At 40.3% G+C, this 72,089-nt stretch overlaps 2 protein-coding genes, 1 long non-coding RNA gene and 1 pseudogene across 3 annotated transcripts; 1 reads left to right on the top strand and 3 right to left on the bottom strand.

Moving 5' to 3' along the window:
* Positions 1-14,879: 14,879 nt before the first annotated feature.
* LOC149024090 (uncharacterized) lies at positions 14,880-17,834 on the top strand. The gene is made up of 2 exons (XR_016171601.1): positions 14,880-15,432; positions 15,553-17,834. It is a non-coding gene; the product is annotated as an uncharacterized LOC149024090 (long non-coding RNA).
* A 13,757-nt stretch (positions 17,835-31,591) lies between these two features.
* On the bottom strand, positions 31,592-35,499 carry LOC149024089 (wall-associated receptor kinase-like 20 pseudogene; annotated as a pseudogene).
* A 126-nt stretch (positions 35,500-35,625) lies between these two features.
* LOC149024088 (FKBP-like peptidyl-prolyl cis-trans isomerase family protein) lies at positions 35,626-49,498 on the bottom strand. The gene is made up of 10 exons (XM_089144445.1): positions 49,285-49,498; positions 49,051-49,185; positions 47,839-47,894; positions 47,629-47,684; positions 47,169-47,226; positions 44,297-44,371; positions 43,745-43,834; positions 39,640-39,717; positions 35,995-36,035; positions 35,626-35,887 (listed from the first exon to the last, which is right to left on the bottom strand). Exons 1-10 carry the CDS (start codon positions 49,349-49,351, stop codon positions 35,860-35,862), a joined length of 684 nt encoding a protein of 227 aa, XP_089000571.1. The 5' UTR covers positions 49,352-49,498; the 3' UTR covers positions 35,626-35,859.
* Positions 49,499-55,789: 6,291 nt separating this feature from the next.
* LOC149024087 (uncharacterized) lies at positions 55,790-58,381 on the bottom strand. Its single transcript, XM_089143408.1, has 5 exons — positions 57,554-58,381; positions 56,908-57,040; positions 56,619-56,737; positions 56,177-56,566; positions 55,790-56,128 (listed from the first exon to the last, which is right to left on the bottom strand). The coding sequence occupies exons 1-5, from the start codon at positions 58,379-58,381 to the stop codon at positions 55,790-55,792; spliced, it is 1,809 nt and encodes a 602-aa protein (XP_088999534.1).
* Positions 58,382-72,089: the final 13,708 nt, after the last annotated feature.

The raw sequence follows: 72,089 nt of genomic DNA, 5'->3' as shown, positions 1-72,089 counted from the left end.
CAATAATGGTTCTTGAGAGAGTTCTCAAGAACGTAATGAGTAAGTACTCAGATGAAAGTTCTCGTACCTTTCTCCATGTAGGAGGTGGGTTTATATAGAGGTTACCTGGAGGCGGCGATTCCTTAAGTTCCGGATCAATAGTTGAGGAGTGAGTGGAGTAGTGGAATAACGGCTCCTTCTTTGTCGCACCTGATAGTGCCGTTATGCTAACTCACCTCCCCAATTCCCGGAATAGATATGCTGAGTGTTTATGCGTAACTAACTCTTCTTGACTTGGTCAAGAGAGTCTTCTGAGAAATGCTAGAGTTGGATATAGATATATATTTTTCCCAAGAGTGGCACTCGGGACCCTTCTCCAACGAAGAAATGAGCCTGCCCAAGAGGGAGGTATCTCTCCCGAATGAGGCCCTCGGGACCTTCTTCAAGGATGAGGTGAGCCATCCCAAGAGGGAGGTTTCTCTCCCGAATGAGGCCCTCGGGACCTTCTTCAAGGATGAGGTGAGCCATCCCAAGAGGGAGATATCTCTCCCTAATGAGGCCCTCGGGACCTTCTAAGTGGGAAAAGATGCACCCGCCCACGGGGGTGCCTCTCTCTCCTGAGATGGGGACTCGGGACTTTAGCTCCCACAACAGAGCCCCCCATTCCATGCGATTGACTTCTCGAACGTATGGAATGTTACTCCCAGACTTCTTAAAAAATTTCCTTTTTTCTTGGAGAAATTTTAAGACGTCGTCTTGAATAATAGCCATTATTCGAGGCCTTTGTAACTCCCAACCATTGTGATAATTAACATTTATTGCAGCTCCTGATATGCCAACGGTCACGTTATCTCAGCCGTTGAGATAATCGATCAAGGGCCGTTTGATTGAGATCTTGAGTCCCTCAATCTCAACCATTGTGTCTGTTCATTGTTGGTCGTTGGATCGCGACCTTTCATGTGCCAGATCTCAACCTTCACCTTGCTTGATTTACAGCCGTTGGATGTGTCTCTTCATCTTCCTCCTCCTCACTATAAATAGAGGTTCAATCCTCATTTTCAATTTTTTGCTTGCAAACTCCCTCTGAAGTCCCCTGACTGCGTTGCTTGCTTTCTCCAACTCGCTATTCCAATCTTCAAACCAGTAAGTTTTCTCTAACTTTTCTTCATTTCTTTCCTTTGTCATTTCTGCATTATGGATAATTTAAGAAGAGGCAAGGAAATAGCCCGAGCCCCCTCCCGACTGGAGGTCTCAACTGCTGAGATCTCCAGTCCCGAGTCGTCTTCCCGAACCCAATCCATGCATTATTCCAGTGAAGATGCTTTCTCAAGTTCTTCTGACTCTCGTATTGTGAGAGCAACTGCTGACTTAGCCAGGGACGACCCTCTTGACCAAGAACCTCTATGCTCCGATTTAGGAACGGACTTAGTCAACCTTGGTCCTTCTGTGGATTCTTCGGATGAGCAGGAGGTTGATAGTATTAATCAATCTCCTGGTAAATTCCAAGTGAGTCAGAGACATTATTCGCCTCGCCCACCCCTTTCTCGTCCTCAGGATTGCCGCAATCGCTGGCCACCTTTTATTTTTTCTGAGTTGCTTTCCGAAGAGGCAGCTCTCGAAGAAAGGAACAAACCCAAGACGCCTTCTCACGTTGACTATGATCTCAAGTCTTCGGGTCCCGAATTCTATCCCGGAGATCTCAACCCAAATCATCTCCAGTGTCTAAGGGATTTCTGTGAAATTCCAAAGAATTATCTCTTCCATCTCCCGTCTTCCTTTAGTCGAGTTGGAGAGCCCCCGAATGGGGCCCTCTCCCTTTATTATGATGCTTTCTTAGGAGGTCTTCGCCTTCCAGTTCAGAAAATTATTGAAGACCTTCTAGTTCATTACAGAATTTCTCTGTCCAACCTTATTCCAAATAGTTGGAGAAATGTTTCCTGCTTTGTTGGTTTCTGTCATAATGTTGGAGTCAAACCAACATTCCCCCTTCTTCAACGTTTCTTGGAAGTTAAGAGTTAATCAAAAGGGGGTTGGTTCTCTCTTCTTCGTCGAGCAACCGACGCTGTGGATTGGTCGGGCAACATTATTTTGCCGGGGTCTATGCCTACCTCCACCAAGGGGTGGAGACATCACTTTTTCTTCTGCTAGCCCCCAGTTCCGCCGCCATTCCCAACTACTTTTATGAAGAAATCTAAGTCTGATCTTAAAGAACTCAATAATCTCATTGAGTTATCCGCCGCCGAAGAAGTGGCTTTAGAAAAGATCATCCAAGTTGGCGGAGATTCAGCCGCAGTTCACGGATATTTATCTGAGTATCCGTCTGCTCTTCAGTTGTGGGGCTTTTCTTCGGGTGAGCCCCTTCTTCATTGATATTCTTCAATTTTGTATATTTTTCTTATCTTCGCACTTTTTGACTTTCTTCGTTTGTTGTCGCAGTGTCTAGCAAATTGGACATCGACGCTCTTCGGGCACTTACCACTGGGAATATCAAAGAGGCTTTCACCCGAAAGCCAGTGAAGAAAGGTAGTGCCACAGAAACTGGTCCAGGCTCTCGGCGCTCCTGGCTCGTCCAAGCCTTCGGGCAAGAAGACTGCTAGGAAGAGTTCCTCTCTGGGAGGAGGGCCTCCCGAGATAAGTGTTCCCCAAGCGTCTCCATCCAGCCGCTCGGGCAGGCCTTTGAAGAGGCCTCGGGACAGTGAGAAGGCTGTAGAGGAGGACTCCCGAAAGTCCCCTGTTTTCGTTCCCGGATGGGATCTGACCTCATCCGACACAGTGCTGGGGGACTCTAATGCTGCCAGGTCTTGGCTTCTTGAGGGGATGATCCCTTCGGACCGCAAGCATATGAAGGATCTTCCAGATGACAAATTCTATGCCAACGCCTACAGGTAATTCTCCGTCCTTAGTCCTTTATAGTTCTCCAAGTGATTTCTGTAACATGGTATTCTGTATTTTCTTTAGGTTCTTCTCTGGAGGGGCGCATTACATGGGCAAGTGCATGATTCGTTCCGAGCATTTGAAGGATCAGCTTCGAGAGCTGAAGGTAGATCAGGAGCGAAGCATCGCCGACCTCTCTGAGTCTATCAAGACTATTGGGTCTCTGAAGAAACGGGACGAAGAAAGGAGCTTGAAACTGAAGGAGATGTCCAGAAGCAAGGCAGCTCTTAAGGAGGAACTTTCTGAGGCCAAGGAAAATTTGGAAGAGGCTCTTCAAGAAAAGGAGAAGTTGAAGCGCGAGAAAGCTGAGATGGAGACTATTGCCATGCAGCTTCGCGAAGAAGTCCGAGCTGGTAAACTTCCCGTCAGTGCCGATGAGGTGCCCGAGGTTGTCCAGAAAGAGATCATCACTTCTTACCTCAGCACTTCTCAGTTCAAGAAACTTCAGGTGGCTCTCTCTGCTTCTACCTACCGCCTCGGGCTTAATGATGCTTTTACTGCTGTTCTCCAACGGGTAGATATTCCTAACCCGAAGGAATTAGCCGGAATGCTAGACGGTAGAGTTTATGAGACTCTTGAAAGAGCCGTACCTGAAGGGATTGAATGCCAAGAACCTTTCAGCCCTCTTGATCCTTTTCTCTATGTTGATGACGATCAAGAGGTGGGCTCTGGAGGGAGTCTTGAGAAAGAAACTCCTGGTGGTGACGGGCTTGGTGAAGACAATCTTCCCGAATTTGGGAATTCTCCTGAGAATTGAAAGACTTCGACCTTTTCTTGCTTCCGTTTCTGAGAAACTTTGAAGACTTTGAATATTTGAACTTTTGCTCTTGCTTTTTGGAATTTTTTATAAACAGTGTTGAATTTTGCGCAACTTTGTGCTTTCTGTAATATTGGTCCTTGTGGCCAAATGTTTTGAATAGTAACTTGTTATTGTTTTCTTCAAACTGAGGCATTAAGCTTCTTTGTTGACTGGTCCCGAGTGTCTTCTCGAGTCACCCTGATCGTGTTGCTAACCAATCAAAAATAAAATCCTATACTAATCTAGCAAGCAGAAACTATGGGGAACTAAAAGGCTAAGTTACTGAGATTGAATTTAACAAAACTAAATTTAAACTAAATCTATTAACTAATGTAAAACGTTAACTGTGAATATGTGAAGATCTTTGGGATTTCGAATCCCCAATGCTTTTCCCTAATCGATATAACTCTACACTTCAAAGTAAATTAGGGATGGTCTTCCTAGATATGCCCTATCTTCGCAAGACTATTGTCCTTCGCGGAAGCTTGGCACGCTTAGTTCGCTGAGTTATAGAACATCTTTGGCCAAACTCAAACACAATCAACTAGAAGATATAGAACAATCAACTTAATGAAATAAGCATGGTTCATCTACATCCCAAAGCAAAGGAACTAGCTACTCATTATTACAAAGTTCATAAGAAAAATAAAGATGAAACATAGGGAGAGAGAGAGAGATGTGGTCTTCTTCTTCAGCAATGAGAGAGATGAGAGCCGCATTCGCCGTCCTCTTTTCTGTGGTTGGCTTCTCTTTTATGTCTCCCGCACACAATGAATCCCCTCTCTTTACCCGTCAATTTGACCTTTATTCTTTCGTAATTTGGAAAAACTCAAAACTGGAAATTTGTAGACCATAGCATCTTGAATCATTGAAATCCAAGCTCATACGAGAGAGATATGCCCAAAATACTGAAGGTAGGTCTGTTTACCCGATTTTCAGATTTATTACCAATTTTGTTCCTTAGACCTCCACCTATTTCCAATTTGGCTAAGATCTCACTTTTCATGATTTCTTGAGCAGCAAGATTGAATGCCATGATTTAAAATCCACCAATATCTAATATATTTGCCAACTTTACTCCATATTATCTCTAATATCCAAAATCTCCTTATTCCTGAAAAATACACAAAAATACTCAATTAGATCTCTTTAATTAAATAAGTATGGGGAATTAAATCAAATAAATAATGGTAAATGCATGATTATCACACTCCCCTAGCGTAATGCCTTAGGGTTGATGATGTTTTGATTTCTCTCGAGCCTTTATTCCAGATGGTCCCGAATATGGTCCCGAATGAAGGTCTTGGAGAGAAATGTATCTCATGTGTCGGAGAAATTCATAAGTGATGGAAAAATTCTCCCGAGTGGCTACCCGAGTGAGGTCCCGAGTGTAACGCCTTTGAATAATTCCATCTTATGAGAGTCTGCATTGGACTTTCATAAGAGGTGGGGAAATACTCCCGAATGGCTACCCGAGTGAGGTCCCGAGTGTAACGCCTTTGAATAATTCCATCTTATGAAAGCCTTTCTTGGTTTTCATAAGAGGTGAGGGATTTCTTCCGAGTGGCTACCCGAGTGAGGTCCCGAGTATAACGCGTTTGAATAATTCCATCTTATGAGAGTCTGCATTGGACTTTCATAAGAGGTGGAGAAATACTCCCGAATGGCTACACGAGTGAGGTCCCGAATATAACGCCTTAGAAAAAATTCCATCTCATGAGAGTCTGCATTGGACTTTCACAAGAGGTGGGGAAATTCTCCCGAATGGCTACCCGAGTGAGGTCCCGAGTGTAATGCCTTTGAATAATTCCATCTTATGAGAGTCTGCATTGGACTTTCATAAGAGGTGGGGGATTTCTCCCGAGTGGCTACCCGAGTGTAACGCCTTTGAATAATTCCATCTTATGAGAGTCTGCATTGGACTTTCATAAGAGGTGGGGAAATACTCTCGAATGGCTACCCGAGTGAGGTCCCGAGTGTAACGCCTTTGAATAATTCCATCTTATGAGAGTCTGTATTGGACTTTCATAAGAGGTGGGGGATTTCTCCCGAGTGGCTACCCGAGTGAGGTCCCGAGTGTAACGCCTTTGAATAATTCCATCTTATGAGAGTCTGCATTAGACTTTCACAAGAGGTGGGGAAATTCTCCCGAATGGCTACCCGCGTGAGGTCCCAAGTGTAACGCCTTTGAATAATTCCATCTTATGAGAGTCTACATTGGACTTTCATAAGAGGTGGGAGATTTCTCCCGAGTGGCTACCCGAGTGAGATCCCGAGTGTAACGCCTTTGAATAATTCCATCTTATGAGAGTCTACATTGGACTTTCATAAGAGGTGGGGAAATACTCCCGAATGGCTACCCGAGTGAGGTCCCGAGTGTAACGCCTTTGAATAATTCCATCTTATGAGAGTCTGTATTGGACTTTCATAAGAGGTGGGGGATTTCTCCCGAGTGGCTACCCGAGTGAGGTCCCGAGTGTAACGCCTTTGAATAATTCCATCTTATGAGAGTCTGCATTGGACTTTCATAAGAGGTGGGGAAATACTCCCAAATGGCTACCCGAGTGAGGTCCCGAGTGTAACGCCTTTGAATAATTCCATCTTATGAGAGTCTGTATTGGACTTTCATAAGAGGTGGGGGATTTCTCCCGAGTGGCTACCCGAGTGAGGTCCCAAGTGTAACGCCTTTGAATAATTCCATCTTATGAGAGTCTGCATTGGACTTTCATAAGAGGTGGGGGATTTCTCCCGAGTGGATACCCGAGTGAGGTCCTGAGTGTAACGTCTTTGAATAATTCCATCTTATGAGAGTCTGCATTGGACTTTCATAAGAGGTGGGGAAATACTCCCAAATGGCTACCCGAGTGAGGTCCCGAGTGTAACGCTTCAGAAAAATTCCATCTTATGAGAGTCTACATTGGACTTTCATAAGAGGTGGGGGATTTCTCCCGAGTGGCTACCCGAGTGTAACGCCTTTGAACTATCTTGGGTTCTTCGTTGACTTGAAGAGCGCTCCTGGGTTCTTAAGCTTATCAAGAATTCTCCTGGGCTCTTCGTAAGAACGCTTTTGGGTTCTCGTGAAGAAATGCTCGCGTCTTCTTCTCTATAACTTTCTTTTCAAGAAAAAGGATGTCAAAAATGGAGACATAGACTTTATTGAGAATCAAATGGTCTTTCGACTTGGTTGCAAATGCTACATATCTGGACTAACTCTACTGATAGAATTTTCGAAGATTTATGGAATTCCAAGTTCGATCAATTGTCTCGCCCGTGGCTAAGCTTTTTAGCTTGTATGTCCCTGGTTTCATCTCTTGTTCGACAAGATATGGCCCTTCCCATGTGGGTGAGAGCTTGCCTTGGTTTCTTGGGTTTGATGCCGCAACTTTGCGGAGCACTAAGTCACCCACACGATGTCTTCTATTTTTTACAAGAGCATTGAAGTATCCAGCTACTCGGTTCTGATATCTTTGATTCCGGTATTTTGACATGCTCCGTACTTCGTCTATTAGATTAAGATTTCTCTTCAAGCCTTCTTCGTTTGCTTCTTCATTGAAGTCTGTATATCTCTTTGATTCTGCCAATACCTCTACCTGGACAAGTGCTTCTATACCGTAGGCTAGCCGAAAAGGTGTTTCTCCCGTAGGAGTTCTGGCCGTGGTGCGATATGACCAAAGGACGCTTGGTAGTTCTTCAACCCATTTGGTCCGACTTGTCTCTAGACGCTTTTTTATTCCATCCAAAAGCGTTCGATTAGTTATCTCAACTTGCCCATTGCTCTGTGGATACGCCACGGATGAAGTCCTATGTTCGATGTGATATCTTTCACAAAAATTCTTGAAGCCAGCTCCGACAAATTGCTTTCCATTGTCGGTCACAAGGATCTTTGGGATTCCAAATCTGTAGATGATCCTTTCTTGAAAGAACTTCTCCATTTGTTTCTCAGTAATGGATGAGAGAGGTTCAGCTTCCACCCACTTAGTGAAATAGTCGATTGCCACGACCAAATATTCTCTATTGTTGGCGGCCTTAGGGAGCTTTCCCACCAGATCCATTCCCCACATGGCAAAGGGAATCGGACTGGAGATAGATGTAAGAGGGACAGCCGGAGTCTTCGGAACAAATGCATGAAGTTGACATTGCTTGCATTTTTTGACATATTCCACGGCATCTTTCTGAATAGTCGGCCAATAAAGGCCTTGGCGTATTATTTTATGGGCCAAAGCCCGACCTCCCATATGTGCTCCACATATTCCTTCGTGTACCTCAGCTAAGGCATATTGGGCTTGAGAAGGGCCAACACACTTTAGAAGAGGCTGTGTGACTGATCTTTTATAAAGTTGTTCTTCAAGAATAGTGAACTTCGCTGCTTGATTTTTAACTGCCTTAGCCTCCTTGACGTCTTCTGGGAGGATATCATTCTTCAAATATGATATAATCGGGCTCATCCAACTAGGCTCTTCTCCAACATCCATCGCCTCGGCCTCCCGAATGCTAGGAATTTCTAACTGTTCAATATAAACGGCTCAGCCTAAGGTCGAATATTTGGATAAAGCCAACTTGGATAACTCATCTGCTACTTCATTTTCCTTTCTCGGAATTTGCCTTATCTCAAGATGATCAAAATAATGGCGACAATCATCAATTTTGGCTAAGTAATTTGCCATTCTTGTTTCCTTCGCCTCGTACACGCCACGAACTTGATTCACGATCAACTGAGAGTCACTTCGGACTTCCAATTCTCGGACTCTTAGGGCTCGGGCAAGTCTTAGTTCTGCTAGTAGGGCTTCATACTCGGCCTCATTACTAGAGGCTTTGAAGTTGAATCTTAAAGCATAATGAATAGTGAATCCATCTGGGCTGATAAGCATTAGCCCTGCTCCACTCCCCGAAGAGTTGCTCGAGCCGTCAACATGCAAAGTCCATAACTCTGGACCGGGTGAATTTTCTACTCCCGAACTAGGCATGCTATTCTCAAGAATAAAGTCGGCCAGAACTTGTCCCTTTATGGCTGGACGAGTTCTGTACTCAATTTGATATTCGCTTCACTCAATAGCCCATGTGACCATTCTTCCGGCTAAGTCTGGTTTCTGTAGTATCTTCTTCAACGGGAAGTTGGTCAAGACTACAATTGGATGAGCTTGGAAGTATGGTTTGAGTTTCCAAGATGCGAATACAAGTGCTAAGGCTTGTTTATCCACATCCGGATATCGTGTCTCGGCATCTAATAAAACATGACTTATGAAATAGATAGGGTTTTGTGAAGTACCTTCTTCTTTTACTAAGACCGCGCTTACTGCTGCTGGAGAAATGGCTAAGTATGTGAATAATTGTTTTCCCGTTGAAGGTCGGGCTAAGAGAGGTGGAGTCCCGAGCTTCTCCTTCAACTTCTCGAACGCTTTCTGACATTCATCGGTCCATAAGGTATCCTTTGCCTTCCCGAGCTCTTTAAGAGCTTTGAAGAAAGGCAAACATTTCTCACCCGATCGTGAGATAAATCTGTTTAAGGCTGCTACTCTTCCAGTTAGGCATTGGATGTCTCTAACCGTCCTTGGTGACTCCATCTCGAGCAAGGCTTTGATTTTCTCCGGGTTTGCCTCAATTCCTCATTGGGATACCATAAACCCAGGGAATTTTCCTGAAGAAACTCCAAAAGCACATTTCTCCGGATTTAGCCTCATCTGGTATGTTCTCAAAGTATCAAAGACTTCTTCAAGATCTTCCAGATGACTTCTTCGGACAATACTCTATATAAGCATATCATCCACATAAACTTCCATATTTCTTCCTATTTGGTCTTTGAAGACTTTGTTTACCATTCTCTGATAAGTGGCCCCAACGTTCTTCAATTCGAAGGGCATTACTTTATAAAAGTAACTTTCTCAATTTGTCATGAAGGCCGTATCCCTCTCGTCCTTGGGATTCATCATAATCTGATTGTATCCCGAGTAAGCGTCCATGAAGCTCGATACTTCATGTCCTGCTGTGGCGTCGATCAAAAGATCGATTCGGGGATGTGGATAGCAATCCTTTGGGCATGCTTTATTCAAGTCTGTGTAATCTGTACACATTCTCCATTTTCCGTTGGCTTTCTTCACCATGACTACATTCACCAACCAAGTTGGGCATTCTATGGGTTTTATAAAACCCGATTGCTCTAGCTTCTCCCACTTCGGTTCTAATGGCAGCATGTTTCTCGAGCGAAAAATTCCTTCTTTTTTGGATCATTGGAATTGCATCGTCCCTGATCCATAAGCTGTGTTCTGCAACTCTTCGATCTATTCCGGGCATATCTTCGGCCGACCACCCGAATACATCTAGGTTGTTCTGGAGAAACTCGGTTAGTTCTTCCTTGAATTCTGTAGGTTGTTCTGAACCGATCATTGTCCCTCTCTCGGGAAGATCCGGATGAAGTTGAATTCGCTCAAGCTTTTCAACAGGTTCGGCTCTTTGCATAGCTTCTTCATCCCGGTCATCTCGAATTTCAATACTCATTGTATTGCCCGATCTTTCGGCTTTTTTGACTTTCTTAAGATAATTCACATAACATTGTCTGGAGAGTCGCTGATTTGAAGAGCACTCCCCGACTCCTGCTGTGGTTGGAAACTTCAGCTTCATATGTGTTGGAGAAACCACCGCCCCTAAGGCGTTAAGAGTTGGCCTCCCGAGTAAGACGTTGTAAGCTGAAAGGTCCCGAACCACCATGAATGTTGCTTGGACGACTGCATCCCGAGGGGAGGTCCCGATCCTTAGATCCAATTGGATGGTCCCTTCGGATATGGCGGACGACCCGGCGAACCCATATAAGTGAGTCCCGCATGGAGTCATCATCTCGTCCTCAAACTTCAATTTCTTAAATGCTTCATAAGATAGTAAGTCGGCGGAAGATCCCGTGTCCACAAGAACTCGGTGAACTTCTCGATTTGCCAATTTTACTTTGATAACTATAGCATCGTCGTGAGGAGAAGTGACGCCCTTGAGATCTTCGTCGGTGAAGGTTATTGGATCTGGGCATAAGTCATTTCTTTGTTTTCTTGGCAACTGCATCGATCCAACGAACCGTGCCTTTTGCTTCGCCTTCTTAATGGATTCTTCCATCGGATTTCCCAAAACAATGTAAATGGGGGAAAATTCCCGAGTGTCAGGTTTCGTCTCGGGATTCTTATCTTCCCTCTCAGGAATTTTGGATCTGAGTCTTTTTGTTGATCTAGGTGGGGACTTCTCTCGGTCTTGTCGGCTCTTCTGAAGATATTTTTCAAGATGCCCTGCTTGGATGAGCTTCTCGATCTCGACCTTGAGATTTCTGCACTCATCCGTATGGTGGCCATAGTCTTTGTGAAAGCGGCAATATTTCGTCATATTCTTATCTTCGGGTCGGGCTTTTATCTTACCAGGCCACTTCAAGTTTTCTTTATCTCTGATCTGTAACTGAATTTTTGACCTCTTAGTATTAAGAGGTGTAAAGTCCCCATTGGCGAGTCTTTCTTTCCAACCTCCCTTTTTATCATCTTTCGCCCGAGCATTTGAATTCTGACCTCTTTCTCCATAATTCTTCTTTTCCTTCATCCCTCTTGTGGACTCTTCTCGGGCTTCAATAACTTCTGCAACCGTTGCTTGCTTTTGGCATTTCTTAAGAAGTGCTCCATAAGTCCTCGGCTTATCTTGGAGCAATACCTCGAGCAAACGTCTTTGGGTTATTCCACTCCATAGCGCATTGTACGCTACTGTATCATCCAATTCTTCAACTTCAATAGCCACTTTATCGAATTTGAGAAGATAGTCCCGAACGGACTCATTCGGTTTCTGCCTTATGGCAAAAAGGCTATTTGCTGTCTTCTTACTCCCGATGCAACTTCGGAACCGGGCAATAAAATTTCTCCCGAGTTCTCGAAAGTTTTGGATGGATCTTGGCGGTAGGCTAGAAAACCATTTTATCGCCGGGCCTTTGAGAGATGCCGGGAAGGTTCGGCACAATAGCTCATCTTCTCGGCCAATAACAACCATGACAGATTTAAAATAACTAATATGTTCTCGAGGATTGGACTTACCTTCATAGGGAATAAATGTCGGCATGATAAAGTTCGGTGGAAGAGGTGCTCTCATAACTTCTTCTGAGAAGGGTTCTCTGTCAACCACGTCATAGTCGTCATCCAGGTCCCGATCATCAAGCCGTCTCTCCATGGCATTTAATCTTCGCCCGAGACCATGCGCCTCTTGACGCTCTTTCGGAGACCGAACACTTCCGAGATCAGAATATTAGGAAGTTGGTCCATGAGAAGATCCATAATGACTAACCGATCCTCTCGGGTCATTAGATCTGGAATGGCTTCTTCCGGTGCTTTCTCCTTCTTGTTCCCGAACTCCTTCATTTCTGCGCCCTTTTCTGGGTAAATCTTGAGTTTGCCTAAGCCCAGCCAAACGGTGGAACACACTTCCCCTCGACCGATCCTCTCGGGGACGTGGCTCTTCAATATGCACTCCTTGAGATCTTTCTCCAACTCGTTCGGCTGGTCGCCTTGGTATTCTGGGATTTCTCCTTTCTTCGTTCACCGTGCGTTGCTTATCCCGAGTATGTCGGATAGCTTCACGCCTTCGTCCTTCTTGGGAATTTCTAGGGGGTCCAGGTGGTACCCCGATTTGATGGACTAAGCCTCGAACAACTCCTTGGAGTTCCAACATTTGTTGTTGGACTTCTCTTTGCATATTCTGCAAATCGGCCATTGTCGCTGGAATTGGAGGTTGATTCGAACCGCCTTCTCCAAATGGAGTTGGAATAGTTAACGGGGGACTATTTGGAACCCCTTCTTGAACTTCCTCTGTAATAGAAATTTGTTGATCTAGAGAAGGGAGAGTTTGTTCTTCAACACGTCCGTTTTCTATGTCCCTTTCTCTCGCTCGAGTGAAAATTTGAGAACTTGTCACCTGAGGTGTGGTACGTCTTGTCATGACTTTCTGTGACGATTCCCATAGACGGCGCCAAATTGTTGCGTCTAGAACTTCTTCGAGAGCCGGATATTGAGATGACCACCTTAAGAGCTCTCCAACCAAGTTGGAATAACTGGGATGCCTGCACACACAAAGAAAGCAAGAACGGTCCTGCCTAGTTTTGGCCGGGGAACCGCCTCCGACGCTCAAGTCAGCCTAGGCAACAATAATGGTTCTTGAGAGAGTTCTCAAGAACTTAATGAGTAAGTACTCAGATGAAAGTTCTCGTACATTTCTCCATGTAGGAGGTGGGTTTATATAGAGGTTACCTGGAGGCGGCGATTCCTTAAGTTCCGGATCAATAGTTGAGGAGTGAGTGGAGTAGTGGAATAACGGCTCCTTCTTTGTCGCACCTGATAGTGCCGTTATGCTAACTCACCTCCCCAATTCCCGGAATAGATATGCTGAGTGTTTATGCGTAACTAACTCTTCTTGACTTGGTCAAAAGAGTCTTCTGAGAAATGCTAGAGTTGGATATAGATATATATTTTTCCCAAGTGTGGCACTCGGGACCCTTCTCCAACGAAGAAATGAGCCTGCCCAAGAGGGAGGTATCTCTCCCGAATGAGGCCCTCGAGACCTTCTTCAAGGATGAGGTGAGCCATCCCAAGAGGGAGGTTTCTCTCCCGAATGAGGCCCTCGGGACCTTCTTCAAGGATGAGGTGAGCCATCCCAAGAGGGAGGTTTCTCTCCCGAATGAGGCCCTTGGGACCTTCTTCAAGGATGAGGTGAGGCATCCCAAGAGGGAGGTTTCTCTCCCGAATGAGGCCCTTGGGACCCTCTTCAAGGATGAGGTGAGCCATCCCAAGAGGGAGGTTTCTCTCCCGAATGAGGCCCTCGGAACCTTCTTCAAGGATGAGGTGAGCCATCCCAAGAGGGAGATATCTCTCCCGAATGAGGCCCTCGGGACCTTCTAAGAGGGAAAAGATGCACCCGCCCACGGGGGTGCCTTTCTCTCCCGAGATGGGGACTCGGGACTTTAGCTCCCCACAACACCAACGGTAGAAAAATCCTAATTTCTAAAAAATCATGGATATGTGGAGATCTAGAAGATGGAATGCCTTCAAAGACCGCCCCGGTTGTGGTGGTGAATCAATGTTGTCGGAGGCAAGGAGGGAGAAGGCGGAGGAGTGGAGGGAGAGGATACACAAAATATTTTAGCGGGATGGGGGTTTAGAGTTGAAAAAACTTTGACAGTACGATTAGAATATAATACGTGTTCACCATCTGATGGCCAACTGGATGAAACTGGAGGATTGTGAACAGGAGCGGATAAAAGACCACACCACATGGATACTATAAGATTCACTATACAGTGTTCCTTCCTCCTATCTTTAATCGTCATCCATTTTCTCTTTTACCCATTAAAAAAAGAATTTTCTCTTTCCACGTCAACGTCTGCTCTTCCTAGCTCGGGTTTTTTTTTTTTTTTTGCTTAAACAAAGGTTCTATTAATTATGATAGAAAATATATAGTTTGTTAATATCTACTCTACTGCAAACGTCTATGGAGACTCTGTTGAGAATGTAAATGCAAAGTGATTAAACCATTGCTGGAGTGTTGGATGTCCTGGTGCCTTGGGGTTAATTTGTTTAATATTACATATAATATCTACCAAAATCAGAACGTATGTTATTGGCCATTTGTTGTGACTCCGTGATGAAAATAAATCTAGCACTTCCTGTTCATTGCATCATATTTCTTTTAATTATACCTTCCTTTTGTTTGCTCAATTTATTTCATGTTTCATCCCAACAAGCGTGGCATCAACGTGCTTCCATTCCCTAAGCTGCCAGTACTAACGTACAAGAGCTCTTCCCAGCTCGTTAACCATAGATTAAAGAGAAGCATCCGGATGTTGATGATGGATGAGCCCATCCCGTTTGTTAAAATTTTATTATTATTTTTTTTTTGGTGAAGGTAAGGCGTAGGCCTCCATAATAAAGAAAGGCGTGGAAAACTCTGTATGTCGCTGGGTTTCTTTCTGCCGATGTGAAGTGTCAAGTGTGAACGAACCGTCACGTTCACACTTCCTCCCGTACCGTACCCCTTTGATAACGAACCTTCCACTGCTGTTTGTCCATCAAGTCTCGACAGTGGAGCCCACCCCATCGTTTCCACGAAGTATCCATGAAAGTGTGTGAAAAAACAGTAATTTGAACGTTGGAAAGAACTGCAAATCACGCGTTCCCCTTTAATTTAAAACCACCACGGAAGCCCTATCGTTCTTTCTCATCTCAATTCCTTCGGCGGTTTGTTAGTTAATTTCTCTCTCTTCTGCTCCAATATTTGCTTCTGAACCTTAGGAACAATTAATTGGGTCTCAGTCGAATTGGAAAGTGGAAATCAAATCCTCTCCAGATAACTCTCTCGACACTCTCTCTGCTCTCTTTCGTCTCTCTGCCCATCTCTCGACTCTGTCGTTGTCGTCTCTCTCGGTCGTCTCTCTAGATCTGATCTCTTTCGTCTCTCTGCCCATCTCTCGACTCTGTCGTTGTCGTCTCTCTCTGCTCTCTCTCGGTCGTCTCTCTAGATCTGCTCTCTCTCGTCTCGCTCAAGGATCTGGGTTGCTGGATTCTCTCGTTCGAGTTTGTCTGCGTGCTTTAATTGTATTGGAGGTTGAACAAGTGCATCAACTCTCTCGACACCGATTTCGCGAGAAGAGGGAGGAGCCCTAATTGCATCCGTGACTGCCCTCCTCCTCCTTTGTCTCTCAGCAAAAGCAAAATCGCCCCCTGGTATGTTTTAATTTGTCTACTTCTTTTTTCCCCCAATAATTTATAATTTATGTTCGGATATATTGGAGTGAAATTAGGGCTTACCCTGACCTCTGGTTGTGGATTCTGCTCTGTACGTAGTTCGAGCAAGGTTACCGAAGAAGAGCTTTTGGTTGTGGATTCTGCTCTCAAGGTCTCTCACCGCGTCTCTCTCTCTGATCTCATCTCGCTCAAAGGTGTGTATGACTCTGCTGTGCCAGCCCAACTATTGTTCTAGCTAGTGTAACCTCCAATTTTGCTTACTTCTGTGCTTAGACTACGATCGATCGAGAGGTTAAAAACTTAAAATGCAATTTCCTTTCTATAACCGGCCTGTTTCTGAATTTGCTTTTCAACAAGGTAGTAGTAGTATATCCTGTGAGAAATGGAATTTGCTTTCTATCATATGCAGTTGAAGTGTAGTTAGTTCAGTCTCATTCAGTGAAGAGCATCATCAGTGGTTGTGCTTAGGTGCATTTGGTTCTCTGTTCATTCTTAGAAATTATGAAATCCGAGGTTTTCATGAATCATTTGACTATAAACTAACTCATTTTATTATTTCATATTGATTGATATTTTCTTAATCTCAGTTTCTTTCTTTTTACCATTGATTATATGTATTTGTACAAACACTTTCACAATTTCTGATCATTAATTAATACATTGTCCCATGAACCTATTTTAAGTAGGTATACCAGTGGAAGAGGTAGGAAACAGCCACCACTATTACCTTACCTGTTTGTGTTATTTTCACCTCAATTTGGGAAAGGGTTCTCCATAATGCTTTTATCTGTTTTAGGATCAATAGAAATGTGTGGCAACATCTGATGAGGGTTTCATGTGATTCAAGGCCCTTTTGACTGGTTATTTTTGGCACCCCACATTAGAAAGAAACCAAAATCAGGCAGACGCTAAAGTCACAGAATAAACTATAGTCTTGCAGGGTTTGAAGTATTTGTTTGATGGGCAACTCCAGTAAGATTCTTCTGACCTTCTTAGAATACCCATTTTTATGCTCTTCTTTTACATTGATTCTGGGCTTTTGGTTAGGCATTCAAGTATTGCAAAGGTCCTTTGCAAGCCTGTTTTAGCATATTTGTTTTAACATTTAGGACTCGCAATGCAACAATGGTCCACTCAGCAGGAAACCTAAGAGGCTGAGACCTAGACCCTCTTTTCAACAGGTTCAAACAAAGGCCATCATGGCAACAGCGGGACTCCCACCAATCCCTTGAAACATCATATAATACCACATGAATTTTTTTTATGTGACCAATTGTGTATCAATTGCGTGTATTGTATTTTTTTAATTATTTTATTAAAAAAAACGTGCCCATTTTATGTGCCAAATTGTACATACCATACAAGATTTTGTGCCAAGATGGGCTAGAGAAACATGCCTATCTGTGTCCAACCATGCAAATTTTCAGTACAGATTGGTGTGCTTGTATCCCTAAAATTGCATAATATACATCAATTCAAATAATTCACCTATGTGTCTTTTTATATTCAATATTTCTTTTTGATTCGTTTGTACATCATTATGATTTTCTTTTTTTGATTTAAATAAACAGGTGCGAGGTGAAGTATTTAAGAGAAGTTGTTCAAGAAGTTTTGAGTACATTGAACAAGGGACTCAAACTTGTTTCTGATAAAGTAGTTGGAATTGAAAGCCAAAAAAAAAATGTTGAAGCTAATAGATATTGAACATAAAGTCACAAAAATTGTAGGGATCTATGGCTTTGGTGGCATTGGAAAGACAACCATTCATAGGACTGTTTGCGAAGAAATTCTTAGTAAATTTGAATTTCATTGGGAATGGTGAATGGTTTGGCATTGGAAGTAAGATTATTATCATGAGTATAAATGATAATGTTTTAATTGCTAGAAAAACAAATGAGATTTATAAGCCCAACTTAATGGGTTTAGATGAGTCTCTTGAGCTATTATGCATTTAAAAGGAATGAACCTCGAGAAGATTATTTGGAAATTTCTATAGAAATAGTACAAACTGCCAGTGGACTTCCCTTGGCTCTTAAAGTTATAGGTTTATCTTTATTTGAGTAGAAGAAACCATTTTGGGAAAGCATGTTGAAGAAGTTACAAAAAGTTCCCAACAACGATGTTATGAAAAGCTTGAAAATAAGTTACAATGGCTTAGACGATAAGGAACAACAAGTGTTTCTGGATATTGCTTGTTTTTTCATTGGGATGAAGAAAGATCTTGTGTGTCATACATGGGAAGGGTGTGATCTTTATCCTCAAGTGAGTCATAAAGGTCTCCGTGCGAAGTCGTTGATAACGATTAATGAAGACGGTGAGCTAAGGATGCATGATGTGCTTCGTGATCTTGGAAGGGATATTGTTCGTGAAGAGAATACAAACAGAGAAACGTAGTCAAATTTGGTCTGAAGAGGAAGTTTTGGGTGTACTTTTCAAATAGAAGGTAAGTATTGGATGTGCATATTATTACTTTGTATCAACTTTATGAATTTCATATTTGGACTTATTTTTTGTGATAGAAAAACTTTATCTAGAAAGTGATCGAGAGTTTGTATACTATTAAAATTCATTTGAGTCAAACCCCAGGGATTGAAATGAAAATTACCCCAATCAAAATTGAGTGATTAATTAACTCAATTAACCAGATTATAAGTTATGCAGGTCGAAAAGAATCCAGTTCTTATCTAAGTGGGTGGTAAAAGAATCCATGTTTTTTGGTAAAGTGGTAAAAAAATTCAAATCCCAAAATATTGATAGAATCCAACCTTTTTTTTCCTTCTTTCTTTTATTACAGACGAGTTGGGTGTTCTCATCATATTGATAACTGACGAAGAAAATAATGGAGTTATTTTAAAGAGTAGGCTCGACTTGCAATGAAGTGGGAATTTTCAGGGGAACGACTCCGCCTTCCAACATAGATAGTCAGTCGTTGCACTGCCAATAAAGAATTAAAAAAAATCCCTAATTTTGTATTCAAAAGCTTGAATGGGTATTTGGACAAGATGTAGTACACAATAAAAATGTGGATGAAAAAGCAAGTATTCCAACATCTCCTTTTCTACAAGTAACATTAATTTTTATGTAATCCGTTTTGTTGTTTCAATAGTATCCTGTTTTCCGTTACTGAAAGAATATATTATTATGTTTCCACATTAGTAATTTGTTGGATGACATTTCCTTTTCTATCATGTGACTTAATTCTCTACTTAATTAATTATAAATATGATATGAACCTTCTCTATATGAATCATAGATGATAAACCAATCCATGACATTCACATCACTATTTTCATTTAGTAAATTTTTATTGTAATCTTAGGAGACCTTTTATGAAACTATCTATAAATTTTGTTTTATCAAAGATGAGTTGCAGGTGCTCTAGTGTAGGGAAGAAGAGAAAAGGGTTTTAACTATTAATACTAAGAGGACTTCACCCCAACCGATCCAGTCTTTTGGATCCCAATTCTATTTTCAAGTTACCAGATCCTTGTCTTTCCTCTGTTTGAACTCCCATGGACTAATCATAGTGCCTGGGGGACCCACTGGCCCAAGGGAGGGGGTCAGGGGGAAAGGAAAGGTGCGGAAGGGGGCCAGGTTCGAATAATGCATCTATAAAGGAGGTTGTCACTACTCCGTTTGATGCGTCCAAAATCTGCTCAGCCCTTGGATCTCCGGGTGATGTCCTGCAAAACGAAATCGTCAGATGTGGCCCGACCGCTGGGGTCGGGAGTCCACCTCCGAAGGCTAAGTCAGTTGATGAACTTAATCACAAACGGCTCTGCTAGAAGCACGAGCTAAGGAATGAAGAACCTGGGAAAGGTGATCTAGATAGCAGATCGCTGATAGTTTAGGTCTATCAGTATGTATCTGAACCTGAGTCTCAGATAGTATTCTTTTTCGATCCCCTCACCTTGTATGGGAGTGAGGTTTATATAGAGTGTACCTTCGAATCTCCTTCGTTGGATGCACTTGAGCCTTCTTCGGGTAGTCGCTGTATCTTATCAGTGAGATCCGTTGAGCAATAGACTTCTACTTGTTTGGGCTAGTAGAGGACTCCTGAGATAACCTTTAGGTTATACGATGTTTATCCCTTCAGTAATGATTATCCACAGCCGTCAATTCGAGTCTGCCATCATTAGGGTGATTACCCTAATCCATAAGTAGGATTAGGGCACGCTTGCGGCCGAATAAGCTTTCTTCTTCAGCAAGCCATCTTCTGGATCCGGTTCGCTCGGGAGCGAGTCGGTTCTCTCCATCTCGACCGGGGTCGAGGGTCGGACCAGGTATGAACCCGGTCGGATCATAAACTCTCCATATCCCGAGCCCCCCAGACCAAGCGTTCGGTCGATCCCGAGGGCTTGGTTTTTAACTGGGTTCGTCGTCAGGTGATAATCTCTGCGTGCTTCATTAAATGTCATATCACATTTAATGCGGTGGTCACTTTTCCTCAAGCGTTGTGAGTGTAAGGCCACATATCTCCTTGCGATTGATCGTCGTGGCTCACGTCATCCAAGCGACGGTTTCCGAACGCCTATTTCGGATTCGTGAGTTCAAACTTTCAAAACGTCTTTCAATCTTGATCGCTGATTTTGAATCAATCTCGATCGTTCAGATTCCCGAACACTCGTGCGGGAGTTTTAAAAGCGGTTCGTTGTCTTCGTAGGTTTCATTCTTCCTGTCTGGAATTTGAACCTTTGTTGTCTGCTTCGCGCCTTCCTGCCTTCAAGCTTCCGTCTCACTGAATCAGTAAGTTTACTGGTCTTTTTCTTTTTGTAGTTTACTGAAACGAGTAATGGCGGACTATAGGGCTTCTTCTGCTCCCGAATAGTCGGATAGTGATAACAAAACCCTAACTGTCCTCTGGCGCGAGTTTGCTGAAGTTTCTCAAAAAGGTTTCGAAAGAAAAACCGAAACTTCTCCTTTCCTTCTCGAGTCTGGATCTTCCAAGATTGTCGAGTTTTCTAGGCAGCCTCAAACCTCTGGGTCCAGTGGTGGACCTGGCTCTGTTCCCTCCATTTACAATGAGGAAACCCTTCTTTCAGCTGTCCAAGATTTTGATCTTCCTCCCTCATATCAGGTTAGGGCTCCCCACCCTGATGAGAGGGTTGATTCATCCCTTTCGGGTGAATTTTCTCTGTATATAGATGCACTGGAAAGCGGGGTTCGCTTTCCATTTTTTAATCCTTTGTTCTCCGTAGTTCTGAATCACTGGAACATTTGTCCCGGAATGCTCCTCCCCAATAGCTGGCGTCTCATCGTCGGCTTCTTGGGTTTGTGTTTTGAGCTTGGCATTACGCCATCTCTTTCTCTCTTTGTACATTTTCATGTTCTTTCTATCTCCCATCCTCCCGGATGGGTTTTTCTGTCCAAACGCAATAAGGCTGAACTTGATTGGAGGGGCAGCATCCTTGTTAAAGGAACTTGCCCTTCTAACCACAAAAGATGGCGCGAACGATACTTTTTCTGTCGAGCGCTTCCATCAGATCTTAACTTCCCAACCACCTGGAGGAGGTTTACTTCTTCTTCCGAGAGTAACCGAGGCCTTCCCTTATCCAGAGAAGACGAGACGGCCATCAGGAAGATCAAATCCATTCCGTGGTATCAAGAGATACATGGATTTGAAGTGGAGTATAACTCCATCCTTCAGGACTGGGGCTTGGCTCATTGTGAGCTTCTAACCATCGTCCTTTAATTTGATTGAAGTGATATGTTTTGAATTCTGACTCTTGTCCTTCTTCTTTGCAGTGCCTCCAAGAATGAACCCTGAAAGCCTGCGGGTGAAGGCCGCTAGGGCTGTTGTGACAGCCGAGCAACGATCGCCCAGGGTCTTGACCGTAGTTCAAGAGGCTTCTCTTCCCTCTCCCGACCCCTCTTATAGGGGTATCAGGAATATCAGGCCTGTAGCTGATGCTTCGGGTAAAGGGAAGAAACCGATGGTGGAGAGGTCTAATGTCTCTTCCTCCGCCCGGACCAAGAGGAGGCATGACACAATTGATGCTCCCTCCAATAAAAAATCCAAAGCTTCAACGGATGGTGAGGAGGTCTTCACCCCCCAGTGGACCCTGAAGATGACCGACAGGGTTACTCGGGATCCCGAGAAAGCTGCAAAATGGAGCTCCCTTAGTCTTGCTCCTTCTGATCGCCAGGAGTTTGAAGCCTTGGATGACACCTCCCTTGTTAGTCAATCTACCAGGTACCGGTCTTCTTGCTTAGTTGTTTTCTCATAATTCCTTATGACTTCTTCTTATATTTTCCGCCTTCTCAGGAATGCTGTGTTGAGCTTTTATCAACACATGGAAGCATTGAGCCGGGTTGGTCGCACCAGCTCTTTGCTGCAAACTTGTGAAGAGAATTTGGCGAAAGCCAATTCTGAAATAGACCAGCTGACTGCAGCTGCCGTGGAGCTGCAGAAAAAGCATGAGGAAGAAGTGATCTCCCTCAAGGAGGCTCTCGAAGCGTTGAAGATTCGTGCTGCTGCTGCTGAGCGCGTGGCCAGGAAGCAAAAAGCAGCTGCCACGTTGTTTGGTGACAGCCTTGAAATCAAAAGTAGGGAGCTCGAAGAACATCTGAAGTTGGCGATCCATAGCAAGCCCGAGCATATAAAGCCAGAGCTTCGGAAGGAGTGCATTCGGAAATACCTAAACAGCGTACCTTTCTCCGAGCTGCTAGGTCTCTACAACCTTCAAGCTTATCGCATGGGGCAGAACGACGTTTGGGAGCGAATCCTTGGATCGATCCCCCGCCTTCGACATCTTGCTCTCCTTTTCGTGAGGTGTGCCACAAAGAGGTCTTCGGGAAAGTTGGTATGGATCTCCCGGAGTGGGCTCAGGAAGAAGATGATCCTTTTCCAGCTGACCTTCAATATGAGGCATACTTGACTGACGAGCCGGCACTTCCAGAGGATAAATCACAAGCCGAGTCTCAAGTTGTTGCTGTAGAGGACTCAGCCGATGCCGTTCTTGAGGAAGGCTCTTCTCATGATCCTGAGAAAAGTCCTCCCGACCAGGGTCCCTTAGGCAACAATGAAGAAAAGACTTAGGGAGTTATCTTGTTGTACAGATTTACCCTCTATTTAATGAATAGACATTTCTTTCTCATGTTGGCGTTTATATTTCCCCGTCTCCTGCCGAAATCTTGCCTTGAATATCAATATACTAATGATAAAACTTATCACTTAACTTTTCATTCCTCGCCGAATAATAATCTTGTAGAAAAATTGTGAAGATGCGTTTCGGGAAGATGCATTAATCTTCCCCACTACTTCATTTATTGCAAAGTCCGCACGTTTCCCTTCTGCGAAGTTCAAACGTTTTCCTGCCTTTGTATACCATTCACTGTTTCCAATGAATCGGAAATACATCCATTATTTTAATGGCGGTGCGACGATTGGAGGTATCTCTGCGTCAGGTGCTCGCTTCCACATGTTTCCATGTGGCATCCCTCCGACCGTTGATCTTGCTTTCTGCGGATTTCGAAGCGTCATTTCGATCTAGGTCGTCGGTTGTCCTTAGCCTTCAACCGTCGTCTTAATACTTGAGGCTATTTAAAGCCTTCGTGGGTACTCTCCATCTATCCTGACTTCTGCAAGTTAGATTTGCTAAAGTGTTAAAGCGACCTTTCGTCCTTCGGCCTGCTTCCGTATTCCTCGTTCTCCAACAACAGCTCTATCAACTTCTGAACAAGTGAGTTTTTTGATTACTCATCTCTTTCCCCCCTGAGTAAACTGCACAATAGTCATACTTGGGGTTTAGTTTGTTGTTTTGTCTGAAGTTATAGAAAACTAGGGTTTCCCCCCAGTTGTTGTCGTTTATTTCTGTACTGATACGGCTTGTTTTTTTTTTTTTTTTTTTTGCATAGTGGCTCCCAAGATCAACCCGAACTTTATCAGAGCAAAATCTTGCAAGAAAATCGTTCCTTCGCTGGTGGTTGGGGCCAGTGCGGTGGTTTCAACTAGTGAATCCTCCAAGCGTAAGGCGACTGCTGCCGGTGAATCTTCAAGTCAGATCACTCCGTTGCCGAGGATGGCTCCCGCTGCCGCGCTCTGTTGGTGAGCTCTGTTGGTGCACCCCCGAAGGAGACTCTTCGGGCATCTGAGGCAACTATGTTGGCGTCTGATGAAGGTGTGGTCCTAGCAGGTGCTGCTCCTATTTCTAACTTTAGCGCTTGTTTGGCATCCTCCTCCTCTCCTTCCGAGTTGGAGGATTTTGCCACTAGGAAGGGCCGTCGAGTGACAAGTGATGAAGCTCATCCTTCTCTTGGTGTAGCTCATCCTTCTCATCCTTCGCCTGAATTAGTGTCAAACGAGTTTGACAGAGCGTTGGAATGGTGTACTTGCTGGTCGAATGACTTCGAGAGCGCAGTTCTTTCCAAACTTCCGGATGAAGTCTTTACGAAGTCACCGGTGATGTAAGTCTTTCTTCATTATCCTCTCGATTCTGAAAAATTACTTTTCTGTTCCTTGCTAACTCGGAAGTTGTTTGCAGGAGTCTCTCTTGGTAACTTCCACAACCAAGTGGAAGCAGTTTCTAGGCTCGAGAGATTGAGCAATGAAGTTTCTAGGCTTCGGGAAATCTCTCGAAGCTAAAGATGTTGAGATTGCTCGCCTTCGGAATCTAGCTTGGGAGGTGGCAGGAGAAAAAAATTCGATGATTGGTCGTCTTTGGTCGGACTTGGATGATGCCGGGGAGAAGATCCGGCGATCGGAACGAATAGTTGGAAAGTCGGGAGCCAAAGGATCTCGAAACGTTACCTGAAAGGCAAGCTGTCGTTCCTTTGCCCGAATCCCTTCCAACTGATGTTTGTAGAGCCTGCGTCTTCAAGTATTTACACAAGTAAGCCTTTTGTTGATATGCTGAATGCTTATAACTTGCAGGCGCATCGGGATGGTGAGAACGAAGTATGGGAATCAATATTAAGGAAGGATCCTCATTTTGATACGACTCCCTACGGTGCTATTTGCCATCCTGAAGTATTTACCGACCTGGGTATTCCTCCTCCCGACTGGACCAAGGATAAGATTGATCTTCCACCTTCCGATCCAGATATTATGCAATATCTGGAAGATTCTCCTGTTTATTCTCCCCTGAAAGAAGTCAATTATGACGAGCTTGTACTGAATGCGAGTTTGGTCGAGGACCATACTTCTCCTGGACAAGCTGGACAAAGAGTATGAAATTGCGGAGGATTTTATGCATATCGAAATATTTTTGTAATCCTCATTTCTTCTCTTCTTTTCCTTGAATCCCCACCAATGGTTGACTCATATGTTTGTTCTAGCAAAGTCGCGTCGATCTTGTATAACTTCTTAACAGTCACCTATGATGACTTTCTTCTTTGATCGAAGATTGTATCCAGCTCTTGTAATTGTTTTGATACTGGCCTCTTTGGATCTTTTGAAGAAATAAGAAATTACTTTATCTTTGAACTTTGCTAGCCACTTGAATCGCCGTTGCATTAGGTCTTAGTTGTTTGAAACAATGCCTTTACTTAAGGATTTCCGGAGAAATACAATAAGTCTGAGAAGGAACTCACTCGGGTTTTAAAGCGATGCCTTTACTTAAGGATTTCCGGAGAAATACAATAAGTCCGAGAAGGAACTCACTCGGGTTTTAAACCGATGCCTTTACTTAAGGATTTCCGGAGAAATACAATAAGTCCGAGAAGGAACTCACTCGGGTTTTAAACCGATGCCTTTACTTAAGGATTTCCGGAGAAATACAATAAGTCCGAGAAGGAACTCACTCGGGTTTTAAACCGATGCCTTTACTTAAGGATTTCCGGAGAAATACAATAAGTCTGAGAAGGAACTCACTCGGGTTTTAAACTGATGCCTTTACTTAAGGATAATTCAAAATTTCAATAAGTCTCGAAGGAACTCACTCAGGTTTCAAACCGACGCCTTGCAAAAGGAACTCACTCGGATTTTCATCCGATGCCTCGACTTAAGAAAGTTCGAAAAATTTCCATAAGTGTTGAAGGACCCACACGAATTTTCATCCGATGCCTTATAGTTGGATCTTGTTCTTGAATGTGGTGTATGATGCCCCACAATCAAAAGATAGTTTGTTGAAAGCCAAAAATTGCATTGATTGAGTTGAAAATGATTACATCGCGAACAAAATTGAAATCATCCTCAAGGATAAAACTTTTTGAGATGCCTAGCATTCCACGAACGATCCAACTCTTTCGGGTATTGATGTTCTTCAGCCTGTAAGCTCCCGAACCGACCGGTTTCACAACCATATAAGGTCCTTCCCGGGGAAGAGTCCAATTTTCTTTGGTGACGCGGGTCGGAAGCTAGGGTGTTTCTCAACACCAAATCTCCGGCTAAGTACCGACGATTCTTCACTCGAGTATTATAATGAGACGCTATCCTTCTTTGATAATGTTGAGTTCGTGCTATTGCCTTTGCCCGAACTTCGTCCAACAAATCAAGACTATCAAGCAGTCCTTGTTCATTTGCTTTTTCCTCGAACTCACGATCCCGTAACGTCCCTGCCATTATCTCCACTGGTGCCAATGCTTTGGATCCATATGCCAACCTGAATGGAGTTTCTCCCTGTGGGTGTTCGAACCGTAGTTCCGTAAGCCCACAAGTACATTATGAAGTTCTTCGACCCAAGAAGCTTTGTCAGCTTCGAGTCTTCTCTTTATTCCTTCCAGTAGCGTTCGGTTAGTAACCTCTACCTGTCCATTGCTTTGGGGGTATGCCACTGAGGACATACGATGCTCGATCATATATGTTCCACAGAATTGCTCAAATTGTGGACGATCGAACCGAGTACCATGGTCGGTGAAAATAATCTTTGGAATCCCAAAGCGATATATGATTGATTCAAGCACAAATTTCTCCACTTTTTCTCAAGTAATTGCCACCGGTTAATCGGCTTCTACCCATTTTGTGAAGTAATCAATTGCTACTATCGGATATTCCCGTCCGCTTTCGTTGCCTTGGTGAATTTACCCATGATATCAATTCCCCACATTGCAAAGGGAATGGGATTTAGAATTGAAGTCATAGTTTCCGCCGGGCGCTTCGATACTATAGCATGAATTTGACAGTTACCACATCGACGAACGTACTCCATAGCAGACCTCTTGGACCTTAGGCCAATATAACCCAAGTCTTAGAATTTTGTGGGCCAGGGCTCGGCCACCCATGTGAGCTCTACAAATTCCTTCATGAACCTCAACCAAAGCTGATTTTGCTCCTTCGGGGCCTATACATCTCATAAGGGGTCCAGCATAAGATCTTTTGTATAGTCTCCCATTCGAATGACAAATCTAGCTGATCTAATCTTGATCAACCTTGCCTCTCTACCGGATCCTCGGGTAATTTGTCATCCCTTAGATACTCGATTATTGGATCCATCCAAAGAACGTTACGCTTCAATATAAGAAATTTCTTTCTCATGATAACTTGGAAAAGTTATCTCTTCAATGTAGACCGAAGGGTCTAGATTCTTTTCCTTGGCATTGGCTAGTCGGGATAGCTCATCTCGCCACTGAATTTTCATTCCTCGAGATCCGAGATATCTTCAAATTCCGAAATTGGTTTTGAAATGCCCGCACTATCTCCCGATATTTTTGCAAGCGTGGTTCTTTAATGCCATACTCCCCCTGAACTTGGTTGACTATAAGCTGAAAGTCACTATAAATAGTAACATCTGCAATAGAATGCTTTTGACAACCGAAGTCCCGCTATCGAGCCTCATATTCTCGCTTCGTTATTACTTGCATCAAATGCGAATCTCAAAGCATATCGAATAATAAATCCTGCTGGACTTTTCAATAGAATTCCAGCTCCTGCTCCATCTTTATTACTTGAACCATCCACATATACCTCCCAAGTGGTTGGTATAATGGGATCCTTAATGGTGGGTTCCATTGGTTCGAGTAGTTTCTACTACAAAGTCGGCTAATGCCCGAGCCTTGATTGCGGTTCCGGGCTTAAAGCTCACTTGGAACTCGCTGAGCTCAACCGACCAGGACACCATCCTTCCGGACAAATCAGGTTTGTTAAGAACTTTACTAAGAGGAAAAGTTGTAAATACCTCAATTGGATGAGCCCGAAAATATGGCCTTAGCTTCCCGGCGGCCATCATGAGAGCAGAGCACGCTTCTCAATCTGCGAATATCTTGTCTCCGCATCTAGCAACACGTGGCTTACATAGTAAATCGGCCACCGTTTTTTATCTTTTCCCGAACAAGTACCGCACCGACCGCTGAAAGGGACGTCGCTAGATATAGCTGTAATATTTCCCCCTTCTCCGGTCCGGACAGGATCGGTGGTTGTCCAAGTGCTTCTTTTAATTCCTCGAAAGCTTTCGGCACTCTTCAGCCCACTTTGCTTCCTTATCGCCCTTCGGGTCTTTAAGTGCCTTGAAGAAAGGCAAACATTTTTCTCCGGACTTGGAGATAAATCGATTTAAAGCAACAACTCTCCCCGTTAAACACTATACGTCCCGAACGGTTTTGGGAGCCTCCATATCAATCGAGCTTGTATTTTGGCGGGATTAGCCTCAATTCCCTCTCGTGATACCATGAAACCCAAAAATTTGCCCGAGGAGACTCCAAAGGCACATTTTTCTCGGGTTTAGCTTCATTTGATGTTTCCGCAGTACTGAGAAAACCTCAGTCAAATCTGCAATATGATTTGCTTTTGTAAAGCTTTTCACTAGCATGTCGTCAACATAAGCTTCAACATTCTTTCCTATCAGCTCTTTGAAAATCTTGTTGACGGCCCTCTAATATGTTGCTCCTGCATTCTTCAGGCCAAAAGGCATGACCTTGTAATAATAGCTCTCACGATCAGTCATGAAAGCCGTATACTTCTCATCCTCCTTATTCATAAGGATCTGATTATACCCTGAGTAGGCATCCATGAAACTTAAAGTTTCATATCCTGCAGTCGCATCTATCAAGAGGTCAATCCGAGGCAACGGGTAGCAATCTTTTGGGCAAGCTTTGTTTAGATCTGTGTAGTCTGTACACATCCTCCACTTCCCATTGGAGTTAATCACTCAATCACCGTAGCTTCCAAGAAAGAGCAATGAGGGTGGTAGACTGATTTGTAGAATTTAGCTAAAAAAAATTCCTGGTTACTCCACAATCTATTAGCCACTTTAGTTAAGAGAGCCAAATTCTGCAAATATGTATCTTTAAAACCAAGGCCGCCATTCCACTTACTTCGACAAATCCTCTCCCAAGATACCTAGTGGGTTTTACTTTTCTCACCAAATTCACCCCAAAAGAAACTTGTTGATACCCTTTTAATGTTGTCATGCAATGATTTGGATAGTTTAAAATGTGAGCTACCATACTGTGTAAGGAAAAAGTCACAGATTTAAGAAGCACGTCCTTACCTGCATGTGAGAGTAATTTGACCTTCCAACCTTCTAGCTTTTTAGAAACTCCTTCCATCACCTCTTTGAAAGCTTGCTTCTTAGAAACTTCAGTCTTTGATGGCAAACCAAGGTATCTAGTTGGGCTAACCGAATAAGAGATTTTGAGTAGTCTTGAAAACCACCTACTAAACTTGACATGGGTGTTGGGGCTAAAAATAAATTTGATTTCTTCAAATTGATCGTTTGCCAACTCGCTTTGCAATATAAGTCCAAGCATGCCTTCAAGTTACAAGCTTCCACCAACTTAAGCTCCGAGAACAGAAGACAATCATGAGCTAATGATGGGGCTCTAATTTTCACCTTAAAGCCTTTAACCAATCTTGCTTCTTCCGCATCTTGGATGGTTGCACTAAACCCTTAGGCACACAAAATAAAGAGAGCTGGTGAATATTTCTTCCTATTTTTCATCATGATCTTCTAAACTATTAATGTATGTGTTAAACTCTCATACTCAATTTTGAAGATTGGCCCATACTTTGGCCGTAATCCTCATATTCCTTTTTCTGATATCTACTCATTTATCCAATTGGAGTATTATTTATTCACCTCACATTCTCTTGCAAAGTCGAATGTGAAGTTCGGGGATTTTTCACTTAAGGTTTTGGGTTAGAGTTTGCTATGTTATCTGAGATGTTTTGAGAGTTTTTCATTGTAACATTCTCCACATGCATACAGCTAGTTCTTCAATTTCATCTATAGAGATGTAGTGTATAAGGATTTGTATGAATTGACAAGATAGTCCATGTATATGGTATGATCTATTCTATTATCAATAGGGAATAAGATCATTGCCCAAAACCAAAGCAGGATTGCTCGGTTGGCAAGACCAACACCTCTTAGTGAAGAGGTCATTGGGTTGACCATACTTGATGGTATATCTTGTAATATCCCATCTCTAATATATAAAAATCGCATGTTTAAAGAATAATAATAATAAGGGATAATTACTATTGCCCCCTTATACTTTGGTTTTATTACTAATCAAACCCCCCCTTCTTTGTGAAATTACTATTGCCCCCTCACTTCTAAAAGTGTTAAGTGGCTGTTAACATCAAATATGAAATGTCTATTTTGCCCTTAAAATTAAGAAGTAAAAAAAAGGCATTACCCTCATTTATAGAAACTATATTGCATGTCAATTATATCCTTAAAATCTTATATTTTGGAATTAGTTTTGGATTTGGTGGGACCACATACTTATGATTGTTGAAACTTTCACATTCCACTTAAATTTTGCATAATCACCATGATGGAAGTTTTACAAACAAATTAGCATATAAGATCCAATTGATAGAAAATTTGGTAACATACATAATGGTCAGCATATATTAGGTGATTTTCAATTTCCAGCTTTGAATTAAATTTGATATTTCTTAATATTTTAATTTCTATTTAATTACATCTTTCCTTTATTTGGTGGTTTCTTTTTAAAAAAGAAAAGTGAAATTAAAGTTAATTTTTTCCTATTAAGGGTAGTATTATAACTTGAAAAAAGAGCAAATAAGTAAAAAGATAATTGTAAGGTTATTTTTGGGATTTTGAAAAAATATATAGATGTCACATCATCAGTAAACTGACGGAGCTTAACGGTAGGGGGCATTAGTAATTATTGACAAAGTTAAAGGTTGGAATAGTAATTTTAAAAAGTACAGGGGATAAAGTAGTAATAAAATCAAAGTACAAAAGGACAACAATCATTATCCCTAATAATAAATAAATAAATTCATTGCCCAAAAGGTACATGTCTCCTGTCTTTTTGTACCATATAGATATTCTGGTAAGAGTTCAAGATCATGATATTAGACGTAAGGATATTATTTTTTTATTCTTCCCTAAATGATGAAAAAGACATGGTTTTTTTCTGATAATGGACGATAGTTCATAGGGGTGGAGACAAAATCCTTCTTTCATTCTTTGGCCTTCATTACCCAAAAAAAAAAAAATTCTTTGGCTTTGATAGTGATGAATTATGCGTCGTGATTTTTACAAATTTATCCAAATCCTAAAAATTAATTATTGAAAATAATCTTTCTAGCTGTTGTCTTTACTATTAAAATTTTTCTCCAATCAGGGGCCACAGGCCTTTTTCGCCACTTATGGTTTATCGAATGTCCTAGGGTTCACAAACACTTCCTAAGATCTTGATATTTTCAAAAATATCTGATTAACAGTGGATGTACACGTGGAGGAAATTCTATCTTTATCCTACTGGTCTTGGTATGTTCAAAAATATCTCATTAACAAATGGACACACATGTGGAGGAAATTCTATCTTTATATGTAGTGTGAATATTCCACCAAAACTTTTTCTTTTTAATTCAGAATGATGAATTTGTAGAATCGGAACAAGTACTCTCGAGGATGGCTATGATCCATTCTTTTATAGAATGATGAAACTCCTTTAGATGATGGACTATAATATTCTTTCCCTACCCATGTTCTTTTTTTGATTCTCATATGATATCTAAACTTATCTATCCTTTCTAAAGGAAAGCAGACGATCTGTTATGTTCTCTGGAGTTAAAAGAGGTTGGCTATGGATTCCAATGGGAGAAAGCACCATACCCAGAGAAAATCCATCCACTTCCTTACATCTTTTCTTTTTCTATGACAAATCTAAAGATTGAGGAGAAAGACTGATGTTGATATGAACTGAACTTGTTTGCAGCTCTCTCTTGTAACACTTTTGACTAACATTTTAGGTTACTGTGAAATAAATACATACACGGTCACAATTAGGATTTGCCATAAAAAATAAAAAATAATTACTTCTAAATACGAATAAAATAGACCCAGAAATGTATGAAAGCAGGCCAAGAGTCACAAGATCACCTCAACATGGTTTAATACTTTGGGAATCCTATTTGGCAGATGGATGGACCAGCCAACCGCCCCACTGCAAATGATCCCAATGCTTACAAATCACATAAGTTCTTATCAAGAAAATATACATTTCTTACCCATCAAGAAAATATAGCAAGAACCTTATCTCAATGATAATTAATATTTTCCCATCTCTGATTTCATCTTTAGTAGAAAACATATGTTCTAGAGTGATTAGTGGAATCAAATTCAGGTTAACATATGTAACTTGCAAGAGAAAGTTTTGCTCAATTGTTGCTCTATGTTGTAAATGCTATAATGTATTTTTTTCCCCCTTGGGTAACAATGCTATAATGTATTAAAACCTAGGAACTCTAGGACCTGGGAATGCTTATCCTGGAATTAAAAGAACCAAAAGGAACACTAGAAAGAAAAGAAAACCACTCAAATACAATAATTATGCCACTATATATCAAAACCCAGGAACTCCAAGACCTGGGAATGCATATCCTTTAACTAAGAGAACCATAAGGAACAAGATAAGAAAACCAAAAGGAACACTACAAAGATGATAAAAAGAGGCTCAAATACAATAACATACTTCTTAAGAAACCAAAACCCAAATACTTCTTTCTTCCCATTAAGGGTGACCATCCATAATAACTTCTAGAAGGTCTCCATCAGCTCCCCCTCCTTGCTTTTCTGTCATTCCTACCTTTGAACAGAAAGAGAGAGTATCCGATTCCTAACTTTAGTTTCCAGAAATGCATCCCTGGAATCAAGTTAAGCCAATATGCAGTACTACATATGGAAAATCTGGGGTCCTCATTCACATCATTCAGACTCCCAGCACACCCGCAAAGTTACAATCATGGGATATTCAAATCCTTCTACCATATATTAACCCTAGCAATGGTACCTAGTGTTCCAAGAAAAGATATTATATTAGTCTTACTCGACATCAAGACCTAAATCAGGAGACAACTCTTTCTGATTAAGCATTCCTATAATACACTGGAGTTCTTGAACTACATCCTTCATGCTGGGCCTTTCTACCTTCTTCTCCTTAAGACAAGCAAGTGCTAGATCTGAAAATAATTTGATGCTCACCATCGTCTTATCTGATGATTCATCTCCTAAAAATCTACGGTCAATGATTTCCATTAGTGCACCATGGTTGGCACGGTCAGTCACGTACATGGCAAGATTAACATCATCCTGGTCTCTTGAGAAGTCAATAGCATTCTGGGAAGTCAGTAGTTCAAGCAAAACCATCCCATAACTATAGACATCACTCTTTTCTGTGAGTTGGTAGTTCCGATAGTACTCGGGGTCTAGATACCCTATCGTGCCCTGAGCACAAGTAGAAACATGGCTTAATCCTGGCGTAGCCAATCTTGAGAGACCAAAATCAGCCACCTTTGCATTCAATTCTTCATCCAGTAAAATGTTGGTTGACTTGATATCCCTATGGTAGATGGGAGTGTGTGCCGAGGAGTGAAGATAGCTCAAGGCCTCTGCTGTCTGTAGAGCTATCTGTAGTCTTCTTCTCCAATCCAAAAATGTACCAACCTTACCATGCAAATGACCATGAAGGGTGCCATTAGATACATACTCATAGATCATCAGAGGTTGCTTGGCTTCCACACAACAACCCAAGAGTCTGACAAGGTTTTTGTGGTTGACTTGAGATAGTATCCCAACTTCATTAAGCACATGTTGGGTGCTCTTGATATTGCCCACCTTGGCAGCTTTAATGGCTACACTGGTACCATCTTGAAGCTCCCCTTTGTAAACCTCTCCAAAGCCTCCACTTCCCAGGAGCCTGTCCTTTGAAAACCCAGCAGCTGCCTTCTTCAGCTCCTTCAGACTAAACAACCTTGTTGGCTTCCCCCCATTGCTTGCTTTCACCAAGTCTTCCATCTTCTTCTCCAGCCTTGATCGTTTGGATAATCTGCGTGATCTGCATAGCATGATGATAGTCATTGCAATTGCAAGTGCGAGAAAGGCAAGTACACCAGCTGCGACCTTCAGACTGAATTTGGCTGTGGACCGGTCGGCCTCACTTGAACAAGTTCCATGAGTATGGTTCCAGTGGTATCCTCTATTGCAAAGGCAACGGAATATACCAGCTTTGGCAGTGCTTGAACATGTGGAAGCTTTGGAACAATCATGCTGCGTTCTGCAAACAGGCTCTGGTGGGGGAACCCATTGAATCTCCAATCCTTCAACCCATTCGCTTGCAGGTTTAGAAGGTTCAAGGTTAAGTATACTTCTAAATGCTTGACAACCTGCCCTGTGAAGCCGTATCTTGTAAGCTGAAGGTATTCCACCAGCAACAAATGTGCAGCATGGTTGGAGCCCACTTGTGCATTGGAGAGCACGTCTTGGGTCGATACATCTTGAATTCTCCAGGTACTGATGGCAAAGACTGGAGGATGAGCAATTGAGAGGGGAAAGCAACAGACGAGGCGAACAGTTGAACAAGAAAATTGTATTGGATGATGTAACATTGAAAGGGAGTGACTGGTTTAGCCAGAGCCCCTGACTGATCACCATGTCCTTTGTGATGCACGTCCCAGACACCCAAGGTGACGGTTGCACCACCATACGCTGCAGGTTGGCTTGGATGCTGAGAATAAGATAAGAACTTCCATTCAGGGTATCAAAGTAGAGCTTGTGAGTTGCAACATCACAGCGGAGCCTGTAATCGGGGTTACCACAACTGGGGTTGGTGCTCAGAGGATATGGGACTCCCATGGAGCCACAATTTGGGCAAGTCCTCTGAGAAAGAGTGAAACGAGTAGATACAAGAACCAAAGAAAGACAAACACACAGAAGAATTCTTGAGTCAGGCTTATGTTTCATCATGGAGACCCTATGAGGGAAGAGCGGACACATTATGGTAAAAAGAGAAACTGAGGAAGCAAATAAATACTTGTCGAAAGAGAATAAAGTGGGGGTCACTAAAATTTGGAAAGGAACTCCACGAATATTCCAAATAAAAAATTTTAACATTTATAGGACTGTTGGATTCCTTCTTTATGAAATGATTGAAGTGAACCCATACACGTAAACACTTTCTCAACCAGGACTGCACAGATGTCTCCTAAGTCCTAATTACTATGTCATGAGCAAATATTTATTAAAAGAGATGAACAAAGAGAAACCAATCAGAAAGTAACACCAAAGCACCTTATGTCTAAACTAAAATGCACAGTAACCACCAGAAAGAAGAAGAAAAAAATCCATCAACATAACTTCATATGGCTCTTTTGTAGTGACTTACCCATTCATCTTGCAGTGAGTCCTCTTTTATCACATGACATCTAGCATGGATATTCCAGAGAAACACTTCCATATATGGTAAGAAAAATAACATGGCATGCACAAAGAGACAATCTGCCATGTTCACAACAACACATGCATGTAATTTGCGGATACAAAATCATATAGAAGAAAATAAAGTTCTAGGGTGAAAAAGAAAATAGAGAAGGAAGCCAATCATAATTCTCTGAGTGATATAACAATCACTAAAAGAAATTGTGGAACATAAGTAAAAATTTTGTACTCTTCATGCTACTTGTTACATGCAACAAAAACTTCAAAATTATTACTTACAGAACTGGATAATTTATCAGAGTAAAAGAGAACATATAGGAAAAACAAAAGCTAGAACTCAAGACATGCAAACCTTGAACATTCACTTACCTGTCAACCCAAATCAATTCTTCAGAGTGATCAAAATCAATCATGAGATAACTAGACCAATTTTCCCCAATTTGTTTATTTGTAGGGGCTTTCATCAGTAAAAGATCAATTACAAAACAGAAAATTTAAGTGAAAATCAAGTAGAAAGTAGGGAGCAAAGTAATAATAAGTCAAAATAAACAAACATGCAAAATAAAAATAAAAATAATAATAAAAAAATCGTTTCCAATACTTCTTATGATATATATCAATGTATTCTGAATCAAACATCCATACACAATCTCTGAAATCAAAATATGAGAATGCCCATGGTCCATGATGAGAAATGAACTAGGGCTTCAATCAATGCCCACCAGAATTTGTGAGCATTGTGCTTTTACTGTAAACACTCTAACGAATAAATATGCACATGGGTCAAAAGGGGCTGTGAGTGGGATGAACAAGTGATGGAGAACATTAATCCTAATCATCCTTCAACAACCTTTACAGTGGACCTGCATGACAAAGCAACATTTATAAGGTAGCACTCAAAGAGACAGAGGACAACAGACACGTATATGAAGGGAAAATGCTTTCAGCATCTTCAGTTCTCATTACATACCCAAATGGGCTTTGTTTGATTGCTAGTAGCTCCACATCCAACTGCACATCAAGAAGAAGGTTGCAATGATACGTTTACAGTAGAAAATAGGTGATGATACCAATGGTGATAATGACAAAGGCACAAAACCAAACTGGAAAGACAAAAAATTCTTTTATAAATGAGTACTATATACAGAGTCAGGAATTATGTTCAAATCACTAGCACAAGATAGAAATTAGGAAGAAATAGAAATTAAAAGCTGTAAAAGGCAGAGAACGTCATAAAGCAGCCATACATGGTCAGATAGGACAAGACATAAATAAAAGCTAGAAAAGGCTGAAAGCTTCATCATCAGTAATGGGGACTTGGAGCTGGAAGTAATTTGTCTCTAGTGCAATTGGGAGTAGCCTTTCACACAAAATGAAGAAAGGGATGCAAGTGGGGTCTAGAGATGGTTTCTTTGACTGTTACACTTTTCCATTGCAAAGATTCTGCCGACTTAAGTGGCAACAACCACATATTTGCATGGCCCAAACTGCAAGAGATGCTGTAGGCATATTTTATTTCCTTTCTTATTGGCATTATATTTCTTTCCTTCACTAAAAGGCCCTGTGGTATTTATGACCAGAGCCAATTAATTAGGTCATGATTGGTCTCTAGATGGTATCGTGCCCTAATTAATCATACAGAAAACTTTCCAACAGGAGATTTGGCAAGACTTTCATTAGTAGCAATTTCAGGCATAACATATGGTAAGGGAATTATATGAACAAATGATTAGCAGTAAAAATGGAAAATCAGCAAAACACTGTTTCAGATTGAAATGCTTAGCATGTGACAATTGTAACATATGTTGTAGACTCTTCGGAAGGGGTCTGACTTTAACAAAATTTCTAAGAACTGATAATTATATTATCCAGGACACAGGTTCTGCTTCCACTTTGCCTAGCTGTAATATGAAAACATCATCTAAGGCTACATAACTTTAACCCAGGCTTTCAGAATGAATAGTCCAAACTCAAGGCATTGAACTGTTTGTGCAGCAAGCATAACCAGGCATTAAATCACATAATGAAGAAACTTAAATCATTTGCAAGAATTAGGTGAGGGATCAAAGCTGGATACTTCTAAAATAGAGGATATTTCAGTGAACTGGTGAGATTAGTCAATGGTCAGCAAAAGCCCATGACTATGAAAGCAAGGACACATTCAATACTTCAAAGATTCCTTCACAAGAAAAAATAAAAATCGACTAAAAAGTCTAACAACCACAGCTAGAAATCCTCATAATCAATTTTATCACCATATCCTAACATGGTAAGTATCGAATATTTATTTTACATCTTCTTTCCAAGAATTTACTCTCCTGGGATATCCATCATTTCATCCTGCCCTTGCATGCCCATTATATTCTGCTGTCTTATTTTAAGTTCTATTAATTCTTTCTTGGAAATAGGTTTTGAAACTTTAAATGACACAAATGCTAATTCTGGCTCCTCGTTTGTCAGTTACCCAAGTTGTTTTTTTGTGGAGGGGGGTGAATAGAATATATATTAACCACAATGCTGCACAACAGTTCCCTCCTATGCTCTCACCACTAAAAATGTGAGCTCCTACAGCAGCTCCACTGAACAAAAATTAAACCCCCACTTTGCCAAACTCTAAGTAAAACCCCCACTTTCCTTTACAAGCCAAATCTTGTGAGTTAGAAAAAGAAACCCCTCTATTGAGGCCTAACCAGACCCTAATCTCAATGGAAATACCATCCAAAAACTGCTCATAGGTTCTCAGTTTGCAGAGCTGTGGAAGCCAGCTTCCCCATCATATCTGCAAACGAATTCTGTACAATTCCCGATTGACCAACCCCTGACTCCTTAATGATTGAGAGCCCACCTGATCAAAGCTGCATCTCCTCTGGATTTCTTTCCAATTTTTGGAAGCCACTGGACTTTGAACTAATGATTAAGGCCTTCAACCCCAATCCAGCATGGAATGCAACTAAAATTTACAGCCATCCCATTACTGAAAAAATCTGTAGTTGGAAGGCACTTTAGTATCACTCTCCACAATACAAAAGAGTGTTTATGGATATGCCCTTTTAATGATGTAACCCTGGAATACAGGGCCAGTACTATTCCAAAAAAGCAGCAGGCAATCTAGGGCTCAGTACCCTGCAATCTTTTGACCCTGAGATTCTCTCATTTTACAAACTCATGAGTGAATTTTTCTCAACACCAAGTGAGTTGATGCAGAATACAACCTAGCATCGACCCAAACCCAACTAAGTTTCCAAACTAAGATGAATTGGGTCCAATTTGAGTCATGAGTCTAGTAGGACATATATTATTTGGGGAAATAATATCTTAGTTATTTTGTTCTGTTTATTTATGCAGTTAGATTCATAGGATATTTAGTTAATATTTGCTTTTGGTTTCCTTATTTGAATTGGAGACCTAGTTAGAAATGGTTAGGAGTCTTTTAATTTTCTATATATATGATGTAATCCCCCATCACTGGACGGAGAATGAAAATATAATTTGAGTTTATGTTTCTAAGAGCTTGTGTGGCTGGTGTGGACATGGGCACCCTTCTTCCCCACATTCTTATGTGATATTTCCTCTTCCTCTTCTTCTAGTTCTCCCTCTGTGAAGGCCCACCATAGTAGCCTATTCTCAGGTTTGCATTACCATCAGTCTATCACATAAAAAGTTCCAAGCTTTCTTAGAATAAACTCACCTGCACTGGGATCTGAACAAAGAAGATCCCTGGAGGCAAACAGCCCATAAGCAATCTGGTCCAGATCATCACATATCTGTCCATCTCCACATGTCACAGCTGGGTCGTCTCCAAAATATCTAAAACACATCCTGTCCTGATCACTCTATAGTCATAACAGGCCATGTTTTCATATCCATTCAATAAAACACCTGAAGGATGCCAACTGTCCAACCATAACTTGGTAGAAGAGCATTTTCTGAACTGAACCACCATCAGCTTTTCCACCCTAGTCTTTAACTTCCAACATTTTTTTTTAACACCAAAAGGAATCAACAACAAACTGGAGAACCCAAATAGGGTTCTTCAACAAGTATCTAGAATACCACCTGACCTGTAAATAGTTATGATTCATTACCACCTTCCAGTGAAAAAATTATACGCTTTCTTAAACTTATGGGCAGCTTAAATTACATGGTCGAATCTGAGTCTAAAATTCATCATCTGACCACTCCAGATCATTCTCTTGATATCAGTACAGCTGAAACTGGCCACAAAAGAAACCCCCTAGACATGCTGGTCTGCAAAACAGTTGCAAACTTTATTTTACAAAATTGTTTGCCTAGATTTTTGTTAAACCATGCACTAAAGTTCCTCAATTCCATAACCACTGAAGGAAGAAAACCACAATGTTAAATTTGGTAACTTAAGATATAATGAATAGCAGTAGGAAATGTATTGTTACAATAGGAAGAAAAGAATCTCCCTACCCAATCAGGATAGATAAACAGTGGGTTTTCAACGTAGGAACACAAATACAAAGGTAAATGGATTTTACCGAAACAACAACAATATCAACAGAACAAAATAACAGAACACCCAAAGGTCGCTTAGCCTGAAAAAACTGAAATTTTAATTGAATAAATGAATAAAGAAAAGATATATTACCTCAATTGTGGCATTTGGAGGAATCTCCTGTACCCCTTTACTTCCATAAGCTAGATTTGGAGGAACTATAAGCAATCTCTAAAAAATATAAATTCCATTAATCAGATGATATGTGAAAGGAGTATATTTGTTATTCTGTATGCTGTTATCATTTTATGCATGATAAGCATCCTCTGAGTTGATAAAAGTTTTTCATTGTAGCCAAAGTGACTCAATTTTGCATCAAGGAGAAACCTACTGTTAAGTGTTAACAATTCTACGAGAAAAGAAACAATCAAGCGAAAGATTTAAAACAGGAACACTGTTAAAAGGGAGTGAGACCCTGAATAAGCAGGGTAATGATGTAAAACGATGTAAAACGAATTATGAAGAGGGGAAAAATAATACTAAAACACCTTTTTTTGAATGAACAGTGTGACAGCCTATACTTAAGATGTATATGTATGCCTTTTAGAAGACTTGTGGACCTGTCAAGTGGAAAAGGTTCTATTCTAATGCTGCGAAAGTTTAGTTTCTATTTTCAGCTATAGATTGTATGCTTTAATTTCATTCAGAGAGCCCTAATATCAGTTTGTCATATTTTTATTTTGTTCTCTAAGGTATGACTTATCTATTTTTGTGTACGCCTATGGAGCTAGATTTTAAAGGAAATTTATATTTTTTGTATCAAGAGCTGAGATAGCTGTTGCCTGTAGGTGATAGGCCCAAGGCTGAGATAGCTGTTGCCTGTAGGTGATAGGCCCAAGGCTGAGATAGCCTATCTTATCCTTCTATTCTTTTTCTTCTTTTCAAATTTCTGTTTTATTCTTCCCTTTCTATTTTTGTCTTCTTCGCAGTTGAGTGATTTTGCGAGGTATCAGAGGTATTATGGATATGATTCTTAGCTGCAGTATTGTTCCTATATTTTCTATGGCGTACTTATGGTTAGAACACTGCACCTACTTTTGGCATCCTAGTTCTGAACTCTTTCGACAACCCCACCCGTTGGTTTGCTCTTGGGTTATTAACATTTCAGGTCTACTCTAGGTATGTTATTGTTGATCCTGTTCACCCTAGCACCCCTAAAACAGGTATATTTCACCCTCACATTATCCTTTTTAAATATTTTTTTTGAGTGAATAAACAATTGAATTTATCCAAAAAGGAGGGAAGCAGAGAAAAAAAGGAGATGGGGAGGGCAAGGTTGGGGGGAGCTTAGCTAGTCAATAAAGAAGAGTCAAGTCCCAGGTAACAACAATATGTCTGTTCCCTGGAAATCTACAAGATATTTCTGGGAGAGTTAGTAACTTAGAGCTCACATACTTAAAAATGGCTAGGCAAATATGATTGTCAAAGCAAGATTTGGTGGTCTATCTTTGAAGGTTGCACTCTCACCAGACATGACCGATCACTGCTCCGAACAGTAGCTTCCTGATGGTGTCACCGATGTGAGGCCCTCCAAATCTAGACTATACTCACCGACACTATCAATCAGGGAGTGGTCTATGGCTGTGGTGCCAAATGGAAGAAAGGGCAAGGATCCAAATGGATTGTGTGAAGGGAAATGCGAAAGATGGTGAATGTCCTTTTCCATGGAAGCAAGGGATACAATTGCTGGAGGTCTGGATGTGGTGCCTAATGAGAAGGCTTGGGTTGGGAGGCAAGAGGTAAGGGTTCTCTAGGTGGTGAAGGATTGTCTAGGGATGTATGATTTCAACCAAACAAGAGGAGCCAAAGAAAGAAAAAGTTCTAGGCAGAGGAAGAGTTGAAAATGCTAGATCTAGAGGGACTCCCTCTAGTATTGTCTATTCAATCAAGAGGAGAAGAAGGGCAGGGAGAGAGGACTACACAATGGCAAGAGATTGAGGAGGCGGGGAAGGAGAAATCCATTGTCCTTTAGAGATGAAGGAAGTTAGCTGGATATGCTTGGGAATGCCATGGAGGCCTGAAGTGGTAACAGAGGATGCCAAGGGGTTGCTAATGAGTTGCAAAGAGTGCCAGACCCAAAATGGAATGGAGGGGGAGGGGGGCAGTCTAAAAGGAGTCATATTTGAGAAGGTAGGAGTAAACACTGTTGACACAAATGGAGTCGTGCATGGAAGAGATCTTCTAGATAAAGCTTTCCTACAATGTTGTGGTCACGGATTCTACAAATTCCTAAGCCCCTACAGATTTGGCTTGCAAATGGTACCCCTGACTAATAGAGTGGAGGAATTAGGGGGAGTCACGGCCTTTCCAGATAAAGCCACTAAAGAGCCAAAGAGGGATTCTGCATTCTTGATGGTGCTTTTGGGAATGGCGAAGATACCACACTAGTAGATGTAGGAAGACTGGAGAATATATTTTAAATCTTTGTCTCTCCTTTGAGAAATTTTTATAATAATAATTGTGAGGAGGTGTAGTATGTGCCTTAGTCTCAGAAAGCCTTTTATTCAATAGAAAGTAGATAACTTCTTAGGCATCACATAGTGATATGGACAGAAGAATTGTTATGAGAAAAGAAACAACTACTGAACCACTATGAGCCTGGGTTCATAGTTAAGCAGCCTCTGGTTAACAATCTTCTCATGAGAAAGGAAAAGGTTCCACCTTATGGACATCAGCTGTCTTTAATATCACAAGTGAAAGTAGCAGATTGCAGTCCAGTGTTGAGTTAAATTGATCAACTTGCCATGGTTATGAGCATGGTAGAAGATCTCGCTCTCTCGAGAGATCTCGCCACCTTGAAAAAGAGAGATCTCGACCATCTCGGTCGAGATATACAACTTTTTGGCGTCAACTCGGTGGGTTTTAGGGTCCCAATTGGGTTGAAACTTGGTATTTAGTTTATTTAAGGCCTTTTGAACACGTTGGTGGCCTTGGATTTGTTAGAAACAACCCTATGTATGATTTCTAAGTCTACCCATAGTGTGAAACCGAAATGTAGTAGGATTAGGGAATGCAATGTTATACAACATGTAATATAGAACCTTTAAGGCATATAAATGAAAAGCAAGTATATCAAATGCATCAACTAACTTAAATGTTATATGAGTATCACAATCTCAATTTTCAAGAATAAAATAATTATACAACCATTAGAAGTTCTATATAAGTCATTAAATCATAAATTCATAAGACAAATAGAGAATGGTTGATCTTCCTTGTTATAGATGTGCTAAGAGTAGTTGCAAGTGAAAATTCAGTCAAATCCACAAAAAAAGGTAAAAATTGAGAGTTCCAGCAAGATCCAGGGCGAGATATGACGAGATCTCAAGCGAGATATCCCAACTCACTACTCTCGCCCTCCATCTCGTCTCGCCAAGCTAAAAAAACGAGATCTCGCGAGATCTCCCACCATGGTTATGAGTTCATTTCAACAGAAGTGAGTGTAATAAACATTTTATCATCTAAGAGAGTAGACAATTATAAGACCAGCAGCAACTAGGAGCTGAATGTTGGGCAACATATAAGCAAAAGTATTGTAGCAGAGATGATGGTATTGAGATGAATAAGTCGAACACTAGAAAAGATAAAAGAAGGAATAAATGCCTAACAGGAAAGTTGGGAGCAGCAGCTAAAATGCATGACTGAGTTGAGAGGACCTCTTTTTTAGTGACAGACATACACAACAAACCTTTGAATACACTCATAAGGAATGATGATGCGATGAGCTAAAAGGGCAAGGAGCAGGTCTAAGATGACTTTGGACGAAGTAAGGAGAAAAGATGATTAGGTTTGGCAAATAAGTACAGATGCAAATATGCTTGAACATTGAAATTGGATCCACAAAGCCAAACCCAATTAATCAGGATAAGGCGTAGCTAGAATGCTTTGAGTTGAATTGATTATTATTCTGGTCTAGATATGCAACCCAAACGGCTTCATGTTGATGGTCTGCTCAACCATATCCAGCTCGTATTCTCAAAAAGGTTCTAGAAAAGAGAAAGAAAAAGAGAAGTGAAAATGAAAACTTTATGACCGTTGAAGATTTCATTTCGTCATAGTTACAGGCAACAGACTAATCAATGAAAAGGGAAAATTTCTCAATCTTATTTCTTATAGGACTACTATCACCATGCCATACATGATCTGAACAAAGGATAGTGATGTAATAATGAAACACCACACCAAGAACCCATCTCACCTGACCTCCAACTCGCATGCCTTCAACACCCAGGTCTAATCCTTTTAGGACAGATCCTCTATCAGATTGACCCACATCAAAACCATAAGGCTGCAACAATGCAAGTACAAGCAAATCAATCTAAGAAGTTAAAAGGATAGTCATGGAAAGAAGATTTAGTCATGAAACTAACAAGGGTCATTGCATCATTGAGCCTCAATGCATTGAAAATTCCCACATCATGTATGTCACCTCTAAAGGACAAAAGCACTGGAAGCCAAAGGTTATGGGTATGGGATAAAAGACTACATGTTTCAATGTTTATGAATTATGAATTGCAAAAGAGTTACATCTCCAATTATAAAATGCTTAATAATGTAACTCGTACAAAATGTAAATGAATATCTGTTATCTGTCACTATTCACTAGAAATTAGCATGCATAAAGAACACAACAGGGACTATATTCCACTACAACAGAGCCAGTAAACTGATAACTTAAACTTCACACATGCACTGAAGGTTCCAATGAGCAAAATCTGGTACACACAAAATGTCTCACGCTTGACCTTACCGTTCCACCACCAATTCCAAGTCCTTGTCTACTTGTCATAAAAGTTATACCCTTCCACTTGGCAACATAGTGGACCTACACAATGAAATTAATGTCACCAGATTTGAAAGTAAACAGGTTAAAACTCAAAGCCAAAAACTAAAGAATCCACGGAAAACATTGCATTGTATGGAAATATGCATGCCTTTTCTCAAATAGAACACTTTATTCGCTGGTGATCCAAGTTTGAGATTACTAGGTATTAATCTTTCCTCATTTACTATTGCAGTCCAAGAAGCAGAAATTCAGAATGGCATGTAGATCAAGAGAAAATTTTCTGTGACACCACATCATTTTCCAGCATCTGCGGTTGCTTTGGTTGAGTTTTTGTGTAGCATTGTCACCATACTAGTGCCCATCATCACTATTTGATAATCTCAGACGTAATTGATATAAAAAACTAATTTTGGTTATTTTGACCGTGATCACCTCACATTTGCTTTCCTGTTTCTCCATCTGATTTTTGTTTTCCTTGAGTGTAATGTCCTCCTTATCTGCAATGTTCGGCTGAATTTCAATTAGGGCTACCAAGCTTCTTCACCTGTGATGGTTGGACCACCTAGAGCGCTACCAAGCTTCCTCTTCCCCAAGACATTTCATTAAATTAACTCAATTTGGGATTTTTGCAGGTTCAAGCAAAAAAAAGAGGGGAAAGTGTAAGTTTGCAAATTCAATTCCACAAATTTAGTTCAATATAACGGGAGGGTAAAATAGCCATTTCATTTTTAGCATTGACTGACACCATCGTTTCAGGAGAGTTCAAGTACTCATTGGACTTCATAGAACAACCATTTGGGGCAATGCACAGAGGTTGAACAAAGTAAATTTCCCAATTTTATTTCACGAATTTACGGGAAGCAAAAAAGCTATCTATATATATATATATATATACAATTGACTGGGACAAAAACTAATAGAAACTGAAACATACATAAGTAGGATTCCCAATTGGGAATACAAGTTTACAACTCAAATAGGAAACTAGATAAAAGTCTAATAGAATAAAACCTAACATCATTGGCATCATGACTTTACTGCTATTGTAGAGTAATCCTGTATCTATAGTGCTATAGGCATAAGGATTCCCCTGCGTTTGAGAAGGCTAGGGAGTAGAGACTCAGTCACTCCGCCAGGGATGAGAGAGTCAGGAAAGCAGAGAAAACTTTGGCCTAGTACAAATCATAAAACTTAGAATCGATATAGGTCCCGAAAATTAACAGAAAAACAAAATATTTTGAAACATTCATAAAGAATCCAATAGAAAGAAGGTAAGTTTGACTCTCAAAAAAAGACTATGCCAAAGGAACTACAATCAAAACTGAAATCAACAAGCTATAAAGTAAACAGTCTAGAATTTGGTTATGAAATTCAAATGAAAAGCCAGAGTGAAAAATAAAGTTCATGATAAAAAAACACTAGTAATATAAATACAAAGTCCACTGTCAACAACATTAAGCTCTAATTAAACTCAAAATAAAGTTTTTCTGACGCCCCCAAGCTAATAGAATTGACGAGGCTCATTTCAAACATAATGATCATAAGGCCTAAAAGAAGAATTTTTTCCTGCTCCCCCCACCATGGAAAAAAAAAAGAACAAATTAAACAGTGCACCTAACATATTGCTTAATGCAGGTATAAGGACTTAATCTTAGGTAATTGTTTCACTCTGGAAAATAGAAAGATGTAGTATAATGGTCAACACCTGGTGTTGGCACACTTCTTTTTAATCGCCATTCTCGTGTCTTTACAAAATGCAAGAGGGTTGGAGGGTAACAAGAACTTCCCATGAATACTATGAATGAAAGTTATCAGAGTTTCAGCATACAAATGATATAGGATCTACACAAAAAATGATTGGCAATAGTCATTGATGCTAGATAGCTGACACCAGAATTTAAAAGTGGGATCTACATGAAGAATTCCTTTTCTTTTGTGGTGTGTTTGTGACTGTGGATTCATTCTTCTGGATGATCTAAAGAAACTCATTTGGAGCTCCCCTCTGCATGCAAGTTACATTCTTGCTGAGAAATTGGTGCCTGACAAGTGCATCATGGTTGAACGATTAGGAACTAAACTTTTCATTTTTATCAAGTTAAATTTCTCAACCCAAATAAATTGAGCCCCGTAATTCTCCACATCAGTTGTGGCTCCATTCAGTTTTCGATGTCCCTACACAGCTTCTGAATTCAACTTCCCGAATGGACTGTCAATCTTATACTCTTGATAATAAATGTTTCCCCCACCCATTTGAAAAAAACAAAACACTATCCACTACTCTAAATGGATGTCAGAAGCAACCCCATCTATCAATGTTATTGAACTGTCCATTTTCTGATTTCAAGGAGCACATGGCAGCAGAAAAATTCTTTAATTTCTGTCACCAGGAAATGCATCTTATTCCAGTGAAAGAAATTATCTACTGGAAGCTTTCGTTCACCCATCACTAATAACTTTTGTCAGGTCTCCCTAACACTTGCCAATTTTCCTCATCTTTCACCTCAAACATTTAATTGACTGTAGGAAAAACAGAATTTCCAAATAGGATATAATTTCTTCTTACAAAAGTTAGCACTTACTTATAGAAAGAATTCTCTGTACCTTCTTCAGAGAATATATGAGATAGTACTGAGTGGTTTTTGAAGCAATGTTAAAAACCATTAAGAAAAGTATGAAACTTGGAATACGAATGGACAAGACAACTCATGACTGCATCCACAAGCCAGCAAATATAGAAGTATTTTCCAAAAGCTACAAATTTGCAAAATGTACACGCATTTCTTTAACTTAACTTAAAGCTATAAGGTCAAAATTTTTAATTGGATAACAACCGTACTGCAACTCGTGATCCCTTCACAGCCTCTGGCCCACCTCCAACCTTTAAATCATAGTACCTGATCAAGAAAATAGTTCCTTAGAAAAGAGGAATTTAAATGTTGCAAAAATGTTGGCAGACTTGCAAAGGTATGAAAGAAAGAATCACAATCATGACTTCAAATATTAAAGAAAAAACAAAATAAAACCAGTAAAGCTGTATCAGATTGATGATTAATTGTAGGTGAGAGGAAAATAAGGCTCCACCTCCCTCTCATGCAGGGAGAAAGGAAGCTAACAATACCAAACTGTCAGATTAAAAGAAAAGGAAAGGGCAAAGAAAATAAAGTTCATTTAATGAATCTAGAAATCTTCAGCTGCACTAAAAAGTTCAAATAGAAAATAAAGTTAATTTAGTGAATCTAGAAATCTTCAGCTGCACTAAAAAGTTCAAATAAGAAAAATGATGGAGATTTACTAACTTCAGGCCATTTGGGAGGGTTGTGTATTCACTCTCAGGAATCTTTGCCCCCCTAAGCTGCAGAGAACAGAAGACCTACTGTGTTATCTTAGAAGAGACCCCCAAAAAAGTAAAAAGAGGAAACAGCACACAGCCTTAGTGAAGCCTTTAAGACTGTTAGCTAATTAAGAAAGACATAAAAAAGCAGCCATCAGAAAAATATAAATCTTACAGCTCTTCTACTCGTGCTAACTGCTGCAGCCTTGTCACAAATGTAAACACCAGTGGCTGATCCACAATAAAACATCACAACTAGAGTAAGAATAAGAGAATCCATTAAAAAAGTAATTTTGTTCTAGATAAGTTAACAAACTCAAAGGCATGGATGAGGGGCAGGAAGGCCTCCTAGCACGAACTCCAGTCTCTAACCTTATGGGAGACACTTGATGGAAGAAGCCTAAGAATTTTGTTGGTCAAAAGACCACTCCAAATTTGCAAACATCAAGTCATCAACTAGGCCAGACCTGATTGACCATTAAACCATTCTAACTATTAGATGGCCACATTTATCTGATGAAGTCATTATTATGATCTTTGGAGAACCTTCAGGTGATTTCCTTGAAATGGTGGAGTTCCCAAACTGAACCTACACATACACTTAAAACACACACCTAACCCCACAAAAAAGTGGGCATATCTTCACATTTCAACTGAGATACCACTTAAGTATAATTAATATCAATGGTCTGTCCAGTTGAATATAAAATGATTAAGAGTACTGTACAATATTCTAAAATGAAAATAAACACTATTTAGGCAGCAGTTGAAAAGTGAGGTAGATTTTCTCTTTTGTCTTGCTTATTTGCTTAAAGATAATTCTAACACTAAGATTGAAAAGCAAGGCAAAATTTGCTATATTCAGTAAGTTATTAAGCTAGTTACCCAACTATCTCTTTTGATAATTAAATGCATGACCATTACTTCTATTTTAACCATAGCTGTCGAGGTGGCGCACATTGGCTTCTAGGCACACTTCATTACCTTTTGCCTAGTTGGCGGTAACCCTCTCCAATGTCATGTTCGCCTAGGCACCATGACAAATATGATTTTAACTTTGTAATGACTTCACAATATTTTGTATTTAAGGATATGGCGCCTAAAGGGATGTCAAATAATGAAGAACTTTAAGTACATCAGCGAACCATGAGTTAAACTGCATAGAACGCGTTGATTCATTCAAACACTAAAACATGAAATCCCTAGGGCATTCGTAAAATCTTGTAAAACCAGATAAATACCAAATATTTCAAATATTTCCTAAGCTACTACTAGGCATGCTGCACCCGAATGGAATCAGTATTAGAGTAAATGCATAGATTCCCTAATACATTTCTCAGCTTACATGAAAAATTAGCAAAACAGAATGTCGAGGGTATGAACTAACCTACTGTGAGAAAACAGCCCATGAGTGCCCTCCTCCCCTCAGAAGGCAGAAGCAAGGCACTGGATATTGATTGATCATCAGACAAGGGGCAGCAACAGCGCACTGCAGATGAATTCCTGTTGTAAGGTCTCTTTCCTGCAAATGAAATGAATCGTTCTTGGTTTCAAATTTCATGAAATAAAACTAGAAGAAAGAGAGTGAGAAAGCCAGAGAAATGTAGAGTAGGTTGAGTACTCAAAAGGGGAGTGAGATGGAGAGAAGGGGCATGTTGCAATCGGTTGGAGAGAAGAGAAAGCTCCATTTTCTCTGGTTGATGAGAAGGAGGAAAAGAGAGAATGGAGATCGTAATGAGATACTAATGGAAGTAGTCTTTGACTAGGAAGGCCAACTGTCTAAACATAACTGACAGAGGAAGAATGGCCGAATGGGAAATGGATAGCATTCCCGTTTGGCCATTTTCATCCACATTCCCTAAGGCCGCGGTCAATCAGTCAATGATATGAAAAAACAAAAGGCATACAAAATACAAAGGCCTAAAATTGGGTGAGTTCCAGGGTACAAAATTTTGCCCAATTCGCTGGGTTTGCTGCACAGTGAACCGGGCGATGTGGCGAAATTTCGCCGAAATTTAGGCGAGATTTTGCCCATAATTCAGTAAATTTCGCCCCCAAATTTCGAGGGTATTTTTGATCAATTTGAGTTGAAACTTGGTGTCTATTCTAATTTGATGCCAATAAACACAGTGATATGACTGGTTTTACTTAAAATTCACCCAAATTGGTATTCTTGATCAGCATATAGCCAACTGTATCCTGGTAAAACTGTAATTCTATAATATTATTTTAAACAATTAAATTAACATAAATATGCACAATGAGAATAGAGTGATAAACATCATTAAAAAAATATTACTATATTAGTATACAAATACAAATATATAACTATGTACCTATCAATACTCAATACCAAGTACTATGCCTCGATGGATCTGTTAGCTCTGTGTTTTGTGATAATGTGGTATAAGGCCCAAATGCTACAATTTCAAGCTTACGCTCCATTATTTTTTTGAAGTCACTCCAAGACATCTTATGCTGATTGTAGTTGACATACAAAGAAACCAAAGCTCTGTAATTGGCATCATCTATGGCCGAAAAACTACTCCCATCAAGGGGATAACGTGAACGGAGCTCTTCAATTGGCATCGTATGATCAAAAGATATCAGTATGCTGTCTCCAACATAGCAGTTATTTCCAAGCCAAATGGAGGCATAAGTGGGAGACTCTGATGATGATGACCCCAACCATCATAATCCCCATATGTGTTGCCATCTTGCGAACCCAAGCTCATGGAAGATCCATCATTATACCCATAATAGTGCGAACTCCTAGAAGATAGGTATATATCATCGTGTCCATAAGCGGAAGGGACACCATAGCTATAAGCAGGTATGGAGCCTACAGACTCCTCCAAGCTCATGGACCCCATCACTCCTGACAACCTGTCCATCAGATTGAAATGGCCGTATGAGCCATACGATCGAGTATCGTCAATATAACCATAGCCATATGGCCCATACCCATGCATGTGCTGCTGCACCCCCCCCCCCATGACCCTCCCCTCTCCCATGATCTCGGTTACGTCCGACAACCCGTGGGTGCAATCCGTCACAGGATCCACGGTCTTACCCATCAATAATAATAAATGCAAGAAATAGATAATCAAAAGCACGAGCAAGTTCAAATAATTAATCAAAAGGATTACAGGAATCCAAATACTCCAAAGAATGAATCAAGAAAAGAATCAAATGAAAGTAATCAAGTTTCAAAAATTAACGAGTTCAGCGGAAACAATAAAATAAACTAAATCAGTTTCTTTCTTATTTCTTTCTCTAAAATTAAAGTCTTCTCTTCTAAAACAGCAAGAAAGGGGGTTCTCCAGTTTTTCTCCAAGAACTTCTCAAAATGTCTAGCAATTTGCCTTCTTCGGCCATTAATGGGTGCTATAAGCGCACACCAAGCATCCGCAGGAGGCTTCATGGATCACATCTCCATCTCCCACTGATGGTGCCACATCTTCTTCATATGTGTTATTGAACCCATGTGGTACTTCTCTAGTTTCCGACGTGCTACCATTTGTACAGTATAATATAACATACAAAGAAAGGATGAGTTCTAACGAACTCAGTAAGGATAACACATTTTTCATACATATGTCGACATATCCAGCAATATATATATATATATATTAAATGAATGATATGCAATAATATGAATGCTACTAAGATCTAACTATGCAAGTCTCTAGATAGTTGACATGCTTTAAGATATAACACTAGCCCTCCTCTGGGTAGGTCTAGTCACTTTGATCCCTCACGGATTGGATACCTCTATTGGGATCACGGGTAAAGGGGTTAAGTCCTCATAAGTCATCCATGGTTGGGGTTTAAGTCAACACTCTCTTACCACGACCATTGGCATGAGTATTAGCGCATGTCGTGGTTTCTAATCCAATGCAAGGTCATACAATAACATATTATATCAAGTCCAAATACTTCCCCTATAACACCAATCAACTCGGTTCCATGTCCTTCTCTACCTAGGAATGAGAACCCTCACAGATCGACTACCATTGTTGGACTCCATTCCCTAACCCTATGGTCATCCACATATTATTGGGGCTGATGCTCTCATGACCCCTCACGACTCCCTGACTGGTCCTTGGATGTCCATGAGCCCAAACTCTAATATATGCAACCCTATCATTTTATGATCAATAGTGAATCCCTGAGTCTCTGCACGGACTGGTTACCATTGTAGAATGAAACGGAGTCATATCACCATTATCACGGGTCATTCGGTTTTAGTTCCCTTACTGAAAGGGTAGTAATATGTAAGGGTTTCTAGCCATGCAATTCTAGACTCCCTAAGTATGTCATCCAACAGTCATGATAGTGCTGGAGGCATCGGTGAGCATATGTCCCATACCACAACCCTTTGATATCTCAAGCAATGGATACCCAATTGGATACCCTTTCATCACAACTGCATACATCATCCAACATTATATTATAACCATTCATTCAATATTATAAAGTGATAAAGTATATAGAAACATCATATACAACATACTTTCAACAGTAATACAATGATTTATACAATTACAGCAAGTTATATGATCAATGGAGAATGTAAGAAATATATCATTCGTCATATATCATGTCATTACATATAAATAAAAAAGTATGTCCTTACCTGTAATTATGTAAAAAGCCTACTAAATGCAATTAAACTTCAATAACAACAGTTCCGGCAAACTTAGAGAACACCTAAGCATAAGGTTACAAGAATATATTAAAGATATGATTCAAATCATAGCAAAGACAAACCTCACATGGCTACTGTGACTCAGCCAGTCACTTGGGCCAGTTAGTTGGGTCAAGCGACCGCCCTTGTTACAGACCATTTGCAAAGTCTGAAATTCTGACTTTCGATCATCCAATTTCAATCCGATTTCGGGATGATTTAAGTTCGAATTTCATTCTTAAGAAGTCTATAACAAAGATCCATAATCAACAACCTAAAATTATACAGATCCATAATTCAATTCATCTCCCTTGATTAGATCCATCCTTTATTCGAATACAAGGATTATAACCAACACAATTTGGTTACTACCAACATAAAGGAGGTTGCTCTAATCCATTTCAAAAGTTGAGGGAAGAGAATGGAGTGAATGGAGATCACTTAATTACCTCTTCTAGATTCGCAAAACAGATTGGGGAAAGGTTCCACTTCGCAATCCATGCTTCTCTCACCTTCCAGCATATGTTCTTTGCCTCCTAACCGTCCACAATAGCAATCCCAAATATAATAATAAGTAAAAAGGTCGAGGTTTGCTATTTATAGGGAATAGGGGCAAATTAGGGCAAAACCACGCAAATAGACCATGGCGGTCACTTGGGGCGGTTGATTGGCCAATCAATCGTCTTAAGCAACTGCCCCCTAATACTTTTCAGTACTTGGGTGCTTTGCTCAAGGGGTTGATCTCTAACTCAAACCTAACCCTAAACAACATGTGGGGAATGTCTTACCTTCAATCCAAACATCTTCAAACACCTCTTGACTCTGCTGAAAATCCACTTCCCAACAAGGCAGGTTCTTCGTCAAGAGAATTCAAATCCATGGACTCAGAATATGGATCATGGACTTCAATTTGGATATTTCACAAATTATTCTGGCTTGACTTTCGAGTTATCGGACTTGTAATACAGATCCTGGGTTAGAAATATGGGGGTTGTTACATAATTGTTCATGTACTCCACCACCACCACCACCACCACCACCACCAAGACCACCGTCATCATTGTCGTCATCATCATCATCATCCTTCCTAGTCTGACTAGGATTGGGAGCAAGGGTATCATTTGATCATCCTCGTGCGTGCCATACTGCACCATCCAATCCTCATCCGTAGTGGCAGTAGCCGCCTGTACATGTACCTGCCCCTCTCGAGATGCCATGTACTCATCTATATCAACTCCCGCAACTTAAGCAATGATTGGGTTTGGCCTAACTCCAGGCCGATCTAACACTGGCTCACCCCTGTCCAACAACCAATTAGTGAGGGGATGCTGCTCATCTGTAATGACCTCGAAGATATCATTGAGCTAGATGTCCCTATCCTTGAAATTCTTGAGAATTTCGGCGATAAAATGGCAATGCTGGTTTCGGTTCACCCAGAACCGAAACCACCGAATTCAGCGATTTTGTGCACCTTGGTGAGTTCATTAGTTGCTAAAATTACACCTTGGTCCTCATGTACCATCAAAGACCGTATGAGACTGTTAACAAAATTTAAAATTTCAAGTGAGTATAACTAAATTATCCCTTGTAAGTTAAAATGATTCAAATGCTTGCCAATTAATACCTTATTCTTAAAGTTTGTCCCAAACATAAAATTATAATTTTACCTCTCCATATTCTATTTTTAAAAACCAAAAAACCATATTAATGGATTCTTCTTTTACCCTATAGTAAATCACCAACTACCCACCGGCATGCTGCCAGAAATCACAACCACCACAATGAACGGAAAAAAAAAACCCTAAAAATGAGGCATTGTCGAATTAGGAAACCATTGTTGTGTTTTTTTTTTTTTTTTTTGCTTTGCTTCTGCATCTCCATGCTCCTCACCTCTATTATTCTTAATCCTCACAATCTATCTACATTGTAGAAATTCGCATAAGATAACAGTGTGTAAAGAAAACTCAGAAGTACTTTCTTCTCTTTTTCTTGCAATTCCATCAGGGTATGTGTCAACTTTCGTTTGTGGGGGTTATTGTGTTTGTTTTGTCAATGGCTATGCTTATGAACATGCGTGCGCTTGCTTTGCTTTACGTTGGGGATCTTCACCTGATATTAGGGGTGCAAGTTTGGCCCTGGCGGCCCTGACCCGCCCTGAGCCCGAATAGGGCTTGGGCTAAAGATTTTGGCCCTAAGGGCGGGTTAGGGCCAAAATATTCTGGCCCTGAACTAGGGCCAAGGGCGGGCCTGGGACTACTCTCTAGCCCGCCCAGCCCATCCCAGCTCGTCCCTGATTTTGGCCCTAATCTTGGCCTTGATCTTGGCCCTGATTCTGGCCCTGATTCTGGCCCTGACTTTGACCCTGATGCTAGCCTTGATCTTGGCCCTGATTCTGGCCCTGATCTTGGCCCTGATCCTAGCCCTGATCTTGGCCCTAATATTGGCCCTAATCTTTGCCTTGATCTAGGCCCATGATTTTGGCCCTAATCTTGGCCTTGATCTAGGCCCATGATTTTGGCCCTGATTTGAGTCTGGATGTTTTATAAAAAATTAATAAAAATAAATTATATCTTCATTAACAATGTCGTAAGCATTCACCAAATTTTGGCCCGATCCTGACCCTAATTTTGGCTCTAGTCTTAATGTTAATTTGACCCTGATCATGTATTAGATTTTTACCTTAATCTTCACATTAACATTGATATAACTCTAAGTCTTGACTTTTAACTTCAATCTTTTTTATCCTATTAGACTATGAGTTTAGTTTTTATATTATTTTTAAGATAATTTTTATTTTTCGAACTAAGTCATTTTTAGTTCGAAAAAATCATTGATTTTTTTTTGACTAAGGCGAGATAATATATTATAAATAATAAAAGCTAGTATATAGAGAATTAATATCTAACAAATCCACACCCCTAACTTCTCATCATGAATATTGACATCTTTCTTTCGCCTCTAATGTGGTATTTCAAAAGAAAAAAGAACTTATTAAGGGCAGATAGCTATGTTTGTAACTAAAATATAATTTCTTTAACTACGAAAAAAATATCAATACTAAATTATCATTGATTTACTTGTTAACAAAGTTTTGAATATGATTTTTCTTTTTTTGTTTTTTTTGGTAAACCACGCTTTAATTAGAAAAAGAGCGGTTACACAAGCCCAGCTCCTGGGACACTAAGTCCAAGAGCCAGGGAGAGCTCACAAGCCAGACACACCTGGAGCCACAAGAAAGACCACCACGGGCCAAAGTATCAGCAGCTAAATTAAAAGACTGGGGAATCCAAGAGAAGGAAACACGGGAAGGGGGAATACAAAGAGAAAAAATCTCATCAACCAGAGGGGAAACTGAATAGGAACTAGACCGTCTATTTTGAAGATTAGAGATAGCAACTAAGCAATCGGCTTCCAACAACACACACTTAAAGCCAGCTTAAACAACATATTTCAGACCTTCCCGAATAGCAATCAGCTCATCCTCAAGAGCAGAGAACATCTTCCCAAAATCAGATACAGCAAAGAGAACAGAACCCGTGTGATCCCGACCAATGAAACCAAAACCACCCATAGCTTGATCCTCACTAAACACAACATTAGAATTTACCTTAATCCAACCACGAGAGGGACAGCACCAGCCCGGCAAATAGTGTTCATCAACAAAAATAGGTTGAATAGACCATACCTTTAAAAACTCCATAGCTGCACTCTGAGCACCAGAAATAACATGAGCAGGAGAAGAAGACAGACCCGAAAAATATAGAGAATTTCTCACCTGCCAAATGGACCAGATTAGGAACAAAGCAATGCAAAAAGGAATCACCACAACCTTCTTATCCCTACGCTTCAGTCGACACCAATCTTCAAGCCATTTAATAGACAAATTTACAGAGGAAGTATCTATTAACTGTGTCAATGAGGAACCAAACCAAATAGCCTTGGCAAATTGGCATTTGAAAAAAATATGATCAATCAATTTAGCTTCAAGGCCACACTGCAAACACAGAGGTTCTACTGGAATATTTCTTCTAACCAACTCTGAACACGATGGCAGCCCATTTGCAAACATCCTCCACAACAGAAATTTGATCTTAGGAAGTGTATTAGCCTGCCAAATCATCTTCCACATAGCAGCCGACATTAATTGATAAGAATGCACATAGGACGTCGAAGGAGCAGCATTAAGCTTGTCCCTCATTTCATTATATAACAACTGATATGCAGTTTTAACAGAGAAAATACCATTTGCAGCAGGCCCCCCATACAAGAAAATCTTCTAATTCCTCAAATGTAGGAAGAATCTTCAAGATCTCAGCCACATCACAAGGGTTGAATAGTTGATGAAGTGTCTCAACTTTCCACCTACGATGAGAATCCAACAGGTCTGCAACCCAAACAAGCAAACAATCAAAAGGCTTGGCAGTCGAAACTCTGTAATTTTTTGCAGATGGGATCCACGCATCTTCCCAAATCCAAATAGAGTTTCCATTCCCAACTCTCCATAACAGGCCTTTTTTAAGACATCTCGCCCGGCAACAATGCCTCTCCACATACTCGAAGGTTGAGACCCCATAGAAGCATTAAGAAAATCGGAAGCGGGGAAATAAATAGCTTTAATAATCTTAACCCACCAAAGCTCAGGTTCCAACCATATCTTCCAAGCCAGCTTAGAGATAAGAGCCCAATTCTGCAAATGTGAAACTTTGAATCCAAGACCCCCAGAAAATTTAGATTGGCATACTCTCTCCCAAGCAATCCAATGCATTTTCCCCCCAACAGAATTTTCACCCCAAAAAAATCTAGCTTGAGCTTGTTGGATTGCATCATGATGATATCTGGGCAACAGCAAATGAAGACTAGCATAGGAAGACACTGTTGATGTAACCGAATTAATCAAAACCGCACGACCAGCATGAGTCATTAGCTTACTCTTCCATCCAGCAATTCTAGAATGAACACAGTCCTTAAGCCCATGGAGGAATTCAGCTTTATACTTATGAAAATCCAGTTGAATACCAAGGTATTTCTTAGGAATCTGACCCTGAGATAACCTTAAGGATCAAGAGAACCACCGTCTCCATCGACTTGGTGTATTGGGGCTAAAGAAGATTGAAGATTTACTTCTGTTGATGCACAGCCCAGCACCTTTGCAAAATAAATCTAGATTCTCTTTAAGGCTATTAATTAGCTTTAATGAAACCTCAGAAAATATAACAATATCATCCGCAAATAAGAGATAATTTAACTGAGGACTCCGAGATCTAATACTGATTCCTGTAACCAAATCATTAGTAGCAGCAAGATCCATTAAGTGACACAAGGCCATCGAACACAAAGAAAAGATAGCAGGGGAAAGAGGATCCCCTTGTCGGATTCCTCTAGAAGGAGAAATAACCCCATGAACAGAACCATTGATTAGCACACTAAATGAGACTGAGCGAATGTAGGACATGAGCATAGAAACCCAAACCTCATTAAACCCCAACCGAAGGAGTGCTTGCTCAATAAAATTCCACTCAAGCCTATCATATGCTTTCTTAAGATCAACTTTAGCAGCCATAAATCTTTTCTTCCCTTTCCTCTTCCCTTTAATATAATGGTACATCTCATTAGCCATAAGAAGATTCTCCGAGATAGACCGGCCTGGAGTAAAAGCAGTCTTGTGTTGATCAATAATGGATGGAAGAAAGCTCACCAACCTCAAGCAAATAATCTTGGAGAAAACTTTAGAGGCCACTCCACCCAAACTAATCGGCCGAAATTCCTCCACAGACTGTGCTTTAGAACCTTTTGGAATCAAACAAATCAAGGTTTTGTTAAAATGTGGCGGAAAGCAACCAGTCGTAAACAACTCCAAAATGAAAGCATATAAATCAGCATGAAGCACATTCCAATAATTCTGAAAGAAAGCAGGAGGTAGACCATCCCACCCTGGGGATTTACAAGGTATCATTGCAAATAAAGCAGCCTTTACCTCAGCTAACGAAGGCGTAGCCAACAACACAACATTCATTTCATCATTCACCATAGGCCGAATACTTGAAAGAAGGAGATTCTGAGCCGAGTTGTCAATACCATCAGAAGTATAACAATTCTTAAAATACTTAGGCTGCGTTTGTTTGCTGGAATAAAGGTGGGGTGGGAAAAAAGGGGTGGGAAAATTCTTGAAAAAAGTGTAGATTTCTTACTTTTCCTTTAAATCCCAAAATGGTAGATTGTTTGGTTGCTTGGGGTGGGAAAGTGGGAGACAAGTTTACTTGATTCAAGGAAACTTGTCTGCTGATGTGACAGCCCAACTTTCCCACCCCATGCCATTTTAAAACCCCACATATTTGGTGAGACTTTGTGGGAAAGTTGGGAAAAGTAAAAAGTGGGACCCACCCCTATCACTTTTCCACAAAACCCTTTCCTTTCCTTTCCTTCTCCCTACACATGGGACCCACATGTTTTTTTTTTCCCACCCCTTTTTTCCCACCCCACCTTTGCAAACAAACGCAGCCTTAAGAATTTCCTGAATCACCTCATTGTGAGAATTAGTCCACATTCCATTATCCTTTTTGAGAATAAGAATTTTGTTCGCTCTCCACCGCTGCAAAGTGGAAGCATGAAAAAATGATGTATTCAGGTCGCCACAAGCAAGCCATTGGATTCGAGACTTCTGCCTCCAAAAATCCTCCTCCTTAATCAACTCTTCCAAAAATGATTTTTTTTTTGGTTGAATAAGGATATCAATGGGAGGGGTTTTCAATTTCCATCACCAAAGTAATGGGAGAGATTTTCAATTTCCATCATCAAAGCAATGAGAGACTTTCAGAGATCAATATAAAATTATAGAGTATGAATTTATTTATGTTTAAAGCAACACTATCAACTTATTGACTATTTTATCATTTTGTATGAGCTTGAATTATCTTATATTTCTATGAATTTTATTTTTATTATTATTATATTTTTTATGAATTTACATTTGATATTTTAGGTCCAAGAATATGACCAATTAAGGCTAGGGCCAAGATAAGGTCATTTGGGGTCAGGTACAAGGCTAATCAGGGTCAGGGCCAATTAGGGCTAGGGACAGGGCCAATCAAGGCTAATCAGGGCTAGGGACAGGGCCAATCAGGGCTAATCAGGGCCAATCGGGGTCGGGGCCAATCGGGGCTAGGGCCAATCAAGGCTAATCGGGGCTAGGGACATGGCCAATCGGGGCTAATCAGGGCCAATCAGGGTCAGGGCCAATCAGGGCTAGGGCCAATCAGGGCTAGGGCCAATCAGGGCCAGGGCCAATCAGGGCTAGGGCCAATCAGGGACAACTCATCTCAACCTGGCCCAATTAGGGCCAATTAAGGCGGGAATGGGCTTGGCTTGGCTCTGTAGGGCTTAGGGCAGGGACAATAATCTTTGGCCCTGACCCTATGGCCCTGAACTAGGGTCAGGGCGGGAATGGGCTCAGATTAGAACATATAGTGCTGGGCTTCGGATTCCAAAGCCCAGCCCAGCACGGCCCAGTTGCAGCCCTACCTGATATCACCGACAACTCCTTGCTGCCTTTTCTGTCATCGACTATTTTGCATCTATGAGAGTTTGGAGATTCCATATTTGGGCTATCGCTTCTTGCTTAGGGTTTTGTAATTTGATCACTACCAACAAGCACAATTTCCATACTTTTATGTATTGCCTTTCTCATTTTGAATTAAAATTTAATTGGCTTAAAGGTTTAAAATATAAGGTTGGTTCACCTCAAATCTACTGTACATGTCACCATAGAAGAAAAAGGAAAAAAAATAGAAGAAGCTATTCTTTGAACAAAAACAACCACCCCCCTCCAAAAAAAAAGAAAATAAAAAACACCTAAAAACTAATGAGTCCTAAAACCCTAATGATGATCCCTTATTTTCAAACCAGCTCTAGTTGAGATGATCGAATTAACAAAATTGTTATTTGGATCTTTGATCAGAGATGAGGATTTGTTGCTCTTTTTTATTTTTTTTCCTTGCTTTTTTGTTTTTCATTTGGGTGGTGGGTTCCTTCCGGTGGTCAATGGGTCCAAGGTAAGATTATTATAGTGATTACACGTCTAATGTTAACATCTTCACGTCTAATTGTTAACACCAATGTGAAGGTGTTAGTTTTAGCTAGAATTAGATGTAATTTTAGCAACTAAATGGACGCAACCTGATTTTAGGCCTACTAAAGGGATCCAAATGTAAAATTTTAGGCCAACTAAATCCTCATGCCATGTTTGCAACCCAAGCCTATCGATAATACAAAAAGAAAAGAAAAATTCTTTTAATATTATTACAAATGGAAATTAGAAAAGCGTTTGACAATTGTTGGGGTAATTGTATTACAAATTCTTCAAACATATAAAAGTGAAATTGCAATACAATTGAGAGATGAAGATCTTTAGCAAATTTGAAGAGTTTGAAGTAGCAACCGAACGAACCACTGATTGATGAGGTTGAGTCACACCTTGATGCTGTCTTTAAGGTAATTGATGCACCCTACTACCAAGGGTTCTTCGCACCACCACCTCCAAGATAAAGCAACCTCCAACTAGAAGATGAGGTAGTTCTTCTAGTCCCTTAAAGGAGCCAAAAGCTAGAGCACAACACTTAGACAACTCAAGTAAGAAATGAACTTTGTAAAACAAATAATGTGAGTGAGGAGAGTCACAATAGCACACAATATGCAAGGAAGGGTTGGGTTTATATAGGCCCAAACCACACCTCCCCACAAGGGGAGAATCAATTCTCCACTAATGGAGAATCAATGGTTTGTCCCTCCTCCACTAATGTGAATAAACCCCCTTGACCTAACGTCCCCACTACTTGGGTAAGTAACTCTCATATTCACTTCTTTGGAATGAATAGGCTTTAACCCATTCAAAGACCTTAACCCCCACTCATGGTAATGGCCATGAATGGTCATGAAGTTGAAATGAGAAATAAAGGTCAAGAGTTAGAATTTAAGTAATTCCACCATTCAAGTTAGCCCACCTCATCACCATGATCAAGATCTTTAAGACCCATGACCAATGTTATGAAGAGCCTCATAACCAAAGTCATGAAGGGCCTCCTTTAACCAAGGTCATGAAGGGCCTCCTTTACTCATGGTGCCTCATTACCACCCTTACCTCAAGGGTCCCACACACAAACCAAACAATTAAATAAAAGAAATGCAAAAACTAATTTTGAAACTTAATATATAGATAATATAGATTTTAATAAAAAACCTAACAACAATACTGGACCCCAAACATAATTTTTTTTTTTGGTAAAAACCCCAAACATAATTTTAACATCTAAAGGAACTCGATTCCTGAGAAGGGAGGAAATAAATATCTTCGTATCGTTGTTCACTTCCTATAACAGTAGATGGGCCAGTGGCATTAGTAGTGCCCCTTTGGGACATAGTCCAATATGGGTGCAAGAGCTTATTGATTGGTACACTTGCCATTGGAATTTACCTTTACTTCAGTCTTTATTTTCTACATGTGAGGTTCAAGCAATTTTAATAATCCCTTTATTGTCTCCTAATACTCTAGACTCTTGGATATGGGACAAAACAAATGATGGTAAGTTCACTGTGAAGTCTGTTTATTATCAATGCTTAGCTATGGCTGATGATCAAGGTAATGTTGCTTCTTCTTCCTCCTCTTCAATATATTGGAAAATTATTTGGCAGATTCCTACTCTTCCAAAGATTAAACAATTTTTGTGGCGATCCTCATATGAGGCTATGGCAATTGGGAGCTCCCTCTTCTTGAGAAATGCTTCACTTACCCCTCTGTGTCTAATTTGTGGTCATGGTTCGGAGAATGTATGTCATACCTTGTTTTTTTGTCATCATGCAAAAGAGTGTTGGAGACTATCTCCCCTCCGTATTAATACATCTGATTTTTTAGGGTCAAATTTATTTGATTGGATGGATTTTATCAAAATAAAGTTCAATGGTTGTGACAAATTTACCCTAGTGAATCAGATGTGGAGTGCCTTAGCTTGGTGATAGTCTCCAACACTCTTTTGATGCCTTCAAAGGGCTCATGGGGATCCTCATCCAAGGCTTAGTCATATCGTTTCTGAAGAACTTGCTCTCCTTCAAATTTTCGTTGATAGATCATGGGATAGTTCTTCACATAAAGGAGGTAGAGGGTGCATCATGTGGGACTATAATGGTGTTTTGTAGCGGCTCAAAGCAGATGTGGTCATAGTGCTTCAGCAACTTTAGTTGAACTTGAAGCAATTAGAGATGACATTATTCTGGGTTCCTCTTTAGGAACGGTTAATTTGCATATTCATTTAGACTGTTTATCTGTTGTTAGTGCTCTCCAGGGTCTTCCCTCATCTTTAGATTGAATGTGTCTCAGTTTATTAGTAGATATTTTGAAGCGTTGTTCTTTCTTTCCTATGGTTTCTTTTAGTTATATTCTTAGAATTGGCAATGGCTTTTCTGATTTCTTTGCGAAGGGTGCTTGCAGGTTATCTCTAGATAGATCTTGGTGGGGTATACTACCTTTGTTTATTGTGGATTCCTCTCGTTTGTATAGGTCTTTTGACCTAAACTCTTTCATTTAATATAATCGTTGCTTTTTTGTTTTGGCCAAAAAAAAAGATGGGCCAGTGGGATTGGGACCATGGTGGAGTTAAAAATGCAACCTCTTATAGTCTCCTAGAACTAGCATAGTGCTTTGTGGCATTAAATTTGAGTTGAGACTTTAGAGACATTGAACCATTGAGTCTACGATTCATTCTTCTCAATATTGGCGTTGATGGTTTGAATTATGTTATATCCATTATGGTTCAGACCGCTAAACCGGAATAAACCATTCAAATCGGTCTAAGGGGTCAAGCCTAGTCTGGTGTGGTTCATGTGGTGCTTTTCAACTAGGCACTTCTCGAGGGGATGCTTGTTGAGAAGTTTATATTGTGGTGACACCCAACTGTCATGTTGGGACTTCTCGGAAAAAGTAACGTTGATGGAGGATCCAACATATCTACGTTCTGACATCATTCCCCGCATTAATTTTAGCATTGAATGCACTGAAAACCATTAGATATCCAGTACCACTAAAGAAGCTTCTTATTCGCTCAAGCCACCCTCGAGTGCCACGCCCCATGTTTTGTCTGGCCAGCTGGGGATTAGTGTCCCATCAATGTCAACGTGAGTTGATTTCTTGATTCAATTAGATCACGCCCAGCTGTTTTGCACATCATGTTCTTAGCTTGTTGATCAAGCTGCAATTTAGAAGCCATCTTGACCCTCCAATTGAAATAAAGAGATCGTAAGGTTGGGGGAGCATCCACTCACCTCAGAGGTATGGACTTGCTATATATCTCATTGCCTATTATCACTAAGGATAAGACTTTGATGCTCCGGCCATTACTCACCTGCAACCACCCAAAAAAGACATTCTCTTCTTCGTCTTCTCGAACATTTATTCCTCTGAGAGAAGACTATGGTTTCTTCATTTACTGCTTTATCATTGGAGGTGACTTCCCGTCCTCAGAAGCAGCCCACTCTCACCCTTGTATTGTCATTAGGAACTAGGTTTGAACCAAGAGCGAACCAAAGAGACTTCAGTAATCTTTTGAAATAACAAATTCAGAAGCCTAAATGAGGTCAAGCTTCAAAATTTTAACTAGGAGGGCAAGTAAAGGTTGAAATGTTTCTATCCTAGATTCTAATTAGAGTCCAGTCAAAGTCAAGCATTTGACCTAATATGGGCTTGCTTGGCCTATCCCAGCTCTACCACCAGCAAGATATTTTTGATAAATGCAAGACAATAATATGAAATTATGGATTGTTTTGATGTTATTATTAAGGTTAGGATTAGAGTTAAGTCTACAGTGAGATCGGGTTAGGGTATGCAAGGTCAAGGTTTAAAAAGCACGATATTGGACTCTAGAGCAATCCAGTTCAATGAATTGGAAGTCATTTTGGGATGAAAATAATGTAAGACTTGGAAATTGAAAATTAACTCAATAATCGATCCAATCTAATTGAAAAGATGAAGAAGATGCCCAAGAATTGATTGATCCAATTTCACTCAGATAACATGGATTACAAAGGGTGTAAACTTGGTTTGACACTGAACCTGCCGTAGCTCACCTCTAGCTCGGACAATGTTTGGGCTGGTTTTTTCAACCTTGAGAGTGTATTGAGTTGATAAATGCAAACCTTGGGTCAGAGCTACGTTGGGTTAAGGTTGAGGTCTTATCCCAGCCCAACTTGGCCCTATCCCTCTCTAATTTAAACCCTAGTTTAATTAATGATTTATGGTGAATGAGGTGGCTACCCCCATCTTTTTCAATTTTGCTGAGGTCCTGCGCAATTAATGCGCAGGACCGTCAAGCGAGCCGTCCGATCTAATCGGACGGCCCGCATTGTTCTGCCATTAAAATAATCTAAACAATGACGTCCAACCTGTAAAAGCAGCTTTTTGGGAACGGGTCGGTCCAATGACGCTAAACCGGTTCGAGTTGGGCGGTTTGGGTTATCTCTTTTGAGTTGTACTATATGTTATAAATACGTTTTATAAAACGTAATGTACATACTTTGGTTTTATACCTTTAACAAAATACATTTGTATACGATACGAAATGATTTCAAACCAATGCGCGGGTAAATTTTGAATTTCAAAATATTTTGAATCACAAAAGCGTTTGTTTTCTACATCTCGTGTTTCATTTCAGAATCAAAAGCCCCAATTCCATTTTTCATGTTGCAGAGGAGAATTAGAAGACGAAGACGAATTTTCAACCACGTTGTTGCAGAGGAGCATTTCCCGGTTTGAGAGGTTCCAGCGTTGTTGAAGAACATGTTGCGGAGGAGCATTTCCTAGTTTGATAGGTTATACCGTTCTTGAAGAAGAAGCAAACCTTAAAGCTTCGAGAAGAAGAAGAAGTGGGTTGAAGAAGAAGAAGCCGTAGATTGGGTTCTCGTTCAGTGTTCTGCTCTTAAAAAAGAAACACGAAATGGTGCAATTATTCTGTCCTAAAATGCTGTTGGCTTACATTATTCACATCACTTCTTGATAATTTTGTCATTTACCCTAATTTCGGGAGAGCATTTGTGAAGGTGAAGAAGAAAAGGAAGACAACGATGGGAGTAAGGTTGGAATCGAGCCGTACGCGGTTGAGTTTTCACCGAGTGGGGAGCTTACGCTTTTGGACTCTCCGAAAGTAAGATTTACCGAGTGGGTTTTACGTAATGACATCGATTTATAATATTTCTGTTGAAATCATTATTTTATTATTTGCTTAAGTGTTGAATTTATAGCTTTCCATTCGGTTTCTGATTAGCTTGGGTACAGATTTTTTGGCAAAGGTGATTGGATTTGTTCCCAAAGTCTGTTGTACAGGTTGGTTTTGTTGAACACAATAGCTTCACTCGGGCTTTTTATTTTACTAATAGAGAATACGATGTTTCATATTTTTGGAAATTAATGACGTTTCCACTTTTCCTAAACCTATGCATCTTCAAAGACAAACTTTGCATTTCATGATCTCCTTGATTGAAAAAAAAAAAAAAAAACCTGCTTGCCTTATCTGAATTTCGTATGTTGCTGAAATTCTATGGCATAGTCCATTTTGATTTCAATTTGTCGGACTTGTGGTCTCGGTTGGATTTCTATGATATTGTTAAACAACCAAAACATAAGTGAGAAGAAAATTTGTTTGAAGCGGTTCCATTGTACAACAATAATAGGTGAGTAATCAGCACCATTGTTTGTTTATTAATATGTTATACATCATTACTTTGTTTCCTTCTTTTTAGTTGAGCCTATAGCCTCCTAAAGCATGCTAACCTAGTGCCATATAGTTGTTCAACATTTCAGGTTTTTGATATTTTATTTTTTCCCCATCATTAGTAGTTCTTTCAATGGTGATAGTAGTTGGTTGTAAGTAGAAAGCATTATCTCTATTCTCAATGTCATGGTTATATGCATAGTTTGTATAAACTTTCTGGAAGTAGTGGACAAGAAACAATATGGTTGGTTGTAGGTTTGTCCCTACTGGTGGTAAAGAGTGTAATTATAGACATGCTCTTCCTCCTAGATATGTATTAAAATCTGAAATGCAAGTTTTGTTAGAGGAAGAGGCTGAGAAGGGTGAGAAGATATCGATTGAGGAAGAGCTTAGAGAATCAAGTAGATGGAATATTATTTGTGCCACTAGTTCTCTTTGTTCTATCCTATAATTTGGATTTTAGTAAAGTAGTTCCAAGTAGTGTGATATTTTGGTAGTAGTGTTCAAAACTATGGTTGAGCAGTCCTCTTTGAAACCTTACATTATTTTGGTGTCTTTTGTAAGCTCCAAGGGCTCGAGTCATGTGAATGAAAAGTTGAAATGCGCTCTCAGATTATAAGCCCGACATTGTACTTTGAAATTGGAATTTGATTTCTCTTGTCGGATAAAATATGTTGGAGAATAGTGGGATAATACTTGTGTTCTTGTGGCTATTTGCTTTATCATGCGTGGAGTATTATCGTGACAGAAGCTTCACTCTTTTTATAATTGAAATATTTATCGGTTTTAATTTGTTGGTTTCCTATGACATGTTTTTTTGCATTTAATATGGTGTTGTTTTAGCATTGGCTTATTAAAACATTTCGTCCATGTTTAAATTAAATGGTTTCGTGCACAGTCAGGAGATAATGTTGTTATAATAATAGGAGCTTTATGTTAAATCCAAAGCTGGTCAGGCCTATGTGGTTGTAGGGGCCATTCAATATGATATATATAATTTGATTCTATGGTTTGTACAGACTTGTGGTGGGGAATGATTTTTGAATTAAATATATAATTTCCTATAAGCATGTAAGGATTAGTATTTTGTGACTTGTGGTGGGGAACGGAGGCATTATATTAGTCTGTATCATTGCATTGATTTAAGGGTATTGATTGAAGACTTTCGATGATGTTTGGCGGTTTGTATTGTTTGATCATATTTGTTTTGTTTTGTTTTGACATAGTTGATCATCAAACTTTGAGTTAAAGAAAGGGGTTAGTATTGTAGATGTCCATATTTGAGTCACCATTGTGCTTGATGAGTTGTTCTTTCAGGGGTAGTTGTGTTATCCTTGTTTAAATCATGGGCGGATGCAATTGTGAAGAAGCGAGTCTTCCATGTTAATGGAGCAACCCACTCCATTATGCTATTGCGGGCAAGGCGGGGATGTTGCTGCTGACTTCAAACACAACAAAAAATCCTGGTCATGAGATTTTATAGGTGCCCAAATGGTGAAAAGCATCCACATTCCTTTATTTGGGTAGATAAGATGTGTGGTAGTGAAGCGGCAGACAGCGTACGTACATTCTAGAGCTTCAACTTCGTATGACGGTGTGAATAGTAAGAAGGAAGTGAGATCCCCAATAATTTATGACGACCCACTAGGCAATCAGCTGAATTTGGGTGCTTTGCATGCCGAGCCCCTACTCATCAAGCTGCACAATCGGACAGTGTTGGCCCGAATCACAATGTTGTATCATATAGTATTGTTCTTATGTGTTTGGGTTTTTTTAGTTTCTTGTTATGTACTTTATTCAGCAAACATGTAAATGCCGTACTTTTTTGTCAATACTGTAAGCTAGACAAGAGGACCAATTGCAAGAGGACAATGGTCAAGTGGTTGAGTATTACATATTTATTGTTATGTAGTGTATCCAATTTTAGTGTCATTTGGCTCATTACTGCTTGTTTGTTGATTCCTTTATTTTGGCTGTTCCTTACGGTATGGAAGCTTACGAACATTGAGAGGATACGGGGTAATGGCTAATGATAGTCATCATATCACACTAATGGGTCCAAGCGATAGTGAGGTTGCAGATGATTTATTTTGTTCGATCGACCTTGTGACGACAAGAGTGAGCTGTAGTTCAGGTGACTTTAGGAGCTTAGGCAATCTCATTCTTGGAAGGTCTTATCGCATAATATAGTATTGTTATGTGTTTGGGTTATTTTGCTTTCTTGTGGTGAGAAGAATTCTTTGAGATCCCTCTGCGAGTCACCTTTACCATGCTTACGTACCCCGACAAGAAAAGTCCTGTGGTCTGCTCTGTCCATGGAACTCCTAACCCACCCATAACCCCCGAAAAAATTATCCATGACATAGACAGAGATAACTGTTTGAGGAAGATGAGTTTAGGAAGATGGCAATCCTTTCATGAGACATATAGTGTACACATTTACTATTCACTCATATGCTCGGTCAATTTGAGCAACCAACCACCTTTGTAATGCTCACTGACATTTTAAAATGAAGACTTACATTCATTGTGACCGAAGGAAACATATGTCCCTCATTGTTTTATTCAAACTAGTACCACCATCCATATACAAATTCAACGTGCCATTAAAAAAATGTGAAGTACGAGTCCCTCATGTATGAGCTCAACATTCTATTCACGACCAACCGCACATGCTCGGAAGCAGCTGACAACATTCTATTCCAATCATCGGTGGTGGGCCTTGTAAGCCACCTACTTCCTATATAACCAAACAACAAATATGTAAGAATCACTCTTAAATAAAAATATATGAGCAATACGAGAAAGAAATCCGTACATACATTTAGCTTAGTTAATCAATGATCAGCACCACGACCAATATGCCTTGAATTTTGGGAGGAAGGTACATCTTTGTATAATCCAACAACAAATACGTAAGAATAACTTTGAAATATAAATAAATGAGCGATACAAAAAGAGATCCATACTTTCATTTACCTTGGTTGAGGATTGAGATTGATTAGTAGTTACACCATTTTGTCTTGAATTTTGGGAGGAATGTACATCTTTGTATAATTCAACAACAAACATGCGTAAGATCAATTGTGAAATGAGGTAAAAAAGATGTACAATACAAAAAGGTGTATAAATGCATTCACTGAGTTGACCGGGTATTAAAACCCTCAAACGTTGACAAATAATCGGACTACGGCAAGGTTATGTCAATGGAGCCCTGTCCTTCCACTAGCTTTGTGAGACCTCTTCTTTTGTGTTTTTTCATGCCGGGGCTTCATTCTTTTTCTGATCCCCTTTTGTGAGACTCTTTTGGTTTTTAGCTTGTAAATTTCGGTAGTCTTCAGCATTTTCTTCGGAGGGATCTTTGAGTAGGTTGCACAACGTCTACATCTTCAAGCTCTTTGAGAATCCCATTTACATGCTTACATAGTATGTTATATCCAACCTCCGTTTCACGGGCTTGGTTAATGACTTTCAAACATGTCGGAGTAATCGGCCTACTTCGCTGTAAGCAACTTAATTTCCCATCAACGTCATTCTCTCTTCTGTTCGACAAGCTGGTGTTAATTCTCGGACTGATCTTCTCCATCTCATCAAAAAATATTTGTTCGGGATGCACATGAGCTGGTGAAAATTGAGCACCCTTAAGATATGGACACAAAGGATCCCAACAGTCTCAAATTTCTTACAACTACATGTTAGGCTTTCTTCTCTTGTATTACGCAACACTTGTGTATGCCTTACGAATAGGAACCAGTCACATCTGCCTTCAAAATCACATATTCAACAAAATTACTTGACACATTACGGTTGTTGATACCGTGACTATCCACCAATTCAAACTCGATCAAAAATTTTTTGAATATAGTTGGAGTATATAAGCTGGTAAGCTTGATTCAACATAGGTTTAAACCTATGTGCACCTCCAAGAACCTCATTTCGTGCATCAAATTCTTTTTTCATTTCATTTGCACGTTTTGCCTCCACAACATCGTTGAAATGTCTCATAAACCTTACAAGATCTAGTTTGCGTCCAAGACATTGTTTCAAATCAGCATTCAAACTTTCAATAGTTGTGTGCTCCTCACACCTAGTGTGAAACAGTCCTTCATGTAACAACAAGCCCATTTATTCCTTATTTCATATGTTCTATCTAGCCAAGCGGTGTTTACAACCCCATGATTTTCTCTTAAATTCCTCCATGCAAATTCAAATTCCTCAACTACGTATAATTGTAGATGCATTTGTACAAAATTCTGGAGAATTGTGACTTCTCACTCATCAAATATCCATGGTGTTTCTTTGCATTTTGCGGGAGATGCCAAGTGCACAATGCATGGACTGTATTGGGTGCAACCTCGAGTTAGTGCCCTTGACATTGCGGCGTCTGGTCGGTGAAAATTGTCATTGGCTTCTTGTCACCATTAACTCCAAAGAAAGTTTGAAATAACCATTGAAATGACTCGGTTGTCTCATCATAAAGCAAGGCAGCTCCAAAGATAACCATAGTCCTATGATGATTAAATCCCACAAACACAGCCAACGGTCTATTTTCTTTGTTTGTGCGGAAAGTAGTATCAAACACAACTACATCACCAAAAAGTTGATAATCACATTGCATCTGTGGATCAGCCCAAAATACATTTGTCAACTTATCCTCATTGTCCATTTGTCTGAGAATACACAAATGCGGGGTTTAAATTTCGTTGATTGTCTAGATATAACATCAAGCTCCCGGCATCCCCATATGCCAAATCATGTTGCCGTTTGGTATTCAAAAAATTTTGCAAGTCTTTCTTTGTGAAACCCAGATTTTCATTGCCCCCCGCTTGCAAACCCATCAAATTATATGTCAACTTTGGTCCCCAATCCGGATCATGCGCCATTTCTATTTACGTGGCTTGGGTAGTTGATATTGCACGTTGGGAGCGCAACAAATGTGCAACTTCTTCAACTTTGAAGAGCATGGTTGTGTTCCTCACAAAATTTATCTACTAGTAATCGTCCATCATTATCTCTTTTGACAATCAACCTTGCTAAACAACCAGTTCTAGTCTCGGGACGTTGTCCTTTGACTTCTACTTGTTTCTCTCTTCGATGTCCTTCTTTACTACACACGTAACACCGTTGCACGATGATACTCTTATCTATAGTACACTGTGCAAATAATTTTTCCTAATGCTGAACCCAATCATACGCGCATACTTGTTATAACGAGTCATATGCTTGTTCAAAAGATGTAAATTCCATGCCTATTCGAGGTGTCACATCGGCATCCATGTCCACCAATGTTGTGAGTTCACTATAAAGACACATTTACAAAACTTAGTTATGAAAAACACTTAACATTATTCAAATTCAAAGATGAAGCCAACAAACATTATGAGATGTGAAAAATTTAACACCAACTTCCCATCGCATCGGACACATTTGTAATGAAATCGATGAGATAAGTTGGAACTGCCATCCGATCACACATTGATCTAGTAGTATATAGGCCCTGAACATTTTGACAGCCGTGTCTTAGAAGAACTGAAACAAGTTGTCCCTCTCTCTTGAATAAGCCTTTTCATGTTTACAACATGAATGCGTGAGTTATAAACATTTGATTCAAAACAATTTACAAAAAAAAAATATAGAAGAAAAAAAATTTCCAAACCTTCAACACAAACAACCGAAAGAGGGAACAGCCTCGGAAAAGAAACGTTTTCACAATGCAGATACTCGTTAGAGGAAAAAGCTGGAAAAATAAGTGATCGGACTCACCAAATGCAAAGGGATATCAGGTGAAGGACCTTAGTTGCACTATTCTTGCTGCTTCAAATGTTGAGGGCAAATGGAATATTCAGATTCGGCTGTACGGGGGTAGTTGAAGAATAGTAAGGGAGAAGCGTCGGAGGCGAAAATTTATCACGAGACTTATTTGCATCGAAGTTTCATCCAAATCGAGAGTGACGGTGAGAAACCGAGAGAGGTTCAACGAAGCTGTTT

The sequence above is a fragment of the Hakea prostrata genome, chromosome 2 (assembly GCF_041222555.1).
Source record: "Hakea prostrata isolate BN-2017 chromosome 2, UWA_Hpros_2, whole genome shotgun sequence".
Lineage (NCBI taxonomy): Eukaryota > Viridiplantae > Streptophyta > Magnoliopsida > Proteales > Proteaceae > Hakea > Hakea prostrata.
Note: the sequence above shows the minus strand (reverse complement) of the source record. Positions and strands in the feature narration are given on the sequence as shown.

Excerpts from the sequence above, each read along its gene's own strand:
- LOC149024087 (XM_089143408.1), bottom strand. The coding sequence starts at position 58,381 with ATGGTGAATGATGAAATGAATGTTGTGTTGTTGGCTACGCCTTCGTTA. Across the intron at positions 57,041-57,553 it reads ATATTGTTATATTTTCTGAG|AATTGGGCTCTTATCTCTAA; the intron begins GTTTCATTAAAG and ends TCACATTTGCAG. Across the intron at positions 56,567-56,618 it reads AGGAATTAGAAGATTTTCTT|TTGTTATATAATGAAATGAG; the intron begins GTATGGGGGGCC and ends ACTGCATATCAG.
- LOC149024088 (XM_089144445.1), bottom strand. The coding sequence starts at position 49,351 with ATGGAGCTTTCTCTTCTCTCCAACCGATTGCAACATGCCCCTTCTCTC. Across the intron at positions 47,227-47,628 it reads ACCCTCCCAAATGGCCTGAA|GTACTATGATTTAAAGGTTG; the intron begins GTTAGTAAATCT and ends TTTCTTGATCAG. Across the intron at positions 36,036-39,639 it reads CTCCAAATGCCACAATTGAG|TTGGATGTGGAGCTACTAGC; the intron begins GTAATATATCTT and ends CTTGATGTGCAG.